The sequence below is a fragment of the Tinamus guttatus genome, unplaced genomic scaffold (genome assembly GCF_059628265.1).
Source record: "Tinamus guttatus ecotype Peru unplaced genomic scaffold, ASM5962826v1 Tinamus_guttatus_pri_ptg000450l, whole genome shotgun sequence".
Taxonomy (NCBI): Eukaryota; Metazoa; Chordata; class Aves; order Tinamiformes; family Tinamidae; genus Tinamus; species Tinamus guttatus.
This window is the reverse complement of record NW_028288984.1, coordinates 1,306,018-1,369,349: the sequence shown is the minus strand read 5'-3', so window position 1 is coordinate 1,369,349 and position 63,332 is coordinate 1,306,018. Positions and strand designations below refer to the sequence as shown.

Sequence of the window (63,332 nt, the reverse complement as noted above, 5' to 3'; positions counted from 1 at the left end):
AGCTTTTCATTCAAAAAATGTCTGTCAAGCTCTGTCCCATATGAATTCAAAGACAAAACTCCAGAAAGATATAATCCAATGGTCAGCACTTTTGAAAACTGAAAATAAAAGATAGAAATAAAAGAGGAATCTTGCACATTTCACCTCCAGTATTTTCAGTAGAAATGTATATTTGCCCATGAGAGTCAAAGTTCTGAAGAGAATCAGAGGGAAAGGATCAAGGAAGAGAAAACTGGGAAGAGTAATGAGGTGTGCAGAAAGCAATGCAACTAACTGTTCATTTCTACCACTAATAGCTTGGAGGCACTGGCACAGGCAGACCCACATCATATAGGGTAAGAAATAGCCCTCTGGATATATCAGAGGGCTGACAACTGTTTGATCCATTGGGAGAAACACATTGTGTCCATTTAAGTAAACACTGATATTAGTGTTACCTATACAAATTCACAATTCTTTTGCAGACTCTATAATTGAATATGCATGTTTATATGGTTTATAAAATGTTCTAGCTGAACCACTTCCTGCTTAGTTGCCAGCAAAAGAAAATTATATGTAGGGGTATAATCAAAAGAACACACTAGAATAGTCTAAATACACCTCTGTAAGTTGAAATGATACTTGGATCAATGCAAGCCCACTAGGAAGGGAAATTGAAGGTTTCTTTACAGTAGTTTTACTTTGAACAATTCAGAAAATACACCTCTGCATCCCTGACATATTGAAATTACTCCTTGAAATTACTCTATTAACATAACCTGTTAATAAACATAATGTCAATTTTGAACCTCCAAGACCTTAGAATGAATTTGAGGCTCAGGAGGCTCCATTTTTTTAAGCCATTAGAACTCATTACCTTTATATTATTGTAGCTGTCAGTTGCTGTGCATTGAATCACACAGGTCTTGAAGTATCTCATAAGAAAATGTTGAACCTACAAAGCTCACTTGACTCCTCAAGCATTATGAAAACCAGTAACTATTACTTTCAAAGTGTGCTAACCATTTTAGGTAAGTGATTTTCCTAATGAGACTGCTGTGCTTCTACTTATATTAAAAAAAAAAAAAGTTAAAAAACACACGGAGACAGATATGTGGGTCTGCGAGGCTAAACTTCTCCTGCTGGTGGCCAGAGACAGGGCAAGGGGTCATGAGTTCAAATTAAAACACGGGAAATTTCATCTCTGCATGAGGAAGAACTTCTTTCCTGTGAGGGGGACAGAGCCCTGAAACAGGCTGCCTAGAGAGGCTGTGGAGTCTCCTTCTCTGGAGATCTTCCAAACCCGCCTGGATGTCACCCTGTGCCATGTACTCTGGGTGTCCCTGCTGGAGCAGGGGGTTAGACTAGATGATCTCTAGAGGCCCCTTCCAGCCTCAACCATCCTGTGATTCTGTCTCTTTAGGCAAACTGAAGTTTTCAGAAACTTGTATGTTCAACTTAATTAAGAGACCTAGATGATTCTCTTTTTCATGCCACAGGTGAGATTAGCTGGATAGCTGGCTATTCTATCCCATTTACTGAAAAACTAGTTTTGACTTAGCAGAAACAAAACAAAACAAAACAGGATGGAAAAAGGAAGACGCTTTTCCAAAGACACATAACATGGCTGAAAATACTCAAGGAAACAAACACTATTGCTGTGAGACTGGGCACTGAAACTTGATCAACTCAGACTTAGATGTACTAAGCACAGACAAAGACAAAAGAAACCTCCTTTTCTCTACAATCACGCTTCAGTCTATGAGCATTTCAGGAGACACAAATTTGGTTCCTTCAAAGGAACAGCCATATAGAAGTAAAAACATAAAGGTAATAAAAGCAGTTTAGAAAAGTAACAAAATAAATCAGGAAACCAACAGACACCTGAATCAAAAAGAACAGCTGAAAAACAAAGGGCCAATATTTAGCAATTCTATTGGTAGATCCCCATGCACTGTCGTTAAGAAAGTGCTCTAATCCTACTTTTAATAGATAGGCAAACTGAGGCCACAGGAGCTTTAGCAGGTTGCTCAGCTCTGCAGCAAGTCAGTGGTAGAGTCCCTAGTTTGGTGCCTCATCTATTGGATTGTTACGAGGTATTTTGAACAATAATCCTCAAAGCAAGGCAGATTCCTGGACTTGCCAAATTTCAAAATAAGTATTTAAAGTATTATTTTTCTAGGATATTTTCAATTGGAATCTGCTAGTGGAGCTAACTACAGAACAGTGAGAATGCTTTCCTCCAAAAAAAAAAAAAAAAATCAGGGAAACAGCACAAAGGAATTTTTGTTGCCAGAATTTGTCTACCTTTCCATAGACAATATAATAGAAAACATCATAAAGAGTGAAAAGAGATTATTAAAAAGAAAGATTTATAAAGGTAGAAGTATGTAGGAGAAGCGGTAGACGTATGGTAGATAGCTGAGGGAAGAAATAATTAGGAAAGACATGAGAGTAAGACTTCTCTTCTTACTTGGCACAAGCCACTGATGCACATATCCAGCGATTCAGTGTAGCATCGGGTGCCATCTAGGACCTTAGGCGCCAGTTCTACAACCAGAGTCGTCCCTTTGGCCTGGCACTTTAGTGAACATGGATTGTCAGGATCATTAGAGACAGGAAGCCATTCATAAAATTGTCCCTGGTACTTGACGTCATTATGAGCAGAGCACTGCTGGGCGCGAAAATCACCTGCTTCTGGAGGACAATCCTAGAGAAATCAAAGATAAAAAAGGGGTCAGTAAGTCTGTTTGGGACAAGTATTGCATAGTTGGTTGCACTTCATAGCATTCCAATTAAGGAGTTTGACTATTTAGACAAACACACTTATGGAAATGGTGGAGATCATTATAACTACACTGGATATTTATAGTTTTTTTTCTTTTCTTTTCTTTTCTTTTCTTTTCTTTTCTTTTCTTTTCTTTTCTTTTCTTTTCTTTTCTTTTCTTTTCTTTTCTTTTCTTTTCTTTTCTTTTCTTTTCTTTTCTTTTCTTTTCTTTTCCTTTCCTTTCCTTTTCTTTTTCTTTTCACAGAAGTAATGAAAAACACGCAGACCATGGTTAAATGTGCTTGGGACGTAAGAAACATATTTACACATCTATGGCTTAACCACAGAACCCATCAGCCCTGAAACAGTCTTGCTGAATCACTACCCGCTTGGGTACACATGTGGATATATGAGCGCGCACACCCACCCTCCTCCAGCCAGCTCTTCCTCTTTTGTTTGGAGAGAAAGTAAAAAATCACTGGATACAATTGTTTGTTTATTCAAACATTCTTCTCCAGCTTTTGTCCCCCAGTGCCCTACATCAGTTGGGAGAGCAACAAGACAATAGAAAACAACAAAAATGGCATATATATCTGTATTTCTTCCATTTACATGAGGCAAAGATAATCAGTAATGTAAAATAGTAACATCGTAATATGATATAATAATCAGTAATTTATGGGTAAACCCTTTGCTGAGTAAACCTTTAAAAATTATTTTAGAAGGTTTGAGAGCTATATATACCCCATTGCATTATTCTCTGATAAAAAACAAAGACCACTCATGTTACTTAAAAGCTTCTTTCTAATTTTGCTCACTGAAATGAGAGCATAAGACTTTTTTTTTCTAACTAACAGATATTTTCTTGCCATGATTTAGCACTGAAATTAATTTAATCAAGTACTCAAGAAAGTAAGGCTTTAAAAATATGATTTCAAGCAAAATAAACAGTTTCTGATCCTTGAAGATTGGTATTTTCAAGTTTTTCTCTGCAATCAACCACAAAGGCTAGAAGTTCATTGTTTTTTCTTTTTTTTTTCAGAAGTAACCTGAATTTCCCACATAATACAGGAATGCAGCCTCAGGAAAAGCATTAAATATTCTGAGAACTGGATAAAACAGAAATTGTTGGCAACATGGCTATGGTAGATAACTAAAGCCCCACAGACCTTCATTTTGCTGCTGTAAGGTGGGAATATGTTCCTCATGGAAGCATTATCCCATATTTATGGAGGGACATGAATGTGGATCATAGAGTTAGTGGGAAAGAATTTTGCCATATATTAACACAACATAATCAGGAAATAATCTTGTAGGATTTCTGCATTCTCCGCTTGTCCTCAAAATAGCTCTTTCAAACTATAGAAATTCTAATAACTTTTTTAATAACCTATTTCACAGACTTAGCTTCCCTGCCTGGAAAGTTGTGCTGCTTTTTGGGCAAAATATCTCTGCTCAGGTTTAAAAGATCACCTCTGCTACCAGATCTTTCTCTGCATCTTAATTTGCTAACTCTTTGAAGTTTCTTTTAAACAGGGCAGATTACTGCACCTTTCAGGAGGCATTGTGGAGTTTGCATGTTGTTTTATGACATCAAAGCATCACTGTGTAGCAAAAAGGTCTAAAACAAAACTTCTCTCAAAAATCAGACTTTCCTATCTCTTCTAGAAGCAAAATGGGAGATTGGCAAAATGGGAGTATATAAATGATAAATTATCATTTATATACTCTTGCCTGCAATCCAGAATAACCAATCTGGCTTCCCATTCACTCTGTTGTAGCAATGAGGCTACACTCCGTACTTTTGAATGGTGAACAATGTTGGATCACACCTTTCCAAATATTTCTTATAGTATACAGTTCATAGATATGACCACAACCTGAAGCTACTGATTTTAGTTAGCTTTCTTCCTAAAGTGAGTGCAAATTTTCAGTTAATTTGCTTCGTCATTGACTTTAATGGCACACAAGCACAACATGGGTCAAGGACTAGCCAACAGTCCTATTGCTACAAGAGATAAAATGGATTAAGGTCTACTAGGAGAAAAGGAATCCGATCCAAACTTGCTCTAGAATAGTATGTGTCAAAGGGCAACGAAGCAGAGTGCATTCATTCTCTTTGGAAGCAAATGTTTGTGTCCAAAGTTGTAACAGAAGTTTCTTGCAGGATGGTTCAGAAAACACACAGCTTTTCTGTTCATATATTATGTAAAATAAAATAAAAAGTAAAAGTTGCATGCATATTAGTTTAATTTTATAATGTGCAGAAGAAATCATAGGCAAATCAGGCTGTTTTGTCATCTGGTCAAACTGCTGACACAGAACAAAGAAACAGACGGAAAACAACAGGAGAAAATTTGTGAGTTTCATTATTTCTCCATGGCTATATAATTCAAATAAAAGAAAAAAAATAAAAAAGGACTTTCTGTCCTTCTTCTAAGCAGAGGATGAGATAACAATTATAGCTTGACCTCAGACCTGGTTTAGCTCTATTTTCAGTATGGAGGAGGAAAGAATTGAGGAACACTATGGCCTTACTTCCTGCCACAAAATTTTCTGGTGCATACTCTTCTCTGAATTTTTCTTTCCATAAGCAAATACAGTCAGGTCTAACGGCTTGGCTTATGCTTGTCTCAGATATCCAAGCCAACTCTCTTGTTTGGTTCAAGCTTGGCTCTGCCCTCCAAACTTCCTGGCTTGCAAGAGCTTTATTTTTACAAAGACAGAAAGGCCCAACAAAGTACACAACATACAGAGCGCATAATCCTGCTTTGTACAGGGTTCAATACCATGTTTGTTTGGTAGAATTTTATTTTAAAATCAAAGAAATAAAAAATGTATGGTCAACATAACAAGCTTTCAGGACACGGCAGGTGACAAGGACCAAATGTTAAACACTTTCAATCTTCGATTCATGATCAAAATAAAACAATGGCTCTAAATAGTAGATCGTGTGTTTAAAAAAGTTTTCATGTAAAACTTGAAGCCATTGAAAGAATACATTCAAGCAGTCACAAAGGCAGACATGCATACTTATCTTGGCATGCAGATACAAAAAGGGGTGAGAGTCTGGCCCACCACTTTGCTCCTACTCAGATTCTAAATCTGCCTCAGGGCCTTGCAGCCTTGCAGATCCCTTTCCACTAGAGAATTATTTAGTGAACATTTCTTTTAATCAGGAAATCACATGTACCTGTACCTACACACGTAACACTGCATGACCTGTGTATGTTTTTCATAATATAATGGACAATATTAAGAAATGTTACTGCACAAACAGTATCCTTCATTAGACACAGTTTACAGAGAATAAAAAAAGTGAAAACTGCACAGAACTTGGCTCTGCTTATTAATCTCTTGTCTATATTTACTTTGGCTTTTTAAAATTATTATTTATTGTTTGTATTATATGTCAGTGGGGACCAAAGCCTCTTCGTGCTGGGCTTTGTGCAATCATATAATGAAATACAGATATAAGCTTGCAGCTTGTAAATGAATGTTTTAGTTTCTGAAATAGTAGATAAGGCATAGTCACAGTGTTTTATTGCATATTTGTTTAAGCAGTAAATTGTTATTTTGCTCTAAACACTTATCACACCCTTATTCAAGACCACTTCCCCTCTTGTCCTAGCCTTTCTGTGCTTTACTTCTCCAACACTGGCTCCTGATCATAAGAAATCATAGATTCCAAATTAACAGAATCTTTTCACTTTTGAAAAATCAGAAGACTTTCAGCATGTGTATATGGGCAGTTGGGGCTTGGTGGTAAAGGATATTCTGTAACTTCAGTTACCATTGCCTCATCAGCTTGAGAGAAGTTATATTTCACACAATCTGATGGTCTCACCTCGGGAAAGTAACCTATAAACTGTATATAGCATGCCTACCTGTGCCATAACAAGAGAGACAGGCAGTGATGATATTTTGTGTCTGTCAGAAGTCAAAAAACAAGTCAAAGCAGTGCTGAACCTAAGGTAACATATCTTGATATGGGCTATTTAGATCTGCTAGGAGAACTGGTTGAAATTTTGGTCTGGTGGTGGAGGTCTGGCTTGCAGCCTGTGACATCACTGGTGTCTGACTGCCAAGGCAGTATAGTTGTGTCCTGGGTTACTCTAGCTCAGTTACATATTCAGATAATATTGCTTCAGGGTTTTTTTATTTTTTTGCAATTATGTGAGAGTACCTACAGATACGAAGAACCACTGCCACCATATTCTTTAAAGAAAAAACGGAATAAATCGAGAGACTGCTTTCAGTTACGCAGTTGTTCAAGGTTCCTATTCGTTATGGCTTTTTAGGGAAGAAAAGTGCCACTGAATGAGAAACAACTGTTCTTCCACCACTCAGTGAATCCTAGATGGCTGTTGCATGATCTTCAAGATATGAACGCTCATGGGATATTTCTGAGCCTGGATACCTGCAATCTCAGTTTGTCCTCAAAATCAGGACAAGATTTCCTCCATTTTGATGAAAATACACATCTTCTTAAAGATAGTCAGAAATATCTTTGATATTTAAAAATAAACAGAGAAGTTGCATCTTCACTTCCTAGACACCACCTAATCCTGGCCATAGTATTGCAACTTCTTTCACTTCCTCTAGTCAATTTTTTTTTCAACCTGACCTTCTATTTGACCCTTTTGTAATTCATAAGGTCCATGGAGTTCTGCCATACTTGAATCCCATTCAAAATAATTTCTATTACTTAACAAACCAATGGAAAAGATAAGATGAATCCCAGATGTCCCTCAGTGGTGATAGGTGGATCAGATTTCATGGGACAAACCAGTCTTTTAAAGTTTACTCAGTGGGTAAAATGTAAAAGATTGTATCTGGGCTCCAATAGGTAGAAACAGTTGGGGAACCTTAAAACTGTTTACAGTATATACACTTGTATATTTGCACAGGCCAAGAATGATTTACTATACCTGGAGCTTTTCCTATGTACAAAAAATGACTAACAATTTGCTATTCTGTGCAGCATCTGACAAAACAATGTACTCAATTATTTTCATGAAGTACATACTGTACTTCAGCTGCACAGATTTTTTTGCTGAGAAATAAATGTTGAGGTTCCCCAATAGTCTTTTTCCCAAGACTAAATGAGAATTTCAGATACAAGCACAGAGATTTAGGAGATTTAGGGATTTAATGGAAGCTTCACTTGTCCTTGAAGACCTGTTAAATGACCTGCTTTAATTCAGGTTTCTTACAGCTAGATTTTCATGTATCTACTCCTGTGACCTTCTGAATAGGTTAGGCACATGTCTAACTCTTTCTTTAGATTAAGTGAGGCCCATACTATAGCCTTCTGTAACAACTCCAAGACAGATTTATCTGACACAGTATAGCATAGCATGAATAACATCAACTAGGTAAATGAGCACTATCAGAATGTACTTCTACTCTGCATTAAATGAACATGGATTTGAGTCAGAGAAATATCAACCCAAGATGTTTTCCATGAGAAATTATTATAAAATCTATTTTGAACAGATAATAGAAGAAATCATATGTTCCCATTTTTGCAAACAATTCAATATGAAACTTGTGTTTCAACTTAAAAAAACCCAAATATTTCAATCAAAAACAAATACAAAAATAAAATGCTACAGCACTGCATTTTCATACTAGTACCATGGATGCCACATTGATCAAAAATAGACATGCAAATTAAGACCTTATTTCTATCAGAAATTACGTCCTATGAGGTAACCAGAGTGAGCAGGTCTGAAACGCCACCATGATGGAATTGAATTTGGTTGTCTGGTCTATAAATATTCTTAATGTATTTATACAGGATGCCAGAATTTTATTTTCTATTTTTGAATAGTCAAAGACTTACAAGTCTTATTGCTGACAAAGAAGCATATCCAGAATTCAAAGAAGCTGTTATTAGCAATTTGTTTCCAAGTAAGAAAAAATAATTCCTAAACAAGACACACTGACATTGAGGTTTTAAAACACACTTGTTCAAAAATAAGATGACAGTTATTAAAATCCAGCATTTTGAATAACATGCTGTAAAAAACTATCCTCGTTTGGAAGACATTTCACTTAAAAAGTAAGCTGAGAATAAACATAACTTGCTGTTAATAAAGACATAAATATATTATTTGTTCTTTTCTCTGGAGTAGAACCGCAAAGCAAATGTTAACAGTGCAGTTCATTCAAGTATGGGAAACACCAAATTGTATTGCAAAGTCCACACTTTGACTTTGCTTTGACAAAGCTTTTGACAAATCGATGACTGCAAAATGACTCACATCTCATTCCTGATATGGCACCCACCAAACGTTAGAAAAAAAATGAATCCTATTTGTTATTTGTGTCAACCTGACAAAATTCCACTTGGACATAGTGCTTTTCAAACACAAACCAGCATAAGTGTCTGAGAATAATGATGTATCTGTTTGGAGGTTTAGGTTTGAAAATTTCCAACAAGCTAGGCTTTGCTGCATGGCAAGAAAAGAGCGTAACTTCATCAAAAGCGGGAGGGACACTATTGGCATTGACCATTTACAAAAAGCGGCATAAGGTGATAAGAAACAGGGATGGAAGTGGCTTGTCTGAAAGCAAGCCAAAGAATGGGGAATGTCATTGTAATTTAGAGCTGGTATTTCAGCCAAGTTAAGAAAGTGAGGTATATAGAAAAAAGAACTATAAATGATATTTACAAGTTTTGGTAGTCTGATTAATGGAGTCTAGGATCTACAGATTAAATCTAAGACTTACAGAACTGTTCTAAACTATGTACAAAGAACTAATAGTGATGCACAATTTCTGGCATTGTTTGTTTTCATGTTGAATCATCGGTATCTCAAGAGCATCTTTATTTGCAGTGTTCATTATCATGTTGACAAGAACGAGCAAGCAAATACGGAGAGCAAAGACCTTTGAGAATGGAATGTCAGCTCTCCTGCTTCTCAGGTTTTCTGGCTTCACTCAGGAAGCAATGCAATGAGAAGAAAAATATCAGGGCAAAATCAACATGTTTTCAATCGCACACATGCAAAAAAAGTTTTGATAATTGAAACTGTTATGAGGAGAGAAGGGTGAAAGACTGTATGTGCCAACAAACCTTGTTCAGATAGATTTCAATGTCAAAGTGGGAAGAGAATGCACAAAATGCTACAGTAGTTGCAACTGGATAGAAAAAGAGATGAGTGAAAAAGCTAGCCTGACAAGCCATATGCAAAAGATGAAAAGAACTTGACAACTGAGAGTACACCCAGAAGAACAAAATAAGAATGTGATAGCTAAAAGAGAGAAAAAAAAAATCACTCTAAAAATCTTGCTCAGTTTGCGTTTTTGTTCGTTATTTTTTTTTTCTGCATAGTAATTTCCCCCTACTTCCATGGCAACATTCTAAAATCTTTGAAACATACTTGGAATCAGCACTGATATTAAAAAGAAAAAAAGACTGAGGCAATTTAATCCTAGTTAATTTTCGGATTCCCTAGTTCTTTCTTTCACTATTTATACATGTGGCTTCATAACTAAAATCTTCCCATTTTAAGATTCCCACCAGTCAATAGAAGCAGCAAACATACTGAATGAGACTTGCACTTTTAGCAACTGCACAGAAGCTTTACAGACAGAAGCGTCTACTGTGCGAAAAGGTTCAACATCCCTAGAAAAACACAGGTCACTTAAGAAATGGATGTACCTCTCTCCCTTTCCTCTCTCTCTCTCTTTTTTTTTCCTCCTGTAATTTAATTTCAGGATAAATTAAAACCATCTGTAGAAAATCTTGCAAATGATAATGCCTATAAAAATGTTTTCATTGCCAAACTCCAAGAAGTATTCCTCCATTTCACCTTCCAAGTAGTATGCTTTTGTGTGACTATTCATCCATTTCCACAAAAAGACAATTATGTCAACAAAGGTATGTCACTTCAGAGAAAGATAGTTTGTAGATAATTAAATGTCTAATTATGAATAATAAGAGCACTCAAGTTATGCATAAGTTAGTGGTAATGAAGGCTCACACATTAGGACAAACTGATTCCCTCAGGAAATGAAATTTCCCAACATGCTATAAGCAAGCTTCATTTGTGGGGTAAAAAGAGAGCTTACTCTCACTTTCCAGTGGCAGACTATGGTTCAGCATAGACGTAAATGTCAGTCTCTGGATCTGGTCTGATTTTCAAATGTCTTTTGGAATGGAGTCCTAAATGGGAAGGTCTGAGTAGACAGTAGACAAAAATGCACACATGATTGTGTGTCTTTTCCCGTGCAGAATTCTACAACAAGCCATACAACTAGTTGCTTCCAAAGTGAACTTGTGTGTGTGCATCCTTGGATTTTTGGAGGGAGACACAGTGGATTTCATTAAAAAGAATATTGCTTTTACTACTCTGAATTCGAAAGAGACTACCAGTACTTCAGCAGCACTGCTGCACAGTTCAGCAGCAGAAAGAATTTCAGAACAGAGCTGCCTGTCAAGGCCTCCCAAACTGTTTTAGGTTTCCACTACTTCTGCACAAAATACTTCAGGGTGGCACCAAAACACAGGGCTAAGGGCCACCACAGCCCACAGCTGGATCCTGCCCCATCCTCAACTGTTGATCACAGTAGCAGTGCCACCGTAGTGGCTGATAGTGGGAATACTGAGGTATGGCATAGCAGAGATGATAAATGGAACATCAGAGCATCTGAATCAAAGATTCAACATACTTAAAAAATGAAATGCTTTCCCCTTAATTCAAATGCCTGCAAAGTAAATACACCCAAGTACTCCCATAAAGGCATAAAATCATATATGAAAGGCCTGATGGAACTCTAATGCAGCCAAAAGTTTGAGGATATAGTTTGAATTAGTTTTAGCTTGGCAAGTGAAGTAAAAACAACTAAATGAAAACTCATTCCATTCTTTCGTTAACAGTGTAACACAATCCACCCTTTATAGTCTTCAGTAAAAGAGGTTACAAATTATAAATGTAATTCTGTGTCTTCATAATTCAGTGGTGAACATAACACTGATTTCAGAACAGTAAAGCACTTTGAAAGTTTCAGTTTGGGTTATATTGTGTTGTATAATTAAGACAGTTCTGAGCTGCATGCCACAGTCATATGCTGCAAATTGTCAAATACAAGGTAAGTTAAGGAATTTCCTCTACAAGGTTTAATTAGTAGCAAAACCGTCCGGACTTGCAGGCCCAAAACAGAACCTAAGTTAAAAATAATATTTAAAAAAATCTTTATCTTAGAAAGCTCAGCTCAACAATTCCAAAACAAGTGTTGAAACACAGGTAAAATCCTCTCAGCAGGGTGATCCAGAAATAGAGGAGTATTTCACTTTTCTCAGTGTACCCCAGAAGAAGAAGTGGTCTGTTACAACACACATTCAAACCAAAATAAAGCTCATAAGTCCCACTTAAGTCAAATCAGCTCTAAAAATAGTCTCTCCTTTTTTTTTTTTTTTTTTTTTTGGTCACATTCTATAGTGTTATAGCATGCAGCTTGACTGACACAAATTGACCCTCCCATTTTTTTAAACATGGTGGTATAGCATAAGTGCCTCACAGCTGGAAACTGGACTGTGAAATCAGCCAGCAGGCCTATTTACTGACTGTGATTGTCAGTTATTGAAGCAGATGTCTAGACTGATGAGAAGCTTCAGTGACCCCAGAACCAACTTCTGAAGCAGACGTGTGAGAAAGAAGGTCATAATTCTTGATTCATGGGAGATTAGAATTCAAACACAAGTAAGCAATGCTTTGCTTTGTGAATTGTGGTCTGTTGAAGAGAATATATGGCAAATCTGAGGGCACATACTCAGTTTTTTTAACATTAACTTTTTAACTTTTGCAGACAAAGCACCTATTCAAAGGCTTCTGTGTTTGTCCCTATCAGACATACGAAAGATTGGCTCAGTGAAAATTTGACTTCATTTTCCATCTTTGCTGATGGAACTGACGTTGCTCTGTGTAATTTGAGAGCTTTTACAGTTCTTGGCACACAACAGAACTTTCCATATTAAAGTCTTTACTTCCACTTCCACCAGTGAAAACATACTTTCACCTTGATGAGAACAGACCTTGAAGCTCCTTACTTTATAGTATTAAAAACCACATTCTACTATAGAAGAAAAAAAGAGAAAAAATATTTGGCAGGAGGATAATGATAGCTGAGACATCAGAAACTCCTTTACTAAGACATTCTACCTAATTCCAGCACAGGGTGGGCACAAGTGAGTAGTAATACATATCTCATACTAACTTGTCTTCAGTCCTTAACAGCTTAATCTTCAAGCCTGACAGCCGGCCCGCTTTGAACCAGACGGTTACCAAAGCAGTACTTGCAACCCGATCGCTCTTTGACTCTGCCAGGGTAATTACACAGAGCTGCTCTGAAGTTTCACTGACACTCTGTTTAGAAAAGCAATCCCATCCAAACAGTTTCAGCATCATGCTATGCCATAACCGCTCCAGCTTTCAAGAAACAGGGGAAGATTTGTCAGGAGTCCTATGATACAAAAGTAGTTCAGATAGCTATCATATTACTGTTATCACACTGCTAATGAATTGTTTTAAGTTATCGGTACATCAGACTCATAGGTGATTTGCATTATATCATAGTTATGTTTCACTTACCACATTGCTGCATGTCCTGTATCGGATGTTTCGCCCTTCACAGGTCCTGTGTCCAAAAATTAAAAACAAAACCAAAAGCATTAATAATTGAATACAGAAATCACACAATATTGTTTTCTGTATCAACGTTTTTCCTCCCAGATCTCTAAGCACTTAATCCCTCCCCCTAAACATCTCTTGCAAAGACTGTCTGTCCACATGAGAATTAAGGTTTGAATTCTACCACTCCCCAATTTCCTATCTTTGCTTAAAAGGAGATTTCTTGACGGTAGCATCACTTAACGAAGCAGGTAGAGATGACAGTAGAGAGCTTAGCTGGAAGCCAACATCTTAATCACGTTAAGACGCCTGGTGTCTTCCAGCAAGCCACAATGGTTTCATACGCATGCAGCTCAGTGTGTATGTAGGCACATGTCCTAAAACTGATGAGGAACTGGAGTGCTGGGTTTTCACTGTGGGGTGAAACAATGGGATTGCTACCTGCTGTCCGTGCTGCTTCTTCCCCGCTTTACTATGGGGAAGAAGACCATCATTTCTCATATTTTCCATCAACGTACCAGCTCCCCTCTACTACCAAATCCCTGCTGCAGAGCAGTATCCAGAAAGCCACTGAGAAGCTGGGCCCTATCAAGGTCTACACATTCCTCTGCATGTGCTTGCCAAGGCTGTCCTGCTCTTCCCATAGAAGACCCATACCAGCCCTGGTGCCAGCAGGGCTCCCAGGAGAGAGTTCAAGATCTAGATATGTTTTTAGCACACAGTGGTTTGTATTTTGAAACTCTGACCTTAGCTAGAGTTTCATATGTTTTATGAGTTCAGAGAGAATACCCAATGGAAGCCAAAATGTAGGATTTGGCTTTCTAAAATCACCCTTCAAAAGAATTCCTTTTATTTTTAATTTCTCAATTTCACAACTTTTTGCTTTTTTTTTCAGGTTTTAGCAAAATATACATTCCTTGAGGACTAAATGCCTGCCAAGGCTAAAGTTTTAAATCCAGGACATCTTTGAACTATCCAAGAGAAAGAAGTGCATCTGCATGCATTTGTGTGAGTTATTTTTTTGCTCTTTTAAAACAAAAGAACATTTTCCATATTGAGTTAACTCTAGAATAAGTTGAATTCATTTAATTTATTGAAACCGTCTTTCCTCCCACACGTCTCCACGTACCTGAAAACAGATAGGACTTAATTGTGAAATTCTTCTGGTAGTTATTTACAACTGCGTGAGTACCACATATGGGCAAAAAGTCATTTTGCAAATACACCAGAGTGGTGTAAATGACTGCAATAGAAGATACACTAGAAAATAAAATCTCTTTCCTTTTTTTTTTCAGAAGAGCACAAAAAATATAAGCATAAAAAGCTCTTTTCCATAGCACTTTGCACATAAATAGTGCTGTCAAAAACATAGACATATCTCTACTGCAATGCATTTAGAGCATTATATTATTAAATCAAGTAATGAGCTTGGGCAGAAAAGAAAAATTATACAGGGTATTCAGCCTAGGATAAACAATAGAAAAAACTGTATCCACAGTAGGCTATAAACTAGTATAGCAATATTGGCAATAAAAATCAAGCCAAACCAAACCATTCTGTCACCCTCCCAGGCATTCCTGAATAATATATGCAAACTGGCAAAGATATTCTGGCACAGACCAAACCTACAGCTATTGACACTGCACGGCATTCAGTAGAGGTACTTTTGAATTATAAACATAGATAGCAGAGAAAAAGTGTACTGTGACAGACACAGACAGCCCTAGTGCAGGCCTTGCACTGTGAATCCACCACACTGAGTAGCTTATACAGCAAGCTTGACACGTACCACATCTGTCTCTCATAAATGCCATGCAACCCATCAAACATGTCTGCTTCACACAGACCTGCTGTTATTGCCATCTACCAATTACCATAATTTATTAATACCATAACCACTGAGCAGCCATGAAAATTTAAACTTCCTTTCTAACAGCTGCCCCTCATTGTTTTCACAGTTTCTTCATATTGTCTGATTTAAAACAAAATATGTTTTTTTTGCTTATCCTTTGCAATAGGTATTTTCAATAGATGTATACTACAATGCTGCTCAGACTCTTCTCCCAGTTTCCCTCCTCTGGCTAATGGCCAGGGTTGTTCAGAACAAATGTGCAATTTTGGATGTAGATTACTCTGTGATGATTCATGAATATTAGGAACCAATCTTAAACAAGAACCCACCTGTTTACTTTTCAAGATCAAGTCTTTGATTTTTTAAAGCTTTTTAGTTTTCCAGTTATCACCCTTCAACCAAAAGCAGGCAAACTGCTTTCAGCCTGAGCTGATATATTTTCACAGGTTTGCTAAGTAATTTGTTTCACATTAACACTACTTTCAGACAACATTTCAGATTCTCTTGGACTTGGGTATCTACCTCTGCATTCAAAATCATGAGATTCATGGAAAATAGACTGTTAGACAGACTTTCATGGAAAAATGTTGCATATTTTAATGGAAGATTTTCAGGGGAATAAAGCTTGATTTTTGAATGTGAGTTCTATTTCTGAATATGTCTATGCTTAAAATAGGGAAACTGACACCATCTGGGGAACTTAATCCTGCTGGAGAGAAATACACAACACCTTGTATGACATTAGATTCGACTAGATTTTCTCCTCTAGGCAGGGTTCAAATTAGTGGTACAGACCCCATGTCTCAGCGTGGATATTTTGCAGTATGTCACAGCACACAGCATTTAACCCTGCAAGGAAGGACCGCAGCAGTCAGGAATTCATGTTACGACACATTGCCATCACATCTCCAAACTGCACAGGATATAAATAGTAATTCTACAAGCCACGCAATCCACGCAGCCAGCAGGAAAAGGCAGAAGACATCTAGAGGGACAAGTTGGTGGGCACTCAGCAAATGGGAGTACGACATATTTCTACAGTATTCTGTATTGTCAGGTATACATGGCAGTGGATTTTGTAGAGGAGAGAGGTAGCTGAAGGCTTGGCTTGACATGCAATTACTATCAGGTGACCATGAAAGAAAAACAAGCTATTGGGCATCAAGTTTCATCCTTCAGACTTAGTCACTTGCTTCCAGTAAAGTTTTTGAGAAGTTGACAACTTTGAATATATTAAAATATTCACTTCCTTTAATGTAAACAGCTCCACACCCTGCTATTTATTTCTTTAGGCTCCAATTTATAGGGGAACTTAGTTCATTCCCCCTCTCCAAAGTCTGCACTAGATATGTATTTGTGCTCCACTACAGTTTGGAGCCCTTCAGTAATCCATGTCAGAATGAATAACAACCACATGCCAAAGCTGCCTTTAACTGTAATTACCAAAGGTGATGAAAGAGGTTTGCAGAGTGGGAGCTCATCAGCAATCATCAAAGTCTGAAATGCTTTCCTTAAAAAACAAGGCTCTATATAAGCATGCAACTCAGAGCCAGGAGCAGGATATTTTGATGGACCTGAATTTTGATGCAGAGGTCCATTACAGGGATTGGAAAATTGTGCAAGAGACAACCCTTGCTCTCCCATTATTTTCACACTCCTTAAGAACCGCTCTTGCAGGGCAGACTTTGGTTCCTGCATTGTGCCCATGAGCAAAATACACCGGGTCTTCTTCCTCCCATGGTGTCTGGAGAGGCTAAGCCAGCTTTCTCCTTGCTCTGGGGCCTATAGACATGTGGCAATGCTTCACACATGCTAACAGTCTCACATCTCTCTCTCTCCATCCTGCTCCTCTTATTTGTCTCCCGTATGTTCAACTGCATTTTCACCCCCGCATCCTGAGGTTTCTCTATCTCTCCTTTTCTGCAGAAAGAGAGAGTCTGTTTATTCAGTCACACCTTTTCCCACAAGGGAAACTTAGCTACGGGGCAGCCCTCGGGCACCAAAACATTATGAAAAAGGAAGATGCATCATGACTCTCTGAACATATCAATTCACTATTTCAAATCCTAGTATGGTCTGCCTAGCTTCACATCCAAACTACTCGGCTGACAGCAAGATGAAAAGTTATATTAAAATGCTACAATTTCCTTTCATTACTGTGCTACTTGTCTGCCACAACGTGTTGTGCAGACATGCGTTTTGACATGCAGCTCCGCCTGCACGTACAAATCTTTGGTTCTATAGATTCAAGAGGCCAAGAGCCTCCTACAGACTTCTGCACCTTGTCAAAGTAAATACCAGAAATGCTGCAGGAAGAGCTAACTTCAGGATGAGAAAGGTAGGCACAGATAGACAAAGCAACCTGTCCTGGCAAATTTAGTTATAGATTTTATGAATATTCTTTCTGTCAGAGCACAAAAATAAACAACCAGGAGGCAAAATACTACCTTCTGTCACTATAGGAAGCAAAATAGTTAGGAAAATTAAAACATGAATCTCACGTCTCTGGCTGACAAAGTCTCACGTGTGGGATGCAGCACTTGATAGTGACCTAAAACGAGTATGAGGCTACAAAGTAATATCGTAGACTTAAATTGATTAAGCTGTTTGCATAAATACTGCAAATCCACAACCTTGGCATTAGGGAATCAGTATTCTTGATGTAAATATTTTGTCATAATGAAATAAACATTGATCCTTGCATATGTGAGCTTGGACTGGCATAAACACTACACCACGTAGTCTGCAAGACTCTGCTGTGAATCTAGAATTAATTTTGCTGAAACCAACAGAATAGCTGAAGATTGATTCGAGCATCATACTATGGAGTCTGACCATATGTAGTAAAAATGAGATAGTGCTAGGAAAAATAATACAAAAAATCAGTTTTATTTATCACACAGCTTGAACCAAAACCTGATCTGTAGATGGAGTATTTCAGAATTTGAGTGACGTCCGTTTGAATGAGATGTGCCTAATTTTTATAAGGCAAAGTCTTTTCAATGCTGGTGTTAGTACAAAACAATTATTTGATTCTAGCTGCTTAATGCTTCCTGAAGTTGAGTGCTGAATGTTTCCTACAAAAAGTTACTCAGCTTCTGCTAACATTTTTTTTCATACTGTAAGCTGTTAATACAAGAAAGCTAGCTATCCTGCCTAATGATATACCATCTTAATTACTACTAGCACGGTAGCCAGGATAGCATAGGGCCCAGAGGAATTGCCTTGTATAGATAAGCCTTTCCATGCTAAAGCCAAGATTAAACTTGGGTTACAAAATTTCACTTCAAACTCTAGAAGTTAAGTCTGGTAAGGGCAATTGTTAAACTTCAAGAATTTAATTGTGCTTGCTATAAAAACACCAGTAAGCTGTAACTTTGACAATGGAGTTTCTCACTCAGGATTCTTTTTCTAGATAACTTATATGTACTCTTGGAGTTTAAGTCTTGCATCAAGTTTATCCAAAAGTAAGGCAGACCTTGGAACTGTGCTCTAAAAATTGCTGAGTGGGATGGACTGCATGGCAGTTTTTACTTTTAAATTCTGCTTTGCACTATTGCTGGATTACTAGCTGGATTACCCCTAAGTAATAGCTCTTAATAAATAATACTGTCTAAACCCTCAGTAAAACATGACTAGTCAATATAATTAAAATAGCAAAAATAAAATAGGATAAAAATAAAGGAAGAAAAAAAAGATCAAAGTGCTTTCTGAAGACTGTATATTTTCATACAGCTAATCTCTCTCTTTTGTTTCTCAATGCTGTATTTTTGCTTTTCTTAAAAAAATTTAAAAAGTGCCTTATACATACAATGCATATTGTATATATACAGAAAGTCATTACAGTTGCAAATATTTTTCAGTTGCTCACTAGTCAAGAAGGGCAGAAAATGAAAAAGAAAGAATTAAAAGAGATGATTTTCAGCAAAATAATGATAATCTCTCCACTGTTTAAGTGAGGAAAAAAAATGTGAACAATAAACCTCATCTGACCTGCTGCAGCACAAAGATAGCGTTGAAAACACATTGCAAGCCCAAAGCACTAACACCCCAAATGTGAACATGCCTGAACTCTGATCTGGATCCAAGTTTTGCAGCTGGTTTTGCAAAATGAATATGTTGAACAGAAACCCAAGTTTCTGATGCTTTGAGGAAGTTTGAATCTGAGTCTGAACCCTGTATGCTAGCCCAATGTACTAAAATGCTCGTGTTCTCTCAAGTACAGTCTATTGCTTGGGGTTTATGGAATTACAGTTTAGCTTTCTTATAGATTAAGAAAGAATTAAAAGAAAACTCCTCAGCAAGAAAAGACGCAACTGATCTGTAGGAACGACTGATTACCACTCATTCTAGCGCAGACCAGTTTCTCACTCCAAATACCAGTTGTGGCAACTCTAGTAACAGATCACTTGGGAAAGGAGCTTATGTATTTTTTAGCAGCTTTTATTATGGCACAGCAGCTGAAAATTAGGAAAGCCAGCACAATGGGACTAACTTGCTTTTCCAAGACCGCAGTGCTATTCGGAGTTGTAAGAAATTTGCAGCTTTGTATAATATTGACTCAAATTCAAGAGCTTGTTGCTTATGAAATTGGATTTGTAAGCTCTCTGGAAAAATGGAAATGCTTCTCCATCAGATGAAAGCAGGAAAGGTCCTGATAGTTACAGATTTGGCTAATTATACAGTGAATAAAAAATGGTTTCTTATATATATAGATACATATAATGGTTCTGGATGCCAAGGCTTTATCTTGCAACATCCGCAAATTAGTCAAAGATTCTTCCAAATGTTTAAAAATACCCACTATAGCACAGAAAGGATATCCCTGAAAAAGAGGAGTAAGAACAGTTACAGAAAGATCATTTGCACAAAACAATGCCCTACACTAGCATACAGAGTTCCTGATAATCTCTTGGTTTGTTGAGGCTTATGAGAATCATTTTCTTAAATCACCTGGCAGCAAAAGTGACCTAAGACTTTTATTATTGGTATATGTTATTATTGGTTTTACTTCCATAACATGATATCCTCCATTAGAACACACTTGTGGATATATCTGATATTTATATCATCTATGCAAATTATTTCTGCTGTATGCACTACAGACTTTGCAAAACTGGTACCAGAGGGCACATTCTAAAAATGAATAAATTAAATAGTTCCTGTGGGCATAGGAATATTCTATAAAATGGCATAATTTTGCCCAATTTGATAGTGTCAGGATCAGAACAGATTACAGTGACATCATCAAATAATGAAAAGTAATTTTTTAGCACAATTAGCTGATAAAGAAGCAACCCAAAAACTAGGATAGTTACTTCATTCTTGATAATTAAAGTATCATACCTGCACATTTATCAGTGTTAAATAAACATGAAATACTGCAGATGCTTTTCTAATCTAAGCCTCTGAGACAACAGAGTCTGTGGTTGTACCCTTAAATGAGGGATGCCAGCCACGTGGTAGAATAACCTCTAAATTCATTAATAGAGTAGCAATTTCAGTTGCATTATTAATGCATCAGCAAATTGCCAAATACTGGGCAATGATTTTGATCAAAGGTATACAAAACTGAAATTTTGAACAGTATTTTTTATTGGATATATCTCCTTTTCAAATATAGTGTTGTGGCAATGAGTTCTTCTTTTTAACATTTAGCTTTGAGCTAACATGAGTAACTGGCACTTGTAGCTATTCTTTCAGTTCAGTAGGCACCGAATCACTTGATGCTTGCTTCTCAAACTGTTAATCCATGGGATGTAAATGAGAAAGCAGTAGTCTTTAACAAAATAAACCCACCACATTCTGGGCTTTATCCTGTCCAACAAAAGTTGTCACACACCATAAAACTGAGCTGTTTTTAGCTAATTTAGCACATCACTAAACCAAATACCCAAAGCTATATATCTCAGTTGCTGCTTTACTGAGCAACTGAGTAGAGATGCAATAGAGCTGAGAGTCAGTGATGCAGATCTATTCTTTTCATCCTGCGACATGCAACAGCATTCCACCTATACATCCAACCTATAGTATCTCTTCAGTTAATTTGGTAGGCAGAGTGGGTAGAAACACTCATTCATACAGCTAGTTAGGTTGCATAACCAAAGGGCAGTGTTAGCTGAAGGAAGGAAGGAAATTGAAAAGAAAAGGGAAAAAATCGAGCAAGTAGTGGAAGTGGCATAAAGCATCTCAACAAGCCTAGGTTTAAAATGCTCTCATAGGAGTTCCCTTTTTTCTTTTTTTTTTTTTTTAATTTTGTCACTTTTTCTGCTTAGGCAAATCTCTCAGCATGATGTCAATGATAACTTTCTTCCCCTACTGAACATATATCACTCATTTAATTGTGGAAAATCTCCTCTCTGTTCAACAGTTTACACAGGATTTCCCAGATGTAAGAGTTACGATCATGCAATTTGACTCTTAAATGTAGATTTGGTATCCACGGGACTTCACATCTAGCTTAGCACTCTGCTATGCATTTAGAGAAAATGTTCTCTGCTTTGTGCTTTAGCAGTAATAACAATGGCTACAATTTCTAAGCAGAATGAAAATCTGGACTATTCATCTATTATCAGCCAAAATCATTCCTCTTGCTTTAGTAGATCCTACTTTTCTGCTCTTTTACAACCTTATTCTATTAGAAATTGATGATAATTCTGGAAGACAGGGAAAAATCATAACTCCATCCTGCCAAGCCTAGAAAAAGTAAAACAATTTTAATATTTAGTACAACCTCCGCTAACATGTCAAATAAACCCAACGCATATTTTTGTGATCAGGATCTTCTAGGTTGGGAAATATATTCCAATATAAAGAGGAGAAGTAAATTTGCTTGAATTTCGGGTACCTGAAATACATTTAGCCATTCACCATTCTGTATGAGTCACCTAAATCATCATATACACTTACAAAACTCTTTGACTGAGCAAATGACTACTATCAGTCTCTATCCTGTTTGACAGGTGAAAATTTTCACTCTATCTGAGCTGTGCAATAGAAAGACAGCACTAATTAAAAGAAAGATTCTGGGAAACATCACATGACCATAGCTAATGACCTGTTCAGCCTGTATTATTTCCCGGTTGCCTGCAAAGGTACTGAATAACAGAACTCTGTCTTTTTAAAACCAGTTGCTAGTTTGGACCTCAATGACTTTTGATTCTTCTCTCCACAAATTTTGGTCAGTGGTGCAGTGTCACCTACTATCCACGGTAGGAGATGTAGCATTGCGGCATGTCCAACATCTCTTGTCTGGGGGCAGCCCCTGCTTTCATAGCATGGACAATTCATCCAACTTTCTTCTTTCTTATCAGTCTGAGGAGGGATGGCAGTCATTCTCCTTCCTTATCCATGACTTTGACATTCTTGGTATTAGTTAAAAAAAGAAAGAGCATACTGCTTATCAGACAGCAGTTCCTGACAGATAGATGAGCAGGTTCTCTTTTCCAAGATTTGTATCAAAAATATTAAAACTCAAGGACTGATAAAATAAATGCTTCTTTGTGCAGCACACAGTTAGTATGAGACATCCACTTTCACAAGTGAGTTCAGGCAAACAACTCTGCAAAATTTAATTGGGGTCTGGCCTTTTCTGAATCACAAGATAAATCGATAACGCCAACCAATAATATTAGAAAGTGTGAAAACCTCAAGATGTCTAGCTAGTAATTATCACACTGTTCTCTTGCTGGGGGCTGACTGTGTCATCTGAGAGGGGCAGTGCTTGTCCTTGCTTGAAGAGGACACCAGGGCTGACTCAAGCTGACTGCTCCTACGCTACTGGCAAATCTTTTATTTAGATTGCTATCACACTAAGTCTCCTAGACATAATCAGGACCAGTTGTTCTAAGTACACAAACTATTCAAGAGCCCTTATGCTTAAATATTTCTTATTTAAAATACTAGAAAATAGGATTTCACACTGGGACTTTCCATTCTTTTCATTACATCTCCAAAGGGTAGCACAAAGCATGTTCCCAAAAAAACTAACAAAAGCATTATCATAACTTTGTCAAATAGAGGTTGGAAATAAAACTGGTTGCTTTACTCGGTTTAGGAATAGGCAATTAGTGTTTAAGCATGGGCAATTAGTCTTTGCGTTTCTTCAAAGCTATTGCATTGGGTTCTTTCATTTAATCATTTAATCATTTGGAAGTCACCACATACAGAACTAAGACAAGCAATGCATTATGAAGATTCCTCACATGGAGAGAAGTATTTATAATTAATTTGTTCCAAAACAATAAATATGTTGCCAAAATTTATTTGCCAAAAATACCTAGTATCTTCCTCTACACTGCTGTGCATAGCAGATGCATACATAGCAGATACATAAGCTAAACCGTACCAACCAGCTCAGTGTCCCAAAGAACTGGACATTTTTTCCTACCCTTGCCAGAATAGGAATTCTTGTGTATTTAGGCTTAATTCCAAACTGTTTGGGTTTGATGGATTTCCTTCTTCTCTTCCCTTCTGCCTTTCCCACTTTTTTTTTTTCTTTTTAACATCTTGAAATGCTTCCCCAGCATAAAAAAAATTAAAACTCTTGTTCCTCATTAGTAATTGCATTCAGATCAGGAAAAAAAATCAGGAAAAAAAAAAAAAAAAGGAAAAATAATCAGACACTTGATATTATGCTAATTCAGGTCCCATTTGTAAGTTCCTGCTATTGGATGGTGGAAGTTCTGCACCTAATTAAACAGCTTCATCTTATCCAGGAACAGGGGGGATTCTATCTCTTAATGGGCCAAAGTTTAGATTTTGTTTTGTAACTCAGGAAGTCTTGCAGATGTACTGAAGGGACAGTATAAAGTTAAAGTACGAAAGACATGTACTTTATGACTTTATTCCCTATTTTCTTGAGAAAGCTTCAGGGACTAGATTCAAAGAGAAGCTGGAGAGTATGCACAGAAGGAATGACATGCTGTAGAGCACTCTGACTACTACTATTGTGGAGTTCCACAATATTGTGGAGTTTAGAAAATGGAGGCAGTTGTTACTGAGCTTTCACTATTATAAGTAAAAATAATATTTTGTAGAAATAGTTTGCAAAGTAGAGTTACACATAGCATAGAGTAAAAATCATGTCAGGTGACTTGGCTGCATTCCCTTACAATTTAGTAACTCCGGGTGCCTGATTTTGGGTAACTACACCTTTGCAGTTATCTTTCAGTGTGGGGTAACATGAGGATATGGAAGTTTTTCTACTTTTTTTTGCTGGATACCCTCAGCAAGATTGTTATTCATATCTATATATCTCAGGATATTTTGGGTAGTACAATACTTTTTTTTTGTTCTCAGTGTGACATACAGCATAAAAAACAAAGAATTACCTGTAGAGTTACTATAATACATACATGTATATTACTATATTATTTATGTCAATGAAAAAAGATTAATGCTGAAAATCTGAAAGTGAAAGGGGTTTCATTTTCCAGTAGCAGATAGTATTTGGTATGCTTAAGTAAAGTCTGCAGGATATTTTTCTATCTCCACAAGTTCTCACTAGATTTTAAAGGGTGGTGGCTTATTAAAGAGGTTGGCTGGCTGCCTGAATTATGAAAATATAGCTTGTTATTTTTTAACACTGAGGCTGAAATTTTAAGACCTCTACTGCTTGTTTCTTATGTTCTGATACTTACAGGTTGGTTGAATTCTCCTATCAGTGAAGGAAAAAGCATTCACCAACTTACTTGCTGCTCAGGCAACGTCTCAATGAATATGAAGCGCCTCCTCCACAAGTGCGTGAACATTCACTCCACGAACCCCAGGCATCCCACAGTGAGTCTCGATCTTCCTCAGAGCGAGCTGTTCTGGAGCTCTGAGGAGAGGGAGATAAAAAAAATCAGGAGAAAAACAAATATATATATATACTGTAGCTAGCTTAACACTTCTTTATAATGAATATCATTTTGGTCTTGAAAGCTCCAAACAAATCTGTTGGCCACTGGCGTTCTAACTGATTGGCAACAAACGGTTCTTGCAGTTAGGGGTATTGCGGAAGCTGCTTTTATTCTTTGACTATGACACTCTACCTCAGCTTGAGCCTGGTGATGATTATTACAGAAGAGTCCTTCGAACAACAGTGAAAAAATGGTCTTTTCCTAGTTACAAGGAAGTAGTATGGTAAACCTGAGAAATTGTGCTTTGATGTTTTGTTGCTGTGCTAGAAATGAAAATGAAACAACATGGAACAGAGACTGTGAACACATGACCTTAATGCACTTGCCATAGGGAACTATCCAAAGATCTCCTATGAAGCTCTTTGGATAGAGATTTCCAAGCCGTTTTATACATAGTATTTTTTATTCTAAAACAGGAAGTGCAAACTACCTGAAGAACTGAACTCCTCACATGCCAGGTCAAGACCCACACAGAGTAGATCTGAAGTTATAGAGAAGCAGCGCTGTTTGATAGTCCTCAGGAAGAATCACCTCTGTTGGGATTAACCCATAAAAATAAAGCAATATCTACTGCAAATAACACAGTCACACTAATTTTCAACAGTTCATTTTCGTTTATGCATCTGCACCTCACGAGCATTGGGCTTTAAGGACGTAAATGAATCAAACATTTGGACAGGTATCTTCCCTTATAGATAAGGTTGTTTTGCTGTAGGAACTTGAATAACCTAGCATGCAAAGGTACATGGAAAATGCTGTCATAAAAAATCTGCCTAGTGCTGTGGGCCACCACCCAGTGAATATTCTTTCTATTTGGAATAAGACAGAAGACAAGTACATGAGGATAGATTTTGCTTTGTACCTTCTGCAAAGAAAAATCAGCAGGCATCACTGCTAATGTGTTGAAGGAATCAATGTCAGCTGTCAACACTGAGGAACTACTCTGGGACACTGACATCAACACAGAAATAATTTCATCTTCAGTGCAGCTGAGTAAAACTTTTGTAATGCAATCCAAAACCCAGCAAAATATTCCAGTGTTGAATACTGTTATTCACAGGCAAAACAAAAAGAACTGTTGATGATGGTTTAGGGCTGTGAACAGTTTCAGTATGCATCCGCTTAAGGAAGGTACTCAATTTGTGAAAGACAACCAAGGTCCAAAATCAAAGAGTCTATGTCTATAAAGTGAAGCACCAAGTCTGGCACCTCAGCATATAAAAAGTGTGTCAACTGGAATTTATCACAGTAAGAGGTAGATAATGAGGCTTTTTTTTTTTTAAGGAACCAAGAATGTATTAAATGTTTTAGCTATTAATGCTCAGAGAATTTTCTAATATGTAAATAATTTAATTCTATAAAATTTTGCAAGTGTTTTGCAGTTTATCCAATAGCGTCATCTATGATATTGAATAAACAGCTGGGAACAAGACTCACTAAAATGAAGGCCCATCATTTTTTTAAGCTGCACTCAACTCAGATTAGCTCATGGATCAGCATACTCAGCTTGATAGAGTAATTTTATTGTTATTTTCATTCTAAAGGCCTGATATTACTCTCAGATACACTGGCACAATAAATCAGGAGTTACTACATGATGGTGTTAAACCAGCCCAAGTGAGATCAGGACCATATCACAAACTGGCCCACATCTAAAGAGAAATTATTTCAAGAAGAGAAATTAAGATTTTCAGGCCATCTATCTAACCAGTTCCTATTCCTTCCCTCTCTTCCCATTATTTTTTCTTTGTCATAGCACAGTCCAAACCTAATCTTGAAAAATAAGTCAGTCTTTTAATGGAATGAGGGAAAAAAGGGAAGGATTTCCCTCTCTACGGAAACACCAAAATGCCTGTCTTTTGAAAGGAAGAGCTTGGCGAGTGGCAATGGTCAGGTGCATGGCTAAGGTATAACCACACACCACCACTGTCCACACAATGGACCCTCCTGGCATTTCACAATGGAAACCTAGTGTGTTCCTCTTGCTGTTGCTCATGAGCTCTTTAAAGGCAGGGTTGACCCTTTTTAAAATGGGGGTGTGCATTTTAAAAGGTAATTACACAAATGCCACTTAAAAAGAGTTGAGGCTTTTGGTCCTCCTAACAACAAACAGGGCCAACCCTCCTTTTGAAAGACCTTTGGGATGTGGTCCAGAGCATGCTGAGGTCAAACTCACAGTGAGTTAACGGGTTCCAGGACAAGAATTAGGACTAGTGAAAGGCTGAAAAAGGGCCCCAGCACAATTCTTGGAAGTTTTCTCTCAATTAATCAAATAAATCCTGTGAATAAGAAAGAACTCAAGGCAACTACCCAGAAGGCAAGCTTTCCTCAAATAGCTCTGCTGAAGTATTTCCACTGACTCTGCTGCTCTGTTTATTCACCAAGTGTAAATTTGCAGCCATGAGAAATAGTGTGGCAATCCTATGGTGACCCCATTTTAAGTCAGATTCATGGTATGCAGTTTCAAAGGGCATTTTAAACCCATGCAGCACTTCCTTCTGCAGAAGAGGTTATGAAGATTACAGCATAGTTTAGATGAGTAACTGAATCAGTTTAAATTGCTGTAACATTCAGTATGATGTAATTTTGCTTTGGATCTACATGTAGAAAAAATAGACTGAATTAATTTAGTCTAGTGAGATATAATACTGGGTTGTATAATGAGCGTATCACAATGACTGGACATTCTCAGATTCTTTCTTATCTATACTGAAATTTAGCACGATTTAATTTCAATTCAACATTGTATTTGCAAGGCATAAATGTAAAAGTTAAAGTGAGATAAGTGATCAAACTGACTATGGCCAATCCCAACAGCTGCAAAAGATCACAAATACAACAGTTTCACAGATGTGTTCCATCCTCTAGATAAAATCTTATTAGCATTTACACGTGAGATAAGAGTAGTGACATGCCAGCTTACAAAGGTTATTTCATCTGGCTGCTTCTCGAAGGGTATTTTTATAAAATAAAAACGTGAGTCTGAACTTTTATTTTGTTGAAATGAATATGTGTGTCTGTACTTTTAGTTTATAAGGAAACAAATATTTTCAAACTGTAAGTGGATGCATGTCCTGATTTTTCAGTACTGGTGGAAAGCCCAGTATGAAGCATAATTAAAAAGGGTTGCAAGGTAAATTCGCACGAACACAGTGCTCTTACCTCACCACAAATTTTAACATCAATACTGCTAGACATTCTAAAGGGTCCAAATTTTCTGAGATAAATTGTACTCCCACCCAGAGGAGAACCATGTGCCTGTTATTTGCATTCCAAGATTTGTTATAAAACCTATATATTTCCAGAAAGCATGTGATTTCAGGCTAGAACAGACTCCAAGTTTTCTTTTAACAAGTGGAATAAACATAATTCATTTCAACTCCATCCATGTTTTATGTTAAAGAAAGTAGAGTGTTTTTCCCTTCTGTGAACTGTACAGTTAAGACTGAAACTCTAGCAAGGCCTGAAAGACTGTTTTAAATCTGAAATAACTTCAGGTCTACTGAAGGTTTAACAAATATATGCAGTTAATAGCTAAGAATTCACTCTGTAGAACATTTTCAAAAGTAGCTTACACCACTACCAATTTCTACACACTATCACTAAAGTGACCTAAACTGAATAAAACTGCATACAAAAATACTTGCCCACTGAACAGTGCAAGAATTGCTAGGTTAGTCTTTAAAGCCCTCCTGTTCCTGCCATAAAGAGCAAAGAAAGGAAAAAACAACAACAACAAAAAACAAAAATGAAAGTAAAGGGGAAATGTAATTCCAAAAAAGGAAGAGGTAAAACTGCCACAGAGTGAGGCTTCCTTTAGCTAACACCAACCTCTTTCTTAGAAACAGTCTTTAAATCTCTGCCAGCTGCTCTCCTGCAGGTCACTATTTCCAGGATACCAGCATACGCCAAAGGAGCAGGATGCAGAAGCACATCCTGGCTCATTGCACCACCCCACAGATATCAAATGAATTCTCCCTATTTTGTCTACATTTGATGAATCTCAGCTTGAGCTTCCCAGGAAATACTCACTTTTTTTTTGTCCATGCAAAACTCAATATGTCCCAGTATCTACAGCACTGATAGCAGAAATGTCACTTAGTACAAGCAATAGGGTTATAAACACCAAACATAAAGTCTGCTGGCACTAATCACATTCAACGCTATCTTTATACCCCATTACATGCTTCACCTCAGGCTGATCCTGTAACTATCACCAAACACAACCGCTCCAGAGAGAAAAAAAAAAAAGGAAAATGAGTATTTTTGAATAATTTCTTGAATTTCAAGACAGAAAGGTATCAGTGTGGATAGGGTATTCAGCTGAAAATACAAATAAGACATAGGTTTTAAACTCTAAGCTGAAAAATATCCTAAAAGATAAATAGAAATAGTTTGAAATTGTCGAAGAAGCCTAGAATAGTGTGAGTTATCCTTTTTTTATCCTCAAAAAATCCAGTTTAAATGTTTAACAGTAATTTCTGAATTTATCAAAGAGTTCTCAAGATTCGTGTTGTATTTAACTGGTCAGATAGATCCTTCCTAGCCTCCCTCCTAGCACACAGAAGACAAAAACCACTTAAACCAGCTGGAATAATGTGTGAAAAACATGATAAGTGTCACATATCCTTAAATCACAGCAGCTGCCAGGCCATTCTAGAGCTGCATCGCTGATGAGAGAACCACACTTCTTTTAAAAGCATGGGTGTACACACACATACAGATACGCCAAGGCAGAAACAGAAGAAGTAGCAGGATCTCTTTTAATGTCTAACTATAAAAGAAATTCTACCCTAATATAAAAAAAAAGAAAAGAAAAGAAAAGAAAAGAAAAGAAAAGAAAAGAAAAGAAAAGAAAAGAAAAGAAAAGAAAAGAAAAGAAAAGAAAAGAAAAGAAAAGAAAATGAAAGAAAACCTTAGCAACATACTGGAATTCAATTTAAAGCTTTGCTTTGAAATGAAGTCTCTCTCTATTCCTAATCCAACCATTTGTGGCATTGTAGCACGGAAAACAGGTATAAATGCAGATCTTGTCATTTAGTTACTCCTCAGTTTTCAAGGGTTCCAGTCTTCCTCCTTCTTCTGTAAAATGTTGCTGGCATCATATTCTTCAAGAAACTAGTGTGCTCCCTAGCTTGGCCAGCGACATAGGCAGTGAAAGATGCAATTAACCCATTGTTGGACTAAGACACCGATACAGCGTATAAACCACAGCTATTTTGCAGTTGATATCCACTGCTGGTTTTGGTTTAAAAATTCAAATCATCTGGTTCTTATCACATCCCCCATGTTTAGGGGGATGATGTATTGTCAGTGACGATATGCAAGGCTCCTTTGAGGCCATTGCCTAAAATTGTCTTTAGCTACTGTGAAAAAGATATTAAGGGTAGAAAAGCAGTATTTCTCTGTGTTATATGATCTTTCTGCCCTCCCTTTCCAGATACATCCAAGCACATCCCTGTGTGAGTTCCTGCCAAATCATACATTCTCTTTCCTTTGAGTAATTTTTGATGATACTTCAATGTTATTCAATGGCAAGAATCTGCTCTAAGCACATGCATAGGTGTGTAATGGCAGGAGACAAGACTTGTAACCTCATCATTTTATAAGAAACATCTATCTCAAAATTTGATCTAATGTAAATATATGGTTTATAAGATTTAATTTTCCCAATGTTGGGCATCTCTGTTGCACTTATCCCAGATAACACCTGGATTACAGCTCAGATAGAAAACTGCTTGGAAATCTAAAGAGAGACAAAGCAGAAAAAAATCACAGCCAGTTAAATTAATATTTGTAATTACTGTCAAGCAAAATGTTAACATACCAGACATTTCTGACTAGCTATTGAAACATTTTTGACCTATTATCTTGAAAACATCATGAGTAAAATATCCTAACACGGTCAGTTTCCAGTATACAAAAAAGCATATTAAAAGTATCTAGGTATAAAGAGGTGCACATCATTTTAAATGCTACTGTATGACTGAAGCACATCAGATCTTCCAGAATAAATGTACCACACTGAAGAAGAGACATATTAAGGTAAGCTTCACCCTTGCAAGAAGTATGATTCATTTTAAGTACCAATATTAAGAACAGTTGCCCTCCAACTCCCAGTAGACACCTGCCCTTTCCATACACTTCATACAAGCAGAGCTCTTCTCAAGTGTACCCTTAGCAAATTATTTGAGGACTGCATGGGAACACACATTCATATTTCCCAAAAGGGCTGCTTCAAAGTCAGGATGGATGAACACTGCTAAGCTGGTTTGCTGGACACTGTCCCCACTATACCCTGAATAGAGTGTCAAATAGAGGGCTCCAGCCACTAGACCAGCCAACCAGATAGCCTCCAGCAGTACCACACAACCCAGAAGAACCTTCTTAGTGGAGATGCACCTGCAAAAGCAGTGGCAGTTCTGCTCCTACATCCATGGTAAGTTAAAAGAAAATAACAGCAAAAGCCTTTGTGGCCAGGACCCCAGGGTCGTTAGCACTAACAGGGGCTGAGCAATGCCTGCTGCGACTGCGGTAATGGTTAACTACACGCTGTTGCATATGGCTCAATCAAAAAGATTTCTACAGGACTATTCACACGGCTGCTAAAACACTTCTCTGGCAAGCAACCTGGAAGGAAAAGGAGCTGCAGTGAGCATCAATCCTCAAGGATAGGAATGACTCTACTTTGGCTCCCCTGCTCCCCAGAGGGGAGCTGCTCCCTCCTGGAAAGGGTTTTGGAGCTGGACATGACCAGACCACCTGCCCCTGGGCTCCCACCATCTTGGCAATTAACTGAGGTGTTTTTACCTCTTTGGAGATGCAAGATCAAGCAAAAGGTGTGCAACAAAATCATGAAAGTATTTCCTATGGAAAACCCCTGGCACAGGAAACAGGATCTAAGCGACGGAACGCCCTAATGAAGGCACTGGCACTAGAGCACATGCATGTGGGTATGCGCTTGAGGTAATTATTTTATGCTCATGCTTTAATTGTGCAGAGAAGCAAACCATGATTTATTTTCTCATTTTGGTCCCTCAAAAAGGAATAAACAAAAGTCCAAATCTTTTTCTGGGTTGTTTTTAATATACTTTTCCTTCATGAGAGGAGAGGAAATTGCACTGAGATCTTTTTGTAGCTTTTCACTACTTATTCTCCTCCTGTGAGCAGAGGTGAGTGGAAGTGCAAAAGGTGGACAGTCTTTTTTTCCCCCGGAGGAAGGCGCTTGATAAACATACAGCAAGCTTAGGTCCCGAGGACGCAAGCACAAAGTTGTTATTGGATTCCTTGTCAACACTGAATTCTGCCTCCTCCAATCTCCACAGTGAAACGCCTTTATGGAAAAGGTATCTGATCTCCATAATATTTTATCTCACACTTTGAAGGGGAGAAGTTTGTCTACTTTTATTCCTGAACAGCATAGTCATGCAAGACAGATCCACTACTACAGTAACAAAATGGGGAAATGATAAGCAAAGGTCCATCCAGGAGGAATTAGCCCCTTGTTCTGTCCTAACCATTTATATGTTCACCTGGTAACATAAGCAACTATAGGACAAAATCTTGTACTGAATTCTCATTTTCCTTAAAACAGAAATTAGTATTGTATACATTGAGTGTTCTCTGCAGGAACTAAGTATAGTGAGGACTGTTCCCATAGTCCCATGGGATTCTCCAGGCCCTAAAGAAAGTCATATAACTGTATAATATGCAGGTTTTTAAAACATATTCTAACGAACCATTATAAGGAGCCTGTAGCTGCTAGGCTGCAACAAAACAGGGAAGAAAAAATAAACAGCCATCTGAGTTCCTTAGAAGAAAAACAGTCATTCCCACGGCTGGACTGGATGTTGCATCCCAGGAGAAATGTGCCAAACGTGAGCTCATTTCTTCTCCTAAAGGGCAGCAGCTAGCCAGGGGGGTTGCTGGCAGAGGATGGAGTTGACACCATATCACTTCAACACACTGCATGCTGTGCTCCCCATAATATTTTATAACAGTGCCTTATAAAACTTAGATCAGCCCTATCTCTCATTCCACTTATCCACATGAAAATATGCACCAGGGGAGCAATGGGAATACAAGTGCTCTCTCTTTTGCTCTTATAGACCCAAATTACAACACCCTGTTGTATTTAAATCCTGCCGTGCTGGTGTAAACACTAGACATGGGTGATCCAGTATAGAGCAGGTCCAAGCTGGCTCAGTCTCAGACTTGTCGCCTAATTGAATCAGAACTGTTTTTAAGAGCAGAACTGGTTCAGACGCACGATGGGTGAAATCACTTTCCAGCCTTCGGAACCCACCCAAACAGCACGGGTTCAAAAGTGCATCTTGAGCTCGAGTACTCTGCGTTCAAATTCTGTTTAGGAAAGGCTGTTGGTTGGGAAAGAGAGAAAGGAAGAAAGGAGAGAAAGGAAGGGAGAGAAAAGTAAAAGTATTTGTGACAAAGCCTATTTCATGCAAGAAGCAAAAGCTGTGTGGTGTGGCTGGGCTGTACTCATTAGTTCAAGAAAAATGGCCAAGGTACAGCCTTGCAGCCTTCACAGCCTCTTTGAAAGAGGCAGAGCAATATACAGAAGTACATGTTACTACCAGTTGTCTAACTAAACAGTGAGCTTCATCCAGCTTCAACGGTACTGTAACTGTGCAGAGGGAGAGGCTGCCACGTGCAACGGTGCTTCCCTTTGTGTGCATCAACCTCCACACAAACTGGATTTAGGAGCTCTGTTTCCCAAAGTCTAGAATAGAAGACCTTGTGCTGTTAACCCAGATTTTAACAGGTTCGTTCACCACAGAGAGGCTCTGCCTGCCCAAGTCAGTTGTAGCATTAAGACAAGTGATAGAACAAAAAGATAAACTCTCTGGTCAGGAGACATTTCAGACAAGGAAAGAGATCTCTCCAAAAGATCTGTATAATTTCAGATATGCATCTGCAATTTTGATGTTTATCCAAAATAAACGAAGTCTGCCATTCTTCTGAGGGGTTGCCATCTCTCTCAGTTACCTCATGGAGTTGAATCTGTATTTATTTTAACAAGGGGCCACACAGAGACCCAGCAACTTTAGTTTTGGTAGAGGCAGGCAACCAGAAAGCAAATAATAAAAAAAAAAGGACTAAGAGAGACAAGAAAATGAATGAAAAAGAGAAAAAGAGCATGAGGGCAAGAAAGGTAGGAAAGAAGGAAAAAGAAAACAAGAAGCAGAAAAGAGAAGGAAGAAAGGAAGGAAGGAACCAGGAGGAAAGCTATGCATCCTGTGTCATAACAGCAGAAAATGCAAGGCAGAAACAAAGAAACAAAAATGCTCATAGGACTTTTGCTTGTTACTGTAAATCTCCAAGTTTATCTAACACATTTGTTCCACCTTAATCACTAAGCACTAGTCTGGAATCAATGTATGCTTCTTTAAAGGAAAAATATACCTTATTGCTAGCAGTTTTTAGGTACCAAAGTGAAGGATATTTTCAGGAGTATATCAGGACTGCTTTTCAAATACTTCAAATTGAATTACAAAGATGTAAGGATCCAAAAACTGCCATGATACAAGCTGCTGCTTGTTCTCATGTTGACGTCTCATATCCCACACGATGAAAAATCTGTGTTTTGACTACTCTGTCCAAATAATATTATAGACTTATCCACACATTGGAACGAGCATGCTGCACAGGAGAAGCTGTTTCATGCTGTTCCATTCCATGCCAGTGAACATCTCTGGTAAGCAGTGATAAGGAAAGATACTCAAATTTGTGCTCGCCAGCACTTAAAGGTGGTTGAGGCCCTCAGAGGCTGAGAACACTGGTGCAGTTTGGATTAGCAAAGCAATATCCCAGGCAGTGGCAGCTCTTCTTTTTAGTTTCAGAGCTTTCTATTCCGTTACTCCCCCCTCTCCTTTCTGCTAATTCAGATCTTTTGTTTTTAAAATGTGTCCCTGGCTAGACTGATATCATAGTACCTTGAAAATCTCCCGTTCTCCTTATTTAAAAGTTACCGGAACTAGGAAAATAAAATATCTAAAACACGTTTAAAATCCACATAATCCATCCGCATAGCATAATGGGGGGAAAAAAAAATAGGGCTTATTAAGTGCATTTAGATTAGCCCTCAATAGCAGATGCTTTTAGCGGTCCAGGCTTAAAAAACTGGTCTTATTAAGTGCATTTAGATTAGCCCTCAACAGCAGATGCTTTTAGCAGTCCAGGCTTAAAAAAAATAAAGAGAGATTTAAATAAGTTAGTAAGTAAGTAAATAAATAATGCACCAATCTGATGCCTCCACCAGAATGGTAGGAGACGTTTTTGCTTCCTTTATTCCTTTTCATTTTGGGGTATGTTGATACAGTACAGGATTTGAGCAATATACTAGAAAACTTCAAGCAGGGACAAAGATTATATCCGACAAAGCAAGAAGGGGAAATCTGACACCTCTGCAGTACATTCATATGGAAACAAAATGACTTATATTTATTTTATGGGACAGTTTGAATTTATTATATGTTGCATATAATTTCCTGTCTCATTTCTTGAGCACTCTTGGAATTTATTTCAGGATGCCTTACTTTATCACAACCCCCATTTCCCTCTGCCCTGACACCCTCTGTTGAACTTGCTCTAAAGTAAGTCCCTGAAAGGCAGAAATTCCCAGGCTATCCCTAAAAGGTCAAAGCTTTGGAAGAAATGCCAAAGGGAATAAAGACAACAAAGATGAAAATGGAAGTAGTGTGAAAATTAATGTACTGTAGAATCAGTGAACATACCACTTATTTTTCTACACAAATAGCAAAAGAAATGCTCTTGTGAGCTGTATTCAAATAGTCCACAGCTGACAAAAATATCAAAATTTCTGCATATGCCTGCCTTAGAAGCTGAGTAAATCTCACAAGCCACATACCCTGCCTTCCCTCCTCCAGTCGCTTGTCTATATTGCCTTTCAATTTCATCAGGACTATATGTATTTTTACAAGTAATGTGGAGAAACTTGGGCTCTGTCGGAAAAAAAATGCATGTGAAATTCAAATCAAGGCATTTGAAGGGGGAAAAAAAGTAGAAGCATATGTCTACTGGGGTCTACTCTGTCTCTGATACAGTGACACCTCACTGGCAGGGAAGCAGATTCTGAACTACAGTAATCTTCAATGTACACAATCAAATTCAGGCAAAAACAAGCCCACAGCCCCTAGCAAAGTTGATATGTAGAAAATTAAATAAATTGGCCACTTCACAAAAGAATATTTATGACAAGCACATCTTTGTGGGTAATTTATATTACTCCTATGCAAGACTGTTAAATACCATGTATAAAACCTCATAAGAAAAGCAGTAATTAAATGAAATACTTCAGTACAAAGTCTAATCAGGTGGAATTTAGTATAACAGTTCAGTGTTGCAGTTAACAGTTCTGTCTTGCTCTCAGTTTTCCGATAATACTGTATTTATAAAACCTTATATTTGTATTTATATTTGTAGTACTTGCCTCTTCCAGAAAGAGGAGTGGAAAGTTTTGTGGTGACAACCTTATCCAACCATAGCATAGGCTGAAGGGACAGCCTTCAACAAAGACAAATAAAAGACCACACAATTATCTTTCTTGAAAGACAAGCTAAATGTTTGAGAATAGCATCTTTAAAATTGTGATACCAATCTAGATGCTAGACTTTATCTGTATAGCATCTGCAGTTGCAAACAGACAATACTCCCTCTTTCTGCATAAGAGAAATGTTTGGCTGATAAAGTCTTAACATATAGAGCAAGTCTCACCATGCATGATAGCAAACCTTGGGCCTATGATGAAATCTAAGCATTTCTTGAGAAGGACATTGAAAGTGGCCAAATTACCCTAAGCATTGACTACTCTTCATCTGTGCCCAGCACTATATACATTATGCATAGCTAAAGTTATAGGAGAACTTCTCTTCATTCACAGCAGACTTCACAATACTTGCTTCTTGTTTACCTTCTCCATTTCACCTGAACATACACCTAAGGGCTAAGAGATGTCTTAAGAGCTACAATAGCCAAAATTGGTCACGTATCTGCTAGACAAGTCTACTGCCCAATCACTGATAAAAAAAAAATAATAATAATGCCAAGAGCAGAAGCAAAAGGCAACCCTTTCTGTACATCAGCTAGAGGGAAGTTGTGCTTCATACCAAAGTATTATGACGTACAACTCTCACAGAGTTCAACATTTCACACAAGTTTTTTTATTGGTTTCTGTCCAACACAATCATAACTATACAATTCTTAAGGGTAGCAAAAAGGAGCCTTTTTTTTCTCCTTTTCCTGCTCCTGGTGTTGATACCATACCAAATAGTAGATAATAGATTTCTGTTGTTCTATCACTACATTCAACCTTCTGATGGTTGCTATGGAAATGATCTTATTCTGCTCTCCTTCATCACCAGAACCCCTGATTCTGCAGCAACAGGTTTTTATTGGTTTGGTGCCCAAATAGGTCTGATTTTTCTTATATAAACCCAAAACTATGAGAAACAGTAGTGGGAACAATGAAGGAAACACTGCTGTTTGCAGACTCAGTAAGGCAACGCTATCTCAAACCCTGAGATTATTTTGGGATGGCCAACAACCCAGAAAAGACCTTTGATTTTTTTCAAAAAAGAAACAGATTATGTAGAAATTAATAAGCCTCTCCTAAAAAGTTATTTGCTGTGGTATATGGATTATTCAGATTTTACATTGCTGCTTATCCTACTGAATTGTTCATAGATGAATTCTTTCAGAAAATGGATCCATCATTTCAGGAGAAGTAAGACTATGTTCTAATATTCAGATCCCCTAAGATGTTCAATCTCATAGTTGCTTTTGTTTTGTCTTGTCAAACCTATGAATCTAAAAGAAAGTAAGTAAAACAAAACATGTTCATGTTTAGTGACATCAGTGAATCAGACCAACAGGTTATCAGCCTTTATGAAGGCTTTATCAACTACACTCTCAATTAAATCTTTAAAAATATATGTATATCGATCAAAGCACCTTAGGCCATCTCATACCAGGAGTTTGACCCAAGTTCCAGAACATTTCGCATCTGCTGGAGGAAGGATAAATAAGTGATAGATTAAACAAAATCTAAAGGAAGAGGTTAGCAAGCTAAGTCCAGACACAGAATTCTAGTGCCCTCTATGAATAAAGTAATGAGTATCCTTATCAGCATTCATACATTCACTTTAAAATTTAGAGACATGAGATATACAAAGTATGACAGCACTAGCTGGAAACCACATTTTTTTGCTCATTTTTTTGTGAATAAATCCTAGCTTTATCCCTGAATATCCATTTCAGCATACCCCTACACAACTGGTGTGATCATAGACACACCAGTTTGCACATAGACATGACTATGCATGAAATATATGCATGGACTTTAGAATTTTCCCTGGAAATTCCTTCTCCATGCAGCTATAAATGTAGAAATGGATGAGCAAACATGCAACAGCTGATAGACATATCTGCAAATGAAGGGGAAAACACATCAAGCTTTGTACCTTCAGATATAAACAAGAAATATAATATTTTTCAACAGGCTAATTGTGCCTGAGGTAATCCACAACAGGCCTGGTTAGAAAATAGGGAAATATAATGCCAAACAACTTTGAAAAAATGGACTATTGTGTTTGACTATTTTCCACGTACAAATTATCACAGTGAAAAAAAGAAATGCTGCAGAAAAACACATGTACTTTATTACAATTTTGAGTGCTACTTCTGTAAGTGCCACAACAACATGCAAGAGAGCTAAAAAACATTGAAGAGATGCGAGCAGCACACACAATTGTGATTAAATGCCTTTCTGACATGAAGTGATTTAACTTCAAGTTTGGATGAATGCATATATGTCAATGGCTGATTATGGTTTTGGCCGCATTCCCTTTGAGTTAGACAACTGTGATTTGTGATGGCTTTTTATTTTTAAATCAATAGAAAGAGAAATCTTTGGAACAGAATTCCTATTCTCTTTTGTTTCTCTTAAAAGTGGTGTGTTAATACTTCTTTAGCATGTGAATAGTCATAGCGCAAAGAGAAAAATTCTCTAAATACCTAATCTTGGTCTGGAAAGTGAGAAACTATCTTCTAAAGTTACTTTCAGTCTAGTTTTACTTTCTGAAGACAAACACTAAGTGCTATAGCTCTTTGTCTCAGAACTACCTATAAAGGTACCTAAACACCATTTATGCCAGGGAAACAGGATGGCTGAGTATGCAGCAAGTCCTCAGGCAGTTAAAAAGAAAAGACCTTACTCAAGTCACCTCCTTCTCACTATCCCAGTGAAAACCAGTAGGATTTCTTCCAAATGAAGGCTGAGAATCCTAGCAGAATCCTAGAGTCATCATTACACCCCTCAGAAGAATCTGCCTTGAAATAAACATTATTTGCTCCTAATGGAGGGAACAGAGGAGTGAGGTTATTGATTATGCCAGCTGTTGGACTGTTCCAGAGCTGGAGTTGTCTCTGGGCTATTGAACCTTCTTACTTGTGCAATGATGCAGAACCAAGCACTGAAGATACTACTTCATCTATAGTGTCTTACTGCAAATATAGCAGGATGTGATAAATCCCACGTGAGACTAATCCCATGAGCATTTTGCTACCTAGCCTTAGCGCTTACAAATGTGAACATTTCTAATGCCAGACTGCTTCAGGTCTAGCTAGAGCCTGCTCATCTAGATAAGTGTTGGCAAGGCAGTGCTTTTAGAGGCACAGGGGGTTAAAGAAACATATAAATGAAAAAGTACATTTTTATAGCTCTCAGGCTTATTTCACCTACCTGACTAGAGGCTATTATCTAAAAGGCTAGTAGACAGTCATCATAGACCAAATCTTCTTTGAGTCAAAACTTGCAGTGAGTTTTGTACCACTCTCTACATAAACCACGGTAAACTAGTAGTTATATATGTACTGGAAGCATATATGTCAAGGTATCTTATGACTTATCCTTATCTCTGTCTTAATTAGAAGTCAAATTCTTATACATTTATTTCCTGCTGAAAGCGCATAAAATATTTTCCTGAATAAGAAGGGAGCAGAATAATGGTATAATTCAAAAAAATAAAGTTAAGCTTGCTTCATATCACTATTCTTAAGGCACAAAGATATTTGGAAGGTGGTGAGGGGGGAAATCTTTTGGGACAGAGGAAGTCAGGAAAGTACAAACTAGTATAGCATGGAATATAATGCATAATAGCTGGCAGCAGAATGCACTATTTATTTGCATGAATTTGGGACTGAGAACTTAATTCACAAGCAGCAGAGAGTAGTCTAAATGTTATGACTTTAACATGGGGATAAATATTACAGTTCTTATACTGTTTGGTTCAGTTTATCTCCTGATCTTCCTCAAATTAGTACTGCAGGATGGGCTCATAACATATTAAAGTCATTAGGCATTAAACTTTTCATTTGGATTTGTGAAAGATACCATAAGCCTGTCTTTACACCATTTTATTTGAATTGTGTATTTTCTATTGAAAATAGACCTTTAAATTAACTAGGCTTCTAATTTTCCTTCCAGATGGCATTCTTACTTCCAATGATCTATTGGTATTTATTGATTATATATCTGTTTATTTTTTTTTAAATCATATGTTTTTAAAAGAAGTAAATATTTATAATAGGATTAGCCTGTTGGCCTAGGTCCTCACCACACTACTAGATAATGTGTTAAGATTAGGTTATCAGAGCTAGCATATATTGTTTCATCCATGTAAACAGGAAGATGCAAAGTATTAACTTTATATTTCCTTAAGTTTCTTTGCCATTGGAATGTCAAATCTTAAAAAAAAGCTTAATTTATGCCAAGAATACTGCGCTATTAAAAGTGTGTGTATTAATACTCTCCCTGCAGATTTTCTAACTGTAACCTGCAGCTCATACCTACGAAATTAAGTATGAGTCACAATGGAATATTTAGTCTCAATCAAGCAGCATAGCTACAGTATTCAGCAGAAGAGCATCTTATCGGTTAATTGGGGAAGTTATGCAGGGAAATCATACACTAGCAATCAGTTTTATAGCCCTGAAGTATACCAGATATCACATAACATATCTTCCAAAAGCTGGCATAAACTTGTCTCTCTAATGAGTTGCAGCAATAATGAGAGCTAACTTAAACTGGCTGCAGAAAAATAGTTCAGTCCATGCTATACCTGGTTTCTCTGCATGTACATAGGAAAAAATATTTTTTCTTTTCTTTTTTTTTAGGAAGTAAGAGAATTCCAGGAACATTACAACATAATATAGTTTGATTTAAAGTGGGGAGAAACTTCAGCTCCTATCCAAATTCCAAGCTTTGAAATTGCCATTCACAGGTCACTGCACACCAGGTTTATAAAAATCATGCCAACATCCACTTTTTCGTCCTACCTGTAAAAATCTACAATAGCAAGGCTTGAAGATTTACACAGTTTGTTCAAAACTCTTTCTCTCTACCTGCACACTTAGAGATTAAAAAGCAAAGCACTCCCAGTCATGCACACAAATCTGCATATATATTTACATATTTACACACACGCACATATGGATACAATAAGTGCAAGGGACATGAATTCATGCAAGAAATGCCGTTTACCAGAAGCAGGGAAGCCAGAAGCAGGGTGCCAGCTGTTGCCCAGCTGCAGCCCTCCATGGTTTAGCCCGTTGCTGGACCTGGAGCCGGACACTGAGCGAGCTGTGAAGCGCTCCTGTGCCTGCTGTCACATCCAGCGCTGGTGCGAGTGCTTCAGCCCTGTCTCTCCGCCTCCATCAGCCCTGCTCACATTTCCTGGCCCAGGGGTGGGTGCTTGGCTTGGAGCGAGCAGCGTGGAAGTGCTCCCGGAGCCGCCGGCAGCCAATCCCCCTCCTGCCGCTGAGACACGCAGGAAAACAAAGCCAAATGTATAGGGAAAGTGCCCCCGGGAAAGGCAGAGGGGAAGGAGAAAAAGGGAGAGAGGAGGAGGAAGAGAAGGAGGAGGAGAGAGCAAGGTTCGCACGGCTGAAGGGAGTGCTCTGCCTTCAGCGGACTGTGCTCCAACAGCTCTACTACAGCACTTGCTATGAGCTATTTATGCTTACTGCTAGTTCAGTGGTTCTCCATCCGAGCGTGCACTGTTCCACTCACACAGGAAACCTAATCCGTGTCAATATATAACGTGTGTCATTAAAAGCATCAATCATAAAATGCTGAAATCTTCCAGGGAGAATGCACTTAAACTTGTACTCTGTGCAGGAAAATGCTCTGTTTTACGCTATGCACTCATCAATAAGGTACATTCTCTCTACATTCAATTTGTAAAATGGGCATATTTCTAAAAGGTGACCATCTTTCTATTATAAATTGTTTCCTTTTTGAAAAATAAATAATAATAATAAAAAACTCATTCTGCATCACAATGAAAAAAAAAAAAAAAGAGGAGGGAGCCTTTTGCTTAGAAAAGCAGAGATCTACACAACTCAAAAAATCCAAGTTCTCTGCCTCTGAGCAGAAGATAATACCCTAAGGTATTAACTTCACAAACTGGAGTTGCAAACCCCTACTCTGCCTTAGTTGAGGATTCATCCAGCTTGCAGATGCATGCCTCTTCATTGCCTGAAGTCTTTTGTTATTTTTTTGACTATTTATTTCCTAAAGCAGAAACTCAACACTGAACCCAGGAAATCTTTCTCAATTTAGTAGGCATTCTAACAGCATGGGGCTGAATAGAACTGCTCTTGCAAGAGCAACATAATGCTGTTGCAATGGATGTTAGGGCTGGATGTGCTTGTGGAAAGCCTAAGCTCTTGCCTGTGGTTCCTCAGGAAGCTCAGACACAAGGTTTTTGAGCAGAAAGGCACTATATGTTCTTCAAGATGAAGAAGAACATGCAAACACAATGAGCCTGGAAAGTGCCCGGAATAAGAAGATAGAGGAGGAAAGAGAAATTTCACTGAAAGCACCAGGGCTGGGTCAGAGAGGAAACGGGAGCAAGCACAGAGCACAGTTTAACACAACTGGCCATTGGTAGTAATGCAGATCGGCCTGGTGGAAGAGATGGGTAGGCAGATGGGAAATTACAGCTGGTTTGCAAGAGGGAAGCAACTGAGGAGAGAAAGAGGTTACAGCTGTTGAGAAGTCAGGTTGCCAGTTAAAAGTACCTTTTGGAAAAAAGAAAAATCCTTTGCTTCATCAGCAGTGTCAGTCCCATAGTTAGGGATTATATAGATTGTATGTTTCTATTGAGATCCTTAGTCACCTTTTTTCTTTTTATTTTCTCCCCTGTTCTTGTTCATTTAACCCAAGAAGCCTACCACGAACTCAGAAATCAACAGTAGCCCTTATATCTAGTTTCTGGAATTTCTGTATGCTAAATTTTCAAGCCAAAGTGAAAGGGTAAATGACAAGATTTTTATACTGAATTCACAGGATGATCAGCGTTTTAATTTTACAAACTAGAACTGCTCCAATTATGATTACATACATTGTAAGGGATGAAACAACAGAAGGATATGTGCCTAAACATATATTTTTATTTTTTTTTCTCCCAACTTTAAACTGGTATACTAACACTACAGCAGCCCATCCCAGAGTTTCTCATTTTTTTGTCAGCTTTGGAAAAAAATGAAGTATAGGCTTTTTAGATTTTTTTTTATCGGTTCACAAGTCTGAGATGACAACTAACTTATCTAGGTTACTATAATTGCAGCCCACTTGCTTTTCACTATCCATCATTCTCATGAAATTCCCATTGAAGCTGACAAGACTTTTGCACACACGATAATAGGAAGAGAAATAAATTAGTTTTACCGAATGATGCTCACATATGCTCAGATAACCAAAAAACATGAATTAGCTATAAATAACTTTTTAAAAATTATTATTTATATATTCAGGATTCTTATTTAATTGACAGCAGAGCAACAAAACTTTCATAATAAAATGTTAATTGATATGAAATTCCTCTGACCTGATATTTTGCTGCACATTGAAAATTCAGAACAGATTCCTGAATATGGATTCATTTTTAGTTTGACAACAAATTCAGGCAAACCTTGTGATTTTTTTTCATGAAACCAGGCAAATACAATCCTTCCAGCAGTTTGACTAAGTGTTTTTTGCTCGTATTTGAACGTAGAAATCAAAGTGAAATTCAAGGAGTGGAAACTCTCATGAATCAAATCCAAAGGAAAGGTCTACTCAAATTCTTGCATACAGCTTTAATGAGGAGTCATGCCCAATACCTGTCAATTTCTACAGAGTAATGTTGCATCTAACGAAAGGTTTTTTTTTTTTTTGCTATTATTCCTAATTGAAAACAATGAATTAAAAAGAAAAAGTGCACATTTTTTGAAAAATGACTTTAAGGCAAGAAGTGCCTGAAAGTATTTTGGCATTGAATTTCTCCATACCCCACTGTTCAGATACAAGATTTTGTTCCAATGCATATATGAACTTTATAAGGAGTCTATTTATTTATATTACTGAGCATTAGCTTGGTGAGTGGGGTGTTTTTGCATAGGTACTTACAAATAAAACCTGTAATAGGAAGTAAAATACATCTCATACATGGAAATATGAGGTGCACAGCCTCAGGTGCTAGTTATCTCATGAATTTTCTTGCATGCACCCTGAATGAATGCAAGAATTCAGAGCAAAACCAGATGTCTACCTATGGCAAAAATAGATGAAGTCATGGCTGTCTTAGATCACTGGCGAAACTGATGCTGGACATCAGATTGTTCAGGACTGCAGATTATCAGTTTCTTGCATACAGACATAAAAATGTATCATCTACAAATCCTAAAATCTTGAATACAAACCCTTCCCCATTTTAAGGGAGAACAGACAAACAAACACAAGCTATTCCACACTGTGAAAATGACCCCTTTCCTTTTCTGAACCAGGCATTAGCTCCCCTTAACCTTCACCTCTGCCAGATGCTTAAATTCAACCAGTTTGCATCTATACATGAGAAGCAGCAGGACTCTGCACATCACTGCACATCTATAGCATATTACATAAAATGAAAAAAAAAAAAAAAAGCAAAGAAGGGTGCCTGAAGCACTATTTTAACCTATCCTGATTTAATGATACTTAATTTGAAAAACACACATGCAGGCACAGAAAATTCTTAACATCAATATGCTTTACAGCAGGAAAAAGTGAATCAGCTTTGAAGCCAATCTCCCTGGGGAGAGTATGTTAGAGTTTTCACTCAGAAGCCACCTGTCTCTTCCTGGAGGCTGGACCTCCTTTTTGCCATCAGGTCTGGAGCAAGCAGAATTTTTTTCTTCTTTTTCACTTTTTCAGCTAACAGTTATTTTTAGATTGCCTCGTATTAGCTTGGATTGGTTTCTGGGAACCTGGAAGCTTGCGCAAGTGTGGAAAGTGAGAAGTTGGAAGGAGCCAGCTCTTTATAAGCAGTTTGTGATAGGATTTGCATTTATATGTGTGTTTCTATGTATGCCTTTAGTATCACTTGTGAAAGAAACTACAACAAGAGCTCTAAGGACAGTAATATCCCGAGCAGCCAAAGTGAAGCTCACCCAGATGTGCAAGGTCTGTGATAGTTAAAGCACTTTCATGAAAAATCCTACATTAATGATGCATGAAAAGCCTCTGTCCAGAACTCTGATTTGAAAGGAATTCAAACCTATAATAGCAGAAAAGGTGTAGTTCTGAGGAATACAGTCATCCTCACCTGTACTTGGCAGGACAATGTAAAGATAGTTCAGCCTTCAGACTCATCTGGTCTTTTCTCTGTCGGCTGATAGTGGCTGCCAAGAGTGCCAGTAACTCACTGCTAGATAGGCTGCAAAGAGGACACCTGGTTGCTACAAAGATGTGACCTATGTAGCTCAGGTGCTTTCATGCCCCACTGCATCTAAATGTGAAGAGAAGTCTCAGGAAAAAAAAAAAAAAAAAAAAAAAGTGGTACATAAAGAGTAAAATCAGGCTGAGGAGAGACTTTCACCTGAATTGGACATTTTGAACTTTCAGCATTGAAGCAGAATGGTTGTCTCCTGCTTAGGAACTCCAGGAACACCTGGGGTGAAATCACATGTATGGAGAGCTTCCTTCTATAAATTTCATTCACTCATTGAAATGATAAGCCACAATGGCCTCCCATATGTTATATTGTCACCATATATACAGTGAATTAAAGATGCCCACTGTGTTGCGTTAATAACACAACCTTTGGCAGCAGAAAAATTTGCTAGCCAAAAAAGCCCTCAGAAGAGTATAACATTTTATGCCGTGTTTTTCACAACAGTGTAATGCTGTCTTCACAGTTTTTCATTGGAAGGGTGTGGTAATTTAGTGGATGAGCCAAACATCTTGAACTGACATGCTTGAGATTGTAGTTGCAACATCAAAATAGGGAAATTCTGCAACAGCAAATGCAAACTTGCTTCCTTGTTCTGTTTTGCTGCAGAACAGGCATGTATTCATCATTGAATGAACACGGTTTCTCTTATGCTTACTCTTTTGCCAGGATGCCACACACACCTTTATTACCCACCCAACCAACACTCCTTGTGGGCAATCGCATATTTTAGGACAATCCTAGTGCCATTGTGTAAGCAGACTCCTATACAACCCTAGACCATTCAGACTCTCCTCTAAAAAGCAAGCTCCTATCTTCCATTTTGATATCCCTCCACAAGATGGTTTTCCTACTGTAGCATTGCTGCATGCTCCGTTTTTAACCTGCTTTCAGAAACACTTTTTTTTTTTTTTTTTAATCTCCACGCTATCCATGACTCTTGCCCCGTGTTAGCCCAGTGTCTAAGCTTGATGTAACAGTTCTTTATACAAATTGTTCTCTAAACAGACCAAGAAACGCAGGAAATACTGTTTTCATATTTTGCAAACAGAGCACTGCAGGCATAGAGAGATTAACTGATGTTCTCATGGTTTTACAGGAAGTCAGTGATAGGTCAAAGAGTTTTACGACATCTCCAAAGGTGCAAACTTGTTACCTCAGCTGCAGGGACTGCTACATCGGTTATCTCCACAAGTAACCACATTTAAGTAAATACACTTTAATTATGTACAGTAACAAGCAATACACTGTGAGCAAAATGTCCCTAAGTTGACTAACTACAGGACATGAGACCCAGATCTTGCAGTGAACTTCATCTAAGTAGATACTGAAGCTATGGTGATAACCCTTGCAAATTTATGACCTGTTTCATAGTGCTTAGTGTTTCTTTTTTCTTTTTCTTTTTCTTTGACTTGCACCAGCTTCAGGGTTCATGTCAATACACGAGAGTTTCACTTTTCACAAAAAAAAGTCTCTAGGCTTGTTGGTGGCAAAAAATAACCTGGAAGCATGAACTTTAAAGGCTCAGACACCAGGCAGCAGATGCAAACGAACAGATTTGGAGGCAGTTTCTAAAGGTCTCATCAGTTAGCTATCAAGCTTATGGTTTAAGGTTATACAGCAGTGCTTGGGGTTGGCGACATTGCTATTGAATACTGGAGGAACCGAGCCTATATTCTTGTAAATTACTCCAGCTGGAATTCAATTTTAATTTTATGAGTTATAAATTACTTTTCTGAAGAAACCAAACCAAACAGAAAACCTTACACACTTTTGAACCCTTTTGGATCTCTAACTTACAAGGCTTCGGCCCTGTATTATTTTCCTCCTAGGCCAGTACAGTCTAGCTAATTTTTATGTGTTTTTATGCTTTTCTAAGGTAAATGGGGTTCAATTCCACTTCCTTTTTGTCTTAGCAAAAATCTGATTCTAAAACACAGACCCTCATGAGCAAACCTAAAATAAATCAGGTGAAACTGTCAAAGTAGCATCAAGTGAAGTATATGCAAGTTTTAAGAATGTTACAAAGAAAAGAGGAAGAAAAGAGGACTAGAGAGTACATTTTGGATCAGGATTTGGAAAACCCCTGAGGTGGGGGAGGTGGGATTGGGATTTGGCCAATTTGTGATATTAAGCTCTGTGACTGGATTCAGCTTTCCAAAGTTTCCAAAAGACAACAGGTTGGAAGAAAAGAGAGGAGCTGGATTCAAAGTTCTTGGGTCTTGGCCCATCTCTTGTGCAGACAATTAATGAGAATGCCTGGACAGCACAAAGCATACTTTGAAATGTTGAGCCAGCAAGACATTTAAACATACTAAAGAAACTTGTCTTTCTTAGTGGGAGTTTTCCATATCAGAACAGTTAAGATGCCATGTGTATGGCATACGGAAGACATGTTTGTCCCCAGGTTGGTCAAATTAATAAAGATTATGAGTGCAAACAAGTAACAGGGATTAGAGCATGAAAGTGCCTCATGAGTTACCTGAAAACTTGAATCAATTTTATTCCTGTGACAATCACAGTTGTGGAAAAGGATTATGGCTTAGACCTGTGGAAAAAATTCCCCTCAATTTAAAGCACAAAGCATATTAAAAATAAACAGAGATAAAGAATATATCATAAAACCTAAGAGTAAGTGGTAGGATTTTGAAATAGCATGGAGCTCAAACTGCTGCAACACACGCACAGAAGTGGAAAAAGGTATTCACTGAAATATTTGAAACATATGGTTTTTGTTTGTGTTTCTTGCAAATATTTGAGAAATGAACAACTCTTACCTGTATACAATCATGACTATGAATGCACTATTATGTTGTAACAAAAATGTATTTATAAGCAACCAGTAAAAAACTGGAAGAAATTATAATGTTAATAACTAGGAGGCTATCGTATTCCATATTAAATTTCTCGGCACTGCAGCTCACTATGCAAAGACCAGCAATTTTTACTTGATGGATTAAACAGCTTCAATATGGTAGAAATACAGGAAACAGTGAAATAAGACAGATAGTATTCCCCTTTAGAGTGAAGCAAAAAATATTCTCACCATCAGCAAAACAGGTGAAAAAGTGAATGATTTTTGTTCCCTACATTTACATCTGATGAGAGCCAAAATGAAACCCTACTTTGAATTCATAAAGATAGACAACTCAAAATTCAAATCCATATGTGGATTGGATCATCACAAAGAAGGCTTTCTAAAAAACCTTTAAAGAATGATTGTGGCTGGTAAATGCATGAGTAGCTTACCCTAAACCAGGCATGTGGCCAGATGATATAAGATTAAAGAGCCTGACCTGCTCTCATTCACAGAAGAAAGCAGGGATAAAAAAATGAACTCAGCTGTATCTTCTACAGACTAAGTCAGCTTTTTTTTTTTTTTTAAAGTAGGAAAATATTGTAATTTGCATTATTTTATGTCTTCATTAAAGATTATTTCATCATGGTATTGTGCACATATCACCTCATTTTTCCAAATTAAAATTCTTTCATGTGGCAGTCAAGTATCATGAGGTTAAGGGCAATGTGACAAAGAACTACTGAGGAATTAGTCTACTGAAGAAAACTAGCTTGACTAAGGTCACTAAATCTTCACCTCTCAAAACGACCCCTCTCCTTACTGTAATAGACACAGACTTTTGAACAATATGCTATAAGGAACACTCACAACTAAACTTCATCTAGTTTAACTGACTCTCTGAGTCATATGAGAACAACTTGGTTTCTGTCTGCAAACTCCTTGCACAGTCTTCATGGCCAGATAAAGCTGGTCAGCATGTATTATCAAAACATATTAAAGGAAACTTAGGACAGGAGCAGATAGTGCTGCACATATACTTCTGCAGAACCTGGCTAGAAGTTTCTCACGGACAGAAGGTAAATGCTATAGGTCTATGACATTTCTGATTGCCAGTAGTTTGGTGAGGAAATAATGTAACAATTGTTATTTAAAATAATTTTAAGACTCTGCTCTTTCTAGAACTCTTTTATATTCATTTACTCAAAAGTACAAAGCCTGCTTGTGCCAACATATTTTCACAGGGAAAGCACGTAAGATTGAACCTCACAACCTACAGTGATCCAGCGATTCAAACTTGAAGGCCATTCTTGAGGTAAATCCTCATGAGAATGTACCACTCTCAAGTATCTTGTCTTACAAGGCACAAAAGAAATAAGAGAAACAGAAAAGAGAAAAATAAGATTGTTCCCTTTTCTGTGCAGAAGAAATATACAGCCCCATCACCCTTTTATGGTACAGATTCTCTGAGAGTTCTTTACATTCTTTTTTAGCCTACTTCCTCTGACATTATGTTTGGCACCTATTTTTGCAACATCTAGAATCTTGACTGAAGTTATAAATATAGAAACATTTTCATCTTCGAAAAAGTCTTGGTCTGGTAATTATAATTTTTCCTTCACCTTACCTGTTTCTTTACTCTGGTGCCATTTGCTTTATTTGAGCAGTTCACTGATAGTTATGCACATTATGCATATTTTTTTGCAAAACCTACCTCTCCATGATATGCAACATAATCTGTTCTACATTTAACTTATAAGCACTTTTATGAACCTATCTTAATGCAGTTTTTGGCTTTATTTTCTTTCTTTTATTTGAGTCCTGGTTTATTTAATTTGTTTTTATGCATTGTTGACATTAACAGCTGTTCTGACCACTTAGGTTTGTAATTTTATTTGCCTGTCCAACAATGCTGGAACTGCTAAGACATATTATTGTGCTAGAACAGGTCTGTATTCAGAGACATAGCATAATGAGATTACTGGCTCAAAGTTATCTTTCTGCAAATGCCATATGTATCTGAACCATGAAATCCATGATGCAGAACATCTAGGCAATCCTAATTGCTTACTGTACATTTATAATATAACTCAACAAAGGCAACTTCAGGTTGCTGCACCTGCGAAAGAATCACCCCAGGCATCAGTACATTAAGGGCTGACCTGCTGGAAAGCAGCTCCGTGGAGAGGGATTTGGGAGTCCTGGTTGACAACAAGTTAACCAGGAGGCAGCAGTGTGCCCTTGTGGCCAAGAAGGCCAATGGGATCCTGGTCTGCACGAGGAGGAGCGTTGCCAGCAGGTCGAGGGAGGGGATCCTGCCCCTCTGCTCAGCTCTGGTGAGGCCGCACCTGGAGTATTGGGGGCTGGGCTCTTCAGGGCAAGAGGGACGTGGAGCTTCCAGAGAGGGTCCAGCGTAGAGCCACGAAGATGATTAAGGGACTGGAGCATCTATTCTATGAGAAAAGACTAAGTGAGCTGGGCCTGTTTAGCCTGGAGAAGAGAAGACTGAGAGGGGGATCTTATGAAAATGTACAAATATCTGAGAGGAGAATGTAAAGAGGATGGGGCCAAAGTCTATTAGGTGGTGGACAGTGATAGGACAAGGGGTAATGGGTGCACACTGATACAAAGAAACTTCCATCTCCATGTGAGGAGAACTTCTTTCCTGTGAGGGGGACAGCGCTCTGGGACAGGCTGCCCAGAGAGGCTGTGGAGTCTCCTTCTCTGGAGATCTTCCAAACTCGCCTGGATGCCACCCTGTGCCACGTGCTCTGGGTGTCCCTCCTGGAGCAGGGGGTTTGGACTAGATTATCTCTAGAGGTCCCTTCCAACCTCAACCATTCTCTACATCTGTAGTATGTATAATTTGCATTTCCCCACTCTATGTGTTAATTTTATGCTTTCTTCCCCTGTTGTTCTGACTTTGACCATACATACATGGTCTTACTCTCCTGCCAAAGTTCAAAGTAAAAGATAAACACAGTGTAGGCATGTTTTGCAGACATGTATTGCAGGTCTGCATTGTAACTTGTCTGAATTGTCTGATCACAAATGACTGCCATGAATAATTACCTATGATGATATCATAGGTTCGTCGTAAGAAGTTAGAAATAAAGTAACAGCTTTGATAATGACCCAGCAATGCACTTCAGCATGGCTTCGATATATATTTCCTTGTCCATGTGAAGTATGTCAAAGGCTCAGGTCTCCAAGGCCTGAACATAGCTGGACACTTAGAAGGATGTATGCTGACTAAGGGTCTTTGTTTTGGGAGGAGAGGAACACTCCTCAGAAATACAGCGCAATAGCAGAAGGAAAAGCTTAAGAATTGTAGTTTTGTAACATAACTTTGCAGCAGCAGTTTTAACACTGGGAGTTTTAAGTGTCTTTAATATATCTACAGTACCACCTGTAATCACTAGGCTTTACATTCCTAAGGCCTTTCTACCCAGGATTAAATGGGCTATGTTGCCATTAGTTGACACAGGTATTTGCAGGCAGGTTTTTCTTAGCATTGTTAAATTGCAGGCTGAGACCAAAGCTGCATACCACTAATCCCACTGTCCCACTAACAGTCATGCTCAGGAGAAGCACTTCTGGGGAAATTCTCACAGATGTAACACATGAGTGACCCACATCTGCTGCACAAAGTGCACATTTCTGGCTCACTATCCAGCTGACTGGAAATCCACAAATTTACCCATTTGTTTTCAGCTGAGGTTTTGCAATCTACAGGTATGCCTGTTCTGCTAAGTAAAACATTAATGTCACCATGTGATTGAGAAGTATCTTCTATTTTCTGCATTCAAGTGTGAGAATGTGAAACACAGATAGGTTAAGTGACTGATATAATCATATCAATGAAGATTCACTAGTGATTCACATCCTGGTCCATGATCACAAAACTGCTCCGTGCTTATTTGGCTGACTAGCAGATAAAGAAAATTCGTCAGCAGTATGCTTTGAATTCGAAGTAAGGCTGCTTAAGGCTACTTTAATTAAACTGCAACTTTGATTATCTATTATCTGGTAGCCAGGAAGGAAGGTACACTCCACCATTCCCTTTCCCCCTCAACAGTGGTATTTTATGAAATAAAATGGGTGAGTTTTGAGCAAATTTGTGTAATATGGGGATACAAATTTTACCTCTGAAGGCATATCCAGAAGCTCCCTGTAGGAATCTGGTGCACTCATCCAAAGACAGCACTCAGTGAAACAGTAGTTAAGCTACTGGTTAGAATTTTTTCAGTCTTGGCTTTATTTTCCCCTCTGAAAGCGTAAATGCAGCAGCAGAACTGCCATATAAATTTTGTGAGAGACAGAGGTGAATTAAGGTTCCCCTCTGCATTTTAAGGAGGTTTAAAGAAAATAACAATTGGAATGAGGCACTTTCTACTGCATAATGAAAAATAGAGGGCTTATTTTGGCTTTACATGTAGCAAATAGATTCCAGTCAGTATGTAGTGGGTGTTGGTCAGGGCAGAGTGAAACTCTACAAGTCATATTTAACAGTTCAGGAGAAAGACATGCTTTTCCACTTTTTTTTTTTTTTTTTTTTTCCCACTCACTGTATGTTTTCTTTTATTCTTCTGGGAAATCCTGAGTCTGAATATTTTACTGCTGCATCAGCGTGCAATGTGTGGACTGTACTGCCACTATTCAGGAAAACACTGGCAGGACCTGCACAGAAAGGAAGTGTGCCATTTGCCCCATTTTATATATCTCTACACTGCGCGTGAAAAAAAATCTTATACTTTGTTCAAGGCTACCGCCAGAAGGAAAAGCAATTAAGGTGAAGCTTCATTAGGAACTAATAAGTAGGAACTTAATGAAACTGCATATTTTTGGCCTGCAAATAATATTTTGCTCCAAGAAAGTTTAATATTCTCGTTTCCATCTTTTCTTTTTTCTTTTTCTTTTTTTCCCTTTCCATTGCAATCAGCACTTTCAAAGCTCAGAATGAACTTGCAGTGCAGGTAGTTGATGTGCTGAGGAGCATTTCTGAGAATCACTTGCTCTTTGGTGAGACCAAGGCATAGGACTTCCCACCAGGAATCATCAGCTGAAAAACAGAAGTCAAGCTCTACTGACAGCCCTTCCTGATGACACTAGTATCTGGAAGACCACGCAGGGGGTAAAGCCATTCAGAAATGGAGCCTGTATATGTATTTGGCAATAAAATAATGCATCTCGGAATAACGAGAGACAGATTTTCCAGTATTAGACACACGGTTCCTGGCTTCTGTCTCATAGGATTTTTTAAGTGCCTTATGCGACTGAAGACTTTTCATGGTGTTCTTGAAAGCACAAGAATACATGTTTCTTCAGTGCGTGTATGTCACCTCCTGCCATGATTTATTGCGACTCCTTCCTGTGTATAATGACTGGTACAACTAGGCCACGTTCCCCAGAATTCTCCTGGGCAAAAGATGTCAGGCACCTGCATGACTAATTACAAGTGCTGTCAACTGACCTAGATGAATTTACGCAGGTATGCTCATCATGACTGGATTGCCTCTATAGAAAGTGCATTTTTCTTAAAACAGATGGAGGTCTGTTTCTGCATAGTTCATTCTCTACGCTGACCTGATGCAGTTGCCAGGTAGCCTGAGTATGAGTTGCTGATCTCTTCTGGCAACCCCCTGAACAGCATTGAATCAGGTTTTATGTAGTTATTATACCCCCTGCTACCTATCTGCAGTTGTAAGTCTTCATGGGCTTCCACTTCAAAACACACCTCCAGAGGCTAATGATAAAGTTGCTGCTTTCATAAACAGTATAAACTAAGCATTTGCATGATAACAGATTTACAGACCACAACCAGTTGTCTGAAAACCAAATCATCAGCACTTCTAACATCATCAAATTTATACGTAAAGCTCAGCGGGAAGCACCATCTGGGAACAGTCACAGTATTTAATGGCATGCCTTAGAAACAGCATTGCTCACAGATAGGCGGGCTGGAGTGTGGAGCAGTGCTGCAGTGCTCGGGGGATCAGGGGAAAACAGCAGCAAGACAGGGAGAAGAGGAGGATGGATGTGACGGAGGGAAAGCACCTGCCCCTGCCAGGTGAAAGTCCTGCCAGGAAGAAAAGTGAGTCACCCAGTGCGCATGCTAGCAGCTGAGCCTGAAAGCCTGGAAAGCAATGGAAAAATTTCCCCTTCACATGAATCTAACTCTGTGAGTAAAGTCAGTAGGCACAGAGGTCCTATATACAGGTTTTGTCCCAGTCAATAAAAATTTTTCCTTATTCAGAACTCCCTCATTTGTTGAAGAGTTAAAAGCAAGAAAATGGCTGCAAAAGATCAGAAAAAAAGCCTTTTTCACATACATTTTGTCCACTCCGGTGGCTGACATGTCCTAGCTCACTTGAGATCTAAGACCCTGGGTATTAGAAGCTCTCTGGAACAGAGCACATTTCTGCAACACCAAGTACACAGGGCTGCAAGTTTACATCTGGTAGGTGTTAACTACAAACAGCAATAATAATGATATCATGTTGTTTGGATTTCACTGAAGAGGTCTTTTATTTTATATACTTTTTTTTCCCTTTCTCTCTGCTTAGAAGAACATAAACAAAATACAAATGAAAATAAACATAAATGGAGAAAGAATACTCAAAACAACCCTGTCAGATCAAGGAAGAATCCTCAGAATGATGAAGAAACACATACACACAGGAATATTGTCATAAGATAGTGGCTTCCTGCTGTTTGATTAATGTTGCAGTAGGCCAGGGATGTTTGCACAGCAGATGATTAGGATCTTGTGACAGTGGTCAAATAAAGTAATACTCTTGCATTGTATAATATAGATACAGAGAGTGCCATTCTTCTCACATTTCTTAAGTGCTGATGCAGAGCAGCATTTTAATATGCCTGGTTTCTAATTTCCTTGAGGACAATCAAGGGGTAGTAGCTCAGCAGAGGAAGCCTACCAGGACTGAGAGGACGCATGGTGCATCATCTGTGAGCGTGAATGGCACAGGTGATGGACATTACAAGCACTTCTAAAATCATGGCTTGGGGCTGGTCCCAGTGCTTCTGCCAGCATGACAAAATTACTCTTCTTTCCACCAATAGAGACCAGATGCCGTATCTGGATCTGCAAAATCCCACAGTTGATGCTGTTCAGGTATTGCTTTGCTTTCAATACTACACTTGTATTGATGCCTAAGACATAAACATGTCTAGTGTTTACCAAAATAGTTTCAGATATCAAATCTACTTGGAGCTGCAAATGCCAGCTCAGACTGTTTTACTCTCTGGAGAAAGCTCCACATCCAGCATTTTGTAAAAGAAAACAGTTGACTTTTATAATTTGAATGATTTAAAACTTCTTACGATACTAAAGAGTCATAATGCTATGAAAATAAGTAGACCTAGAGTGATGTTTGATAATATTTGTACAGTAAAGTCATATATGTCAATAATGAGAAAGTATTTTTAAAAATTGCAGAAAATGCCATTTTTAAATAATGAAAATTCTTAATTCAAGGCTTCCTTAGTTATTCCATCTTCCCTAGCTATTTCTGTTATTGTGCTTAAAGCTAATTTTTCTACTCACAAAACACACCGGGAACTTTATGTTGCACTTTTGGTTTTTTTTTTGGTCAGGGTTTAATCTTCTAATGAAAAGTGAGGAACAACAGACAAAATGCAGGTAAGAAATTGTAAAATATGTGTATCCCTCCCTTCCTGCTCCCCGCCCTGAAAGAAGAAATTGTTTCCGTCCTTTTCTCTCTCTCTCTCTTTCTCTTTTTTTTCCACAATATAACCTTGGTTCAGGTTGAGAGTTCAGTATGGGCAAAAAAAACCATTTTATTTTTAGTTTAATGCCATTTCTAGATACATAAACACATAAACATGTAACAGATACAAAGTGAGCTTTCGGGTAAGAGACTGATGATTGTTTAACAATTAGACATTCAATAAAAATCCAGACCAATGTGCCTCAGAATGGCAGAATGAGAAGCCAACAGCAATGCCAATATCTTAGCTCTTTGCAAATGCACATCTTTTTCTGGCAAGCAAATAATTTCTTAAGTCAATTTAAGAAGACAGGATCTTGTCTGGTCTGCTTGTCTTAACAGCTTGATGTCAGCTCTTCATAATTCCTCTGTGCCCTCTAGAGAGAGATGGGAGGTAAAAGTGAAGGAGCAATGTAACACAAGGAACACCAGGGAACTGCTGTGTGGATGGACAGGAAAGGGGCTCAGCTGCCAGGCTTTTCCATAGGGACAGAACTAGGGAACTGCCTAGAATGAAACGGAAGTATGGTCTCTCGTGCTTAAAAACAGAATTGCTTGATGGACATCAAAAGCAAGAGATTGGAGCAGCATGCACAATGGGGAATTAAAGCACAGGGCAAAAGACCTGTAACTGCGATCTGTGTACTCGGCAGCCAGAAAGCAAGGTTGTCTACCTCGTTTCTAATTATCATGCTGCTATAGAAAAAGTTAGATGACATCCTGGAGAAGATAATTCCTGACAATAAAAAACTCACAGAAAAGGTACTATAAAAATATGAGACACTGACAGAAAATCCTTCAGTTATGTGGATAGCTAGATACAGCTGTTTTGCCTGCAGTTACTACTTAGATCAAAGCAGTGATTTTCAAAAAAGACTGATGGGTTTTTAAAAGAGAAATACATAGTGTAAATGTATTGCAAACATGTTCTGCTTTTCTGCATATTTTTTTAAGCTCTTGAGGCCCCAGAAGAAAGAGCCTGATTCTTCTCTTGGCTTATGAAAACATAAATTTAGTGGCTTCTGCAAAATCTGATCAGAGCATGGGGAGTGAGTGCTGCTAATCAGTAGGCAGAACGGAGTCTTGAAAATACACATTTAGGAAATAGGATCCTGTTTGCAGTATGCAACTGATATTAATAGAATGAGATGCCTACTCTTCAAAGGATCTGCACTTCTTGAGTGTATCATCCACTTTAAGACCTACTAAATATTAATATATGGATCAGACTCATTTTTTATTGTGCTTACAGTGTACATTGCATATGCTTCCAAATCAGCTTGTTGGATAAAATAATCTATGAGTTTTATCTTCTTTTGCCATTTATGAGGAAAGTGTAAAAATGTAATTAAGATCCGTCCTGCTGAATATATGTTAACTTTAACAGATTGGTTGGCACCAGTCAAAGACGGTGGGATACAGCCTATACTAGACTATCATGAACCTGATATTCTAGATGTTCTAATTCCTTTTCACTGGTTTGAGTTAGATGAAAATATGTCACAGATTATTATTAAGTTTATCAAAACATCACAATTCGCGAAATTACTGCAGACTATCATTTTTTTCTTCTTCCATAGCCTCAAATAGTTAAGGAGAAGAGGAACCACAAGAAAGCTTTAAAACTTTTTAGGCGAAGGGAGTGTGAGAAGAACTCAGAGAAGGAGGGGTAGGCCAGCTTTATTTCAGGCTTCTGAATGAATGCAATTCTTCATTTGTAATACTTTCCAGCTTTTTGAAGACATCTGTTGATGGCATATTGCAACCTTCAATAAAAGTTGTCAGTATCATTCAGAAGCCAGCCTACCAGGTTTTGGAGATCCAGTGGGAATTAAACCCTATATCATGACAGCTCATATCCTATAGCTTAAAATTTATCTTAAATGACAGTTGAACTGCCATGATATGCACTTCAAGGAATACTCATAATTTCATATATCTGCACCCTTCAAAAGAACATTTCTCTCTTCTTGACGGGAAACTTATGTTAAATTTTGGTGAGAATCTGTCTAATAGATGAGGAAATATATTTCAGAAGAGCCTTAAAAAATTAGTGTCCATGACCTTGAGGATGTGCAAGCCAACTATCTACTTCTGGCTGTTACACACCAGTAAGTACTATGAAATCATCACTCTCTACACTGACAGGATTCAGCCTACGTACTACATAGTCTCCAAGCCTACAGGATTTCTTCTTTAGCAACTATCCAGAAGTATCCAAAGCTAGATTTTTTTCCATACAATTAAAGTTCTCCATATATCTTTTTATTATTTATTTATATTTTAAATTAATATTTAATAAAAGAATCTGCTTATCACTTCTTTAACCCAATCACCTTTTTGATTTTGCATTCTTTACATATCTTCCTGTTTCCCAACTATAGAGAATTCCTATTTTATTTCTTCAAATACTGAGATTGACTGAGCGGACAGAGAAAGGAACGTGTCTGCAGGTGGGTGTATGACAGCAGGAGAGAGAGGGATGCTACAAGCCCACATGCCGCCAAACCTTGCCACAGCCCCTTGTCCCCTGCCTGGCCCTGGCTAGTCCTCCTCCTTCCCCTCCTCCTCCTCTTCCTCCCGGCCCCTTTCTCCCTGCTCTCTCCAGAACCTAATCGGCTGCCACAGCATAATCAAATTTTGCTGACCTAAGAATGAGAATAAAGTCTTTCTGCCTCTGTCCGTGAGGGTTAGAGAGTTTTCTCTGCAGGGAAGTCTGGAACTAACTCTGGAAACAGTCATAAAATTTTAAAACACCAGCACAATGCATGCATTCCTGAATATTTGAGAGGGAGAGAAAAGCATGTGAAAAGCAAGGGTTTGATTCTTCAGGCCCTCCATATGTGGAATTTTTATTCACATCAGTTGAAGATCAGTATATGAAAGACTTTCAGAAGCAAACGCAAAAGGATATGTAAAACAAGTATGTTTTTTTTCATGTGAAGCCTGAAGTGTTTAGCCTGTTTCACAGAACAGAGAAAGTTACTCTGAAGGCTTCTATAAGTGTGATTCAACTTTAAGCAAATTAGTGGCTGGAGAACTAGGAAAGGTGAAATGTCATTTATTTTAAATACAACATCTACCATCCTTTTTTCCTACCCTCATTACATACAAATTCCTCCCCAAAAGGATATAAAGTATAAAAAGTATATAGAGTACATAAAGGATACGAAGACAATGATTCCCATTATATCAATGCAGTCATTAAGTAAGGAAAACAGTTTTTGCAAAAGATAGTACAATATGTGGTGGAAGCTGCAAAAGACATTAAACCAAATTTAGAAAGCCTAAACTTGTGAATTCCAAGCAGTTGTGTAATATTGCCTAAAATAGTTCTGGATTTATAATAGGAATGAACATAGAATTTATTTACTTATATGCATATGGAAAATTATTTCACCAAAGTTCTTTTCGTTTTCATGAGATTAGAACTTTACGTTTGACATGTACCACTGAAAAAAGTATATTTTCAAGCCACTAAAATCAAAAGATTGTTTTTAATTTATTGTCACATAGTTCTAAGATTCAAAAGAAATGTACATTACAGAGGATGGAAAGGCAGAAGCGGAAATTATGTTTTCAGTTTTATTTGGAGGATTAACCACAGGCAGAATGAGGTTTTTTTGCATATTACATGCAACTACAAAGTTCAGGAAAATAGAAGTAAATGTAATTTAGCATAACATCAAATAAAATAACCTGATATTTTCAATGACCCTTTGACTGATGGGATGATGGGAATATATCAGTAAGAAAACAGCAATATTTCAGTGAGACATGTCTTTAACAGAAATGTTTTGTGGCAACGTACAAATTCCAATAACATTCAGCTAAAAGGTTGTTTCTGCCAGGTTATTTCATGGGTTCCTCATGAATCTGGATTCTCGAAACTTCAGCTTTGAGAGATTCTTCCATCCAGACCTGAGCAATGAAGATATATCTGAAAGCTTTTTGATCTAGCGCAGACCTGCCCCAGACCTTGCCCCCCACACGTGGGCTTTATGTGGGCAGCATCACAGACTGAAGATTTACCTGCAAACCAGCAGCCCCAAAAGCCTGTGTTAAGCCAGGAGCATGGAAAACCAGGTATCCAAGCTTCTCTTCTCTCTTGTGTTCTCTGTCTCACAAAATACCTTGCTTGATCTTTTATTTAAGGAAATATGACAGTTTTAACAAAAACCCCAAAGCGTAAAGTTTAAAAAATAATATCAGAATCTCCTTAAGAAGCTCTGATTATCTTACCACTTTAAAATTGTGCAGCAATACACTAAGACATGTAGTGCTAAGGGACGGGACTATTAAAAACTTTGGCAAATTATTCTCCCTTCAGGAAAAGTTTTGGGGATGCCACTTCCTTCATTGTGACACACCATATCTAATATGGAAGTTGCATGCAAGACATGCCATAACATTTGAGAATCTCTTAGTTTCAGGGAGTAAATTACTACCTACATTTTTGATCTGCACATATTGCTCTAACAGCATAAATGCAAAGCAGCACCCATTCTGTTCTTCACAGAAACTTTAAAAGACTATGACAGATTGTGTCATGAATATTTCTTAGTTGAGATCAGCTTTGAAGTCAATTTTTAGCTTGAAATATTGAAGTGCTTCTCTTAGTATGCCTTTGATATAATAAGACAGTTATATCTGTCACAGAAAAAAATGCTGTAGTCATGTCTCTAGGTAATCCATTTGTTGCTTTACAGGTCTTGCAAGGAGCACTAGAAATCTAGATAACGTTTCTGCATGATGTGTTTCGTGTTTAGTCCCATGATCTAGCTGACAGTTCTGAAAATGCTAACTGTCTCTTAAGTAAATATACATGTATGCTGATTAGTTCATCTTTTTATTTTTTTCCTCTATGGTTGATATTAATTTTGTTTATTTATTTATTTTTCCCTCCTACTAATTCCACCTGCTTTAGTAATCCTTCTCTGTTCTTTCTGGATTTCCTGTGCTATGAATGTCATTTTTTTTTACATTCAGTAATCTGATTGTCAAAAACTTGGAGATGCATGATACTGGAAAATCACATTAGGGTATCATATTATATATCCAGTCATCTCCCAGTAGGTATAAAGCAGGTGCAAATATTGCTCTAACAAATGAGAGTTAATTATTTCTTTTTAAGGAGCAACACAAACTGAGATCGTATAAATTTGCTGCATTCAAATGACCATGTTCCTTTTATTTTTTGCACTGCTCATGGTCATAAATGCCTGCCTGATTTCATAACAGTTATATTGTCTCTTAAAGTGTTAGCATTATGAATCTGAAACCTCTTCTTTAATAATTAAGTCTGTTAATTACATATTGAAAAATAGCTCAGCTGCACAGGGAAAGCAATTTTTAAATGAACATACTGAGCCTGAACAGTGCAATGAGTTTGTCCACACACACTGTAGATCATAGAGTTTTCACACTCCCCAATGCTAAAGGCAACTCACAGAGACCTACTGTGTGGTTCTGAAGTTTACCTGTCAGCAGCTAAACATGATCCTACTGAAAACTTCTGAACTGTATCCAAAGTTCCTGAAACAACTAAGCTGATGTAGATTTCTTGTTATTTGCTGTTTCTTACCAACTGTAGAAAAAAAAAAGAGAAATATACTGGCTAGAGAAATATATTCAAATATATGAAGAATCTGCTATGGCCCTTTTGGACACCCATGAAATGCCCTGGAAAAGTTAATTGAAGTGACTGTCAGGAAGAACCAAGGGCTAGCCACCACTAACTGAGAAGTAGAATTCATATTTATGCATATTAAAAACATGGCATGCCAGTGTGTGGAATGAAAGCTGAATAGTTCAGGGACCCTTCTATAATACAATAATATAGTAACCAGAGGACAACTAGCATAACTGCTAAGCATCCTCAAATGTAGCTTTCTTCCCCTAAAATGTTTCCTGTCTTTTCTCAAAGGAAACATAATAATTATTGTACCAATAATAAAAAAAATGAAGCCACTCATTTTCACAAATTACTATATTTTCTCAAAGTCAAATCGTAAAGGACCCTTCAATGGTACTGAAATCAGCTAATCCTACTTTCCCCTTCTAAATGGGCAAGATTCCAAAAGTCTTTTTTTTTTTTCCAAATACACAGCACGTTTAGTTTAACTGTTGTATATGCATATATTTTATATATAACTAAATCATGTAACAATATTATTTGTTTCCTGTAGCTGTTTATTTTATAGCCTTATCCTCATTACTGAAATGAAAGAGCAGCAGTTAGTAAGGAGATTAGATTACATTTCTGGGGGCTACGATCATATGAATAATCAGCTTACTGGGGGAATGTCATTTCTGTAGAGGACAAAAAATTACAAAATATTTCTTTGTCTGCTGGTAGTATTATTGTCCTGTGGTGGAAAGTGTGATATACAGACACTAGCCGCAGGTACCTGGTATATGTATCACTATCAATGGTCACTCTCAGTTCACAGAGATGGATATCTGGCCTAACATTTTCTTGTTTTAATAGTGGAAAATTATGGTAATTGTGAGAAAATTACTATTAACTATGACCAATTTAAGATAGTTTATAATTCAAAAGTTGAAACAGATCTTTGTCTTGAATAAATAAAAAGAAGTACATGGCAGCTTTGGGAGACTGTACTCAAGTTAGGCTATAACAATAAAGCACCACTTACAGTATGTTAGAGATGAACCTGGCAGAGTTACAAACCATAAATTACAATTTGCTATTTATCTTCTAATACAGTCTAGAACTTTTGGGAATATTTTTTTTCTAAAAGTACATTTAAACATGCAAAATAACTAGTCATGAGTCTATTTTTAATAATATAATACACATATAAATGTGCGTGAGCTTGCCTGTCTCTACCC

At 37.7% G+C, this 63,332-nt stretch overlaps 1 long non-coding RNA gene across 1 annotated transcript; it reads right to left on the bottom strand.

Moving 5' to 3' along the window:
* Window positions 1–2,619: 2,619 nt before the first annotated feature.
* On the bottom strand, window positions 2,620–25,076 carry LOC148593149 (uncharacterized). The gene is made up of 3 exons (XR_015913788.1): window positions 24,931–25,076; window positions 13,348–13,393; window positions 2,620–2,689 (listed from the first exon to the last, which is right to left on the bottom strand). It is a non-coding gene; the product is annotated as an uncharacterized LOC148593149 (long non-coding RNA).
* Window positions 25,077–63,332: the final 38,256 nt, after the last annotated feature.